The sequence below is a fragment of the Ceratotherium simum genome, chromosome 7 (assembly GCF_057802395.1).
Source record: "Ceratotherium simum simum isolate JZ-2026a chromosome 7, ASM5780239v1, whole genome shotgun sequence".
Lineage (NCBI taxonomy): Eukaryota > Metazoa > Chordata > Mammalia > Perissodactyla > Rhinocerotidae > Ceratotherium > Ceratotherium simum.
The window spans coordinates 23,545,210-23,607,421 of NC_141906.1; the positions used below are offsets into that span (position 1 = coordinate 23,545,210).

General features: G+C 44.5%; 2 protein-coding genes and 1 pseudogene across 2 annotated transcripts; 2 read left to right on the forward strand and 1 right to left on the reverse strand.

Moving 5' to 3' along the window:
- Positions 1-2,911: 2,911 nt before the first annotated feature.
- CAVIN3 (caveolae associated protein 3) lies at positions 2,912-4,603 on the forward strand. The gene is made up of 2 exons (XM_004418348.3): positions 2,912-3,411; positions 3,980-4,603. Exons 1-2 carry the CDS (start codon positions 3,028-3,030, stop codon positions 4,379-4,381), a joined length of 786 nt encoding a protein of 261 aa, XP_004418405.1. The 5' UTR covers positions 2,912-3,027; the 3' UTR covers positions 4,382-4,603.
- A 1,602-nt stretch (positions 4,604-6,205) lies between these two features.
- On the forward strand, positions 6,206-22,419 carry LOC101389410 (TBC1 domain family member 12 pseudogene; annotated as a pseudogene).
- A 23,879-nt stretch (positions 22,420-46,298) lies between these two features.
- On the reverse strand, positions 46,299-56,767 carry CCKBR (cholecystokinin B receptor). Its single transcript, XM_004418346.3, has 5 exons — positions 56,580-56,767; positions 48,699-48,950; positions 48,295-48,544; positions 47,818-47,990; positions 46,299-47,652 (listed from the first exon to the last, which is right to left on the reverse strand). Exons 1-5 carry the CDS (start codon positions 56,728-56,730, stop codon positions 47,114-47,116), a joined length of 1,365 nt encoding a protein of 454 aa, XP_004418403.2. The 5' UTR covers positions 56,731-56,767; the 3' UTR covers positions 46,299-47,113.
- Between the last annotated feature and the right edge of the window lie 5,445 nt (positions 56,768-62,212).

Genomic DNA, 62,212 nt, shown 5'->3' on the forward strand with positions numbered 1-62,212 from the left:
TGAAAAGTCCGACTCTTATCAGAAATGAGGGGTAGGTCATTCAGGAAGATCCAGTGTTAAAATTCCTTCCTCATCTTAGCATAAAAGTTTAGAACCTCATAATAAATGTTCAGAACCTTACCATAAATGCTTGAAGCCCATCAACCAAAACCTGTCCTGCCAGCATTTCCATGTGCCAGCCTATTCTCCCTAACCTCTTAAATTTTGTCCCAACTCTTGAATTGGGGAGAAAAATCTGAGGGCACATGTCCCCTGTCTCCCTGCAGATCGACCTCCCAGAATAAAGCTGAATTCTTTTCCCAAAAGCTGATGCTGTTTATGCACATTGGGTAGGAGAACCCCATTTTTGTGCAGTAACAGTTACACTGCCTCAGAGGGTATCATTCTGCCTCCTTATTCACTTTCTCCTTGTCTCATCCTTATTGGAAACTGCAACATGGCTTTGTCTTGGATAATCCACGATCAAGGTCACACTACTATAATGTCTGTCAATTTGGACTTTCTTGACTCAGGGCATACTTCTGCATTGCCCCAAGTTATTTTAATCCACCTCATGGGCTTCTATTTTCCAATCTCAGCCAGTTCCTATGGCTTTTATGCTTGAGGTTTTGGGGAGACCAGTAGAACCATCAGTGGCTTTATTGCTAAGTTTTAAGGTCCTCCTTGTCCTACACATCCAGAGAGGGATTTAGCAGGTCTCTAAAAAATATCTATCCACATAGTTCTTGCTTCCAAATGCATTGGACTCTCTTAGCATCATTCCTTAAGACTGGTGATTCTTTTATAGGCTTTTTGTTTTAGATATTTTGATTGACTATCTATTCCTAGCGGTGCTCAGGTTTTTTTTGTACAGACATCCACTTTTCCTCCCATACCACCCATATGCTCCTGGGGAAGCTGAACCTACTCTGCTCAATTTGTCAAAGGTAATTATCAGCTTTCTTGTCAGTGATAGGTTAAGGAACTCAGGCTGAAGCCCACCAATGCATGACATTTTCCTAGCCATAGAATTAGGTTCTGGAATGCCATGTAACCCAGTGGAAGGCAAGTGGAAAAATTCTGGGGGGCTTCTGGGAAGCAAATGTCCTAAATTTTAAGATGGTCCCCTCTTTTCTCTTGATCTTGTGCAGAGATGTAAGGCCTGGAACTGCTTTAGCCACTTTGCTCCCAGCCTGGGAATGAAGCTGACACCTGTGGGTGGTGCAGTGGAGAGAACTGTAGAGAACCAGATTTGGAGCTGTGACTGACCCACACTAAATCATCACTCTACAAGGGTCTTTTCCAATTGTTTGTATGGGATTTCCCATTTCTAAGAACTGTTTGCATTGGGTTTTCTCTTCTCTCAGTTTGAAAGCATTTTAACTGGCACATTCTGATGGGTCTCTCAGAGCAAATATAGATCCACTGGAAGAGATGGAGATTCCCATCAGGATCCCAAGGGAGTCCATTTTCTTTTGTGTTAGGTAGAGGGGTCAGGCTCCATGACCTTGTATTTGTAGAAGTCAGTCATCAACTTAGCATCACCAGATTTCTGGCAATGGTTACCTGTCCTCTGCTGTACTTCTGTGTACATCAGAACTTGGGTCCTTTCAAGCCCATGTAACTACCCCCTGAGTGATTGAGTTCCTTCCACAGGTGTTATAGAGTGGCCCTTAAAGATTGGGTGAGGAGAGGAAGAAGGAGAGCGATCATCAGGATCAATGGATTGCTTGGACTTCTGACCCTACAATCAGTTTACCAAGTATTGCTCAAGACAAGACACGGGATTTTCCAAATCGATGACATTACAAATTCATGATCCACATCATTTACTGGAGTCTCCATGCTCACTCTCTCCCCCTTTACAGCAGCAGTTTCAAATCTTCACTCACAGAAGATATTCTCACCTGTTTCCACAGAAAATATTTTTTTTTTTTTTATTTTTTTTAAAGATTTTATTTATTCAGTTTTTCCCCCCAAAGCCCCAGTAGATAGTTGTACGTCATAGGTTCACATCCTTCTAGTTGCTGTACGTGGGACTCGGCCTCGCGTTGGACGGAGAAGTGGTGCCTCGGGGTGCTCCCGGGATCCGAACCCAGGCCGCCAGCATCAGAGCGCGCGCACTTAACCGCTAAGCCACGGGGCCGGCCTCCACAGAAAATATTTAAAAATCAGGCAGGAGCCACAACTAACTTCCATGAAAACTAACACATAGCAGCTCCTACTCTAACTCTTTTAAGGGTTTCAAAAGAACAGGTGTCTTGCCTGCCCTCCAAACTTGGGGTACAGGAGCTAGATGCTGCTGGGCTTCACCCATGAAGCCCAAAGAAAGGGAGGGAAGAGAACAAGAAGAAAGAAAACAGGGTGGTGCTATCCAACAGTAAGAACTAGAGACGCAAGAAATGAGGCCTGCGGCTAAACCAGGCGATGACTATTAGGCAAATACTAGAGGATGCCCCGCCTGCCGGCCCACTTTGCGCAGCCTGCCCGCCAGAAAGCGAGGCCTCAGGCTTAGGCAGTCACGTCTGTAGCGGAACATCGGAGAGCCTCTGTCTACCGCGCCCAGCCTGGGGCGCACATACAATCCTCAGAGGCGTGGGAGGCCCAGGGCAGGCGGCTGCAGGGGCCCCACTGGTTATCCCTTTGCCGCGCTCACATAGTTTCTCTGCCCACTCGATGCATACCACAAAAATTTCCATGGCTTGCTCTTTGCAGTGGGGAGAGTATGTTCCAGAAAGAGGCACACCAGGGAATTGGAGCAGAGGAGGGGCACTCAAATTCAGTCAGAGAGTTTGCGGGGTGGGGTGGGGCGGGCTCTGGGCCAACCTGCCTCCCCGCGGGTCCTCGGGGCGGGGCAGCAGCAGGGGGGGCACTTCCAAAGGACCTCGCCTCCGACATCCCGTCCCCCGCCCTCCCTCCGGCCTCCCGAAGAGGCCAACTCCGCCTGCCTGAGTCACGGCTGGGGCTGGGGAGGAGCCGGGGAAAGGCGGCCCCAGCCCAGAGCGCAGCCAGCGGCCGCGGGGAGAGCAGGCTGGGCGGTCGGGGATCATGGGGGAGAGCGCGCTGGAGCCCGGGCCTGTGGCCGGAGCGCCGGCGGGGGGCCCCGTGCACGCCGTGACGGTGGTGACCCTGCTAGAGAAGCTGGCCACCATGCTGGAGGCGCTGCAGGAGCGGCAGGGGGGCCTGGCTCGGAGGCAGGGCGGCCTGGCGGGCTCCGTGCGCCGCATCCAGAGCGGCCTGGGCGCGCTGAGTCGCAGCCACGACACCACGAGCAACACGCTGACACAGCTGCTGGCCAAGGCGGAGCGCGTGGGCTCGCACGCTGACGCCGCCCAGGAGCGCGCCGTGCGCCGTGCGGCCCAGGTGCAGCGGCTGGAGGCCAACCACGGGCTGCTGGTGGCGCGCGGGAAGCTCCACGTCTTGCTCTTCAAGGTCAGTCACCTCAGGCGTCCCCCAGTCCGGGGCCTTTCCCTGCTCTGAGCCACCATCGGCGGCTCCCCTCTCCCATCCGCCTACTACACCCACATTCCTGACCCTACCCTCCTCCCGCAGCATGGAACTGATTTCCAGAGAGCCGCACCCACTTCCCACAACCCTGCCGCATCCCTCCCTCACACGCCTGAACCCAGCCTGGCCAATCAAAGGCCGCTCAGCTCTAGCTCAGGCCACGTCCACGGAATTGGCTCCAAGTCCCAGCCCATCCCCAGAGGGAAATAACGGCGGTGGACGTGCATCCTCCAGTCCTTGCCCTGGCGGCCGCTATCCTGTCTCACGCCCCTAGCTGGGTCCCACCTACTTTACAAACTTCTGCAGTTCACCCCTAGCTCTCCCTCCCTCGCTCCACCCCCGCCCCCCACTCTCCTGAGCCTGCCTTTTCTTTCCCACTCAGGCTGCGGAGGCTAAGGGTGGGGCGGGTTCCCCTGGTGTAATTGAGGAATGAGGCGCAGGCTGGTGCGGGGTAGGGGGCTGCCCAGGTCAGTGCTGTGTCCATCACATGCAGGAAGAGGCTGAAATCCCAGCCAGCGCCTTCCAGAAGGCACCGAAGCCCTTAGGACCGGAGGACCAGTCCGAGCCCAGCCCAGAGCTGCTGGAGGCCGAAGTTGGGGAGAGCTCCGACGAGGAGCCGGTGGAGTCCAGGGCGCAGCGTCTGCGGCGCACCGGGTTGCAGAAGGTACAGAGCCTGCGAAGGGCTCTTTCGGGCCGCAAAGGCCCTGCAGCGCCAACGCCCACGCCTGTCAAGCCACCTCGCCTTGGGCCTGGCCGGAGCGCTGGTGGCCAGCCCGAAGCCCAGCCTGCACTGGAGTCCAAGCAGGAGCCAGAACCTCCGCAGGACGCCGAGGAAGATCCCGGGAGACCCGAGGCTGCTGAAGCAGCTGTGCTCCAAATAGAGAGTGCGGCCTGATGGTTGGTGCTGCCGGCGTCCCTTGTGCCTAAGCCTAGTCCCAAAATAAATCTTCCTCTCAAAATGCAGCATTCACGCCCAAATAAGGAGTGAATCCTGCATCCACAACCCAGCTCTGGGCTCTCCCTTCCTGGCCCCTTCAGCCTAGCACCTTGTGTCCTCTAAAAGAGCATTCACGCACACCTGTTTGCACTCACCATCAATAAAAGGAATGTCACCTAATCCAGATTCTATGTAAAGAGGTTGGGGGAGAAGGCTGTGCAAGGAATAAGACAGACGGTGGAACCTGGAATGTAGCTTCAATTCCAAACAGACCATTGCCTGATTTCTCCAGTTTCCACTGAATCCTGGGCTGTGCTCCACTGGCGCATAGAAATATCCTGCTGGCCACTTGCTCCTTAAGCACTTTCCTCATGGGGAAGCATCCAGTACAGTCCCTTGCTGTAGGTGCTCAATACATGTCAACTAGCGATTGTCCTCGTAGTCTCTTCTTCCTCTACACCTCTTAAAAGTTGAGTTTTCCAGAATTCTGTTCCCAGCCCTCTTCTCATTCTGGGTACTCCTCTGTTGACATTCACTCCCAAGTCTCTCCTACCAGCCACATACACCCCAGACCACTGTCTTGAGCTGCAGTTGAAAAGTACTTCAAACTCAATGTGTCCAAAAGAAACAATCTATCTTCTACCTTTTAATTAAGTTCAATTTCAATTCAATGGCTATTTATTGAGCACTTCCTATGTGTCATTCAAAATTGCTCCCCCTCTTGTGTTTTCTTTACCAATGAATGGCACCATCATCCACACAGACCCCTGGGAGTCCTCATTGGCTCCTCCCTCTCTGTCGCTCCCCTACCGCAAGGAAACAGTTATCCTGTTGCTTTGCCCTCTGCAATCTGTCCACTTTTTTAAATACCCATGGCCACTGCTCTATTTCAGGCCTTATCTTTCACTGGATTATTATTTGAACTGCCAATCTGATCACATCACCCTCCTGATCCAGATGCTTCAATGGCCAATGGCTCTCCATCACATTTAGAATAATGTCCAAGCTCTTGAATGTTACTTTCAAGGCCCTTTGTGATCTGGTCCCTGCCCATTTTTGTAGTGTCACCTCTTGCCACTTCCCCTCATTCTATTATTGAATCACCCTGGACTATGTGTTCTCTTTCTCATCTCTACTGTCCTGCAAAACTCAGCAAGGTACCCCTGTTTCTGGACCAGACGCTTTTCTTCCTTGCCCCCAAATTACCACCTGCACACCTCAGTGCATTAATCGTGATTGTTTGCAATTTCTCTCCTCTCCTCCCCCTCCACTAGACTGTGGTTCCTTTGCAGTAGGGACAGTTTTATTCGTTTCTGTATTTCCCATACCAAATACTATGACTGGTGCACAGTAGGCCCTCCTGAAGCAAGAGCGTCACAGAAGTGAGAAGTGGAGGGGGGTTGCCTAGGGATGGGAGCATGGTCATCCACTCATTCATTCAGTCATTGTCGTATAAAAATATTTTTTGGTACCTTCTGTGTTCCAGGCCCTATGCTAGGTCTTATGAACACCAAGATGACAATCCCTTCTGATGCCTCAGAGTTTAGGGAGGTAGAAATACATAATGAATGATATAAATGCAAGGATAGTTATACAGAGGTTATTTTGAGAGGAAAGAGGGAAGGGACAAAACCTAACCTGAAGCAGGAAACATGGGGGCTGTTTAAGGAAGTGTTCTTAGAAAAGGTACATTGTGGGATGGAAAACAGGAAAGGTGAGGGGCAGCAGAGCTCAGCGGTTAACAGTTTGGCTTCCCCGTTTCTTCATCTGTAAAATGCAATAATGATCGCCCCTATCGAGCTCTCGTGAGGATTAAATGACACAAGTGCCTGGGACAGTGCCTGGAACATAATTTCAGGTATATAATTCATTTGTCCATTCATTCAACAAATATTTACTGGACTCCGAGTGTCTGCCAGGCACCATTTTAAGAGCTGGGGATACAGTGGCACACAAGAAAGACAAGATCCCTGCCTTCATGGAGTCAGATTCTCGTAGGGGGAGACAGGCAATAAACAAATGAGCTTGTAAGCCAGATAAAAACAAGTAAACATATGAACTAGAAGGGCATTCTGGTTATGGGACCTGAAGAAAAGAAAAGAGAAAGGATACAGATAATGACTGGGGAGGCGGGGAGGAGTACTTTAGATGATGACGTTGGGGATTTAAAATGGGACCAGAGTTCAACGGTGACTTTTAAAACGATTTTCATGGATTCAGTTAGAAGAGCCAAGCCCCCACCTGCCGTGATTGGTGGGAAGTCTATTATCAGTCACTACAGGGCTCCTCCTCTTTAGATTGTACACTTTTTCCAGGAGGTTTACCCATCTCTGTGTCTCTCAGATTGGATGTCTCTGCTGCTATTGCCCCTTATCACCACACGGTGCCGCTGTAGGGGTACCGGTGTCCTGGTTGATGCCTCCTCTGACGACTCGGAGGTCTGCCTATCCAGCTCTAGTGCTCTGAACCAGGGATTCTTCCATGCAGGGCAGCTCCGTAGTAGCTCCATTTCCTCTGGAGAAATTCAGGGCTCCTCCTGCAGGCTTCCAGGTCTTTGTGAGCACACCGTATCAGCTTCCCGGCAGCCACTCCTTTCAAGGTTCTGCCATCATAGAGGGCTGGTCTGAGCAGGCTCAGTTCTCTATCGCCAAGGAAAATAAATTCTTGTTTCTTTTCCCCAAATCCTTGGAAATCCACCCAGTTCCCCCTTTTCAACGTATACACAAAATTAAGAGCCCAAATGCACATTTCTCACATAAAACATCTTGATAGCTCATTGAGAAGCACATGAAGGCTCAGAGAACCTGACCCCTAGGAACCTGAATGTTTGGCTAACTTTGAGACAGGATGGGGGGTGGGGGTGGGGTGTTACTTTTTATTTCTTCCTGATGCTTCTACAGCAGCAAATAATAAAAATCAAGTTAAAAGTAACTTAATTTCTTAATAGTTCTCTTTGTTACATTACATTCTCCATCGTCACTGCTATCATTATTAATAGATATTATTATAAACTAAAGGGAGTGGAGACACACAGGGTACCAGCTTGTCATCTGGTGTATGCGGCATTGAGGTATCTACTTTAAGTAGGGGGAGGCACGCTGGTGGATTACCAAAATTCAGAGTTTGGTTCTCAATTCTTCAGACCAGAAGCACAAATTTATTATGCGTTCCAGCATGATTAGGCTGAGACGGATTGATCTGCAATAAGCAAACTCAGAAAACACTGATTAACTTGAGTGCTGTATTCATTAATTTCCCCGAGAAGTCTAACTGCTAAGTGAACTAGAACAATCTAGCTAGCTAGTCAGAACATTTTCCATCCTGCAACAAAATCTACATGGGAAGCCAAAATAAGATTTTAAATTGTAAGAAAATAAAGCAGTGGAAACAGGATGAAGATAATGGGCAGGATTATCCAACCTGTAGGCCCATTTTCTGCTGTGATATTCCTCCTACGTGGGTAAGAAAATTTACATTCCTGGTAGGAAATTTCTTCCCTTGTTTAAGTACTGGAGATCCTTTTGACTTCCCCTTATTGAGAATTGAATCATATAACATCAGCATTGGAGGGAACTCAAAAGCCATCTAATCCACCTGCATTTCCAACACTTAAACGTCCTTTACCATCTTGCTGCCTATCTGTAGCTGGCCTATAGTTGAAAAAGTCCAGTGACGAGGAACTCACTACCTCTCAGGCAACTCTATTTTTGGACAACTTTGACTGATAGGAAACTTGTCTTTACGCTGAGATCAAAACCTGTCTTTGTCCACTATGGAAAACAGTATGGAGATTCCTCAAAAAATTAAGGATAGAACTACCATATGATCCAGCTATTCCACTGCTGGGTGTTTATCCAAAGAATATGAAAACACCTATGTGTAAAGATACATGCAGCTCTGTGTTCATTGCAGCATTATTCACAGTAGCCATGACTTGGAAGCAACCTAAGTGCCCGTCAAGGGATGAATGGATGAAGAAGACGTGGTATATATACACAATGGAATACTATTCAGCCATAAGAAACGATGAAATCCAGCCATTTGTGACAACATGGATGGACACTGAGGGTATTATGCTAAGTGAAATAAGTCAGAGGGAGAAGGTCAAATACCATATGATCTCACTCATAAGTAGTAGATAACAGCAACAACAAACAAACACATAGAGAAAGAGATTGGATTGGTGGTTACCAGAGGGGAAGGGGGGCGGTGGGGGAGGATGAAAGGGATGATTAGGCACATGTGTGTGGTGATGGATTGTAATTAGTATTTGTGTGGTGAACATGAGAACATGATGTAATCTATGCAGAAATAGAAGTATAATGATGTACACCTGAAATTTATACAATGTTATAAACCAATGTTACGGCAGTAAAAAAAGGAAAAAAAAAGAATATTAGAAAAAAAGAAACAAAAACCTGTCTTTGTGGTTTCCAACATGTGGCAGGTGGCCTCCCTTCAGCAACATCTGTACAACAAAATCCCTTTATTTTTGATGTGTGTGTCCTTGGAATCTAACCCTGGCTGGGCACCCAGGACTGACCCATCTAGGACTTCTCCCACAATCTCTTCCTCAGGCCAAACATGGCTGGTTTATTCAGCCATTCCTTGTGTTGTGTTCTTTCAAATCTTGGCCATTCTTCTGTAAATTGTTTTAGTTTACCCATACCCATTTTAAATAGGGAGGAGGCAAAGTGTGTGGAAAAATGATGGCCTTCATAAACAAAGACATCTGAACTTCATTGCTGGTGAGGGCTAATTCTCTTTTTCCAGGTCTGTTATGAAGATTAAATAAGATTTTTCATTTACTCATTCATTCATTTGACGTTTGTTGTCCTACGTGATGGAGATGGATGGTGCATTACACAGACAGGGATGCTGCCTTTATGGAACTTCCATTAAACTGGCAATCGTAAGAAAGTTTTAAATAAGTGCTGTGATAAGAGAAATATAAGCTGTTATAGGAACACACAAATGGGGAGTGGTAGTAATTTCAGAGGAGGTCTCCTGAGGAGATAAAAAATACACACTCATCTGAGTATCCTATTAATGCCCTAAATCCAACATATCCACAACTCATCTTCCTCAAGAGTCAAGATTGTCTTATTATTCACCTTAGAAAGTGTTACAACTAACACCTGACCCTTCACCCCACCCCCACCCCCATCCCTACATCCAATGAATCACCAAGTCCTGCAGATTCTTCATTAATAACTCCTGTGAGTTTTCCTCTCATAAATAACTCTAATAACTTCGGGGCCACTATGAGGACTTGAGAAGAAACCCCACACGCTGGAAGGCAGAGCTGAGAAATGGAGAGAAGTTGAGTATTGTGCTTTTCTTCTGGGCAAAATGGAGCTAATCGTACTGCCTGCATTGTAGGTTTGTTGTGAGTTACATGAGTGGTTCCATGTCAAATGCTCAGAATTGTGCCAGGCACAGGAGAGCTTAATGTTCATTGTTGTTTTGTTATGATCACTTGATCCCTAAATTCAGTCAGGCAGGAAACCAGTTCTTACCACAGACATTTTCATTTATGTGAGCTAATAAATATACTCTTTGCTTAATCCCAATTTTAGTTTTTTCAGTATACTTGACTTCCCCTGCAGCTGAAAGATTCCTAACAGATACAGCCCCACTGGCCCTGGAACCAACATGGAAGGCAAAGGCCGTGTCTTACTTAACTTTGTACCCCTAGAATCTAGCGTGATGCCTGGCACAGAGCAGGCATTCCCTGAATATTTGGAGAATAAACGAATTTATTCCAGTGAGGTGCTAGGGTCACAAGGGTGAACAAGAACCTGCCTTGAAGGAGCTGGCTCCCAGCTGAGCCCTGTTTGTTGTTCTCCGGAGCTCTGTTGCTTCCTCTCAGGGCTGACTGAGGCACAGTAGAGACAGTTCTAGGGCCCACAGTCCTTTCTGGGCCCATGACAATGTTCTAATCTTTTTTTAATCAGAAGAAAAAATGAACTTTAGGTAAATGTTTTAATATATAATATTAATATATTTGTCTTTATACCAATACAGTTGTGAAATATAATTTAAGTTTTTTTTATGGAGGAAGGAGCCCATAAGGGCAAAAGTGCCCAGGGCCCCCGGAGGTTATAATGCGGCCCTGCTTCCTCTGTCTCCCCTTTATCTTCTTCCTCTGGGGAGTCTGCATGATTTTATTTTTTCCTTATCACATTCATCCTCACATATTTGGTCCCTTAATTTGATTCTAATTTTCTCTTCGCTCTGAGATATTATTCCTTTGTTCTTTGGCTATTACTTAGAATTAACCTCAAATATTTTTTATTAAAAATGCGCTGTGCTCACTTTATGTCTTTCCCTGATCCACATAGCCCTACCCACCCTGCCCTCAGGCCCTTGGCCGCTAGCTCTGCCTCCTGGTTCAGGAGGCAAATCCTTGAGAGTGGCTACGTTTGTCTCATCTCCTAACACTGCCCGCTGTCCTGGCCATCTGGGGGCAAGGGCCAGGCTTTGGCTTGAGCTCCATGGCACCATCGCACCAGCCACTGTAGGAGGGACCTGCAGCAGCTCTAGCACTCAGGTCCAACCAAGCAACTGCCCAAGGGGACTGTTCCCAGATGAAGTGGTTCCATATGGCCCCTCAATCAATGTTTTCTTGAGAAGCTGTAGCCAGCTGTCTTATTGTACCAACATGTGTTTGTTTTCCTTCTTTGCCTCACTTCCTTCCTTCCTCTTTCTGTTTTTTTGTCTCAATTCTCCCTTTCCCCTTACTCTTGCTTCCCTGAGATTGCACTCTCCAAAAACGGGTCACAAATAGGCTACGTTTATTAAGACCCTCTCTATGCTAAGTGCTGTCCTAAGCTTTTACATTGGATTCTCATGTCAGCTCTATGAAGTAGGGATCATTATTTCAATTTTTTGGTTGAAGAAAACCAGGCCTAATGTCACTAATTATGCACTGCACTTGATTATTGGTTTAGATAATTCCCAATTTAAGAACCTCTAAATTTGTAAATGTTTCTAATTGATAGCCTATAAACTAATGGAGGACCCTACAAACCACAGCACATAGGTCTTCACATGTTTTGTTTCTCTATGCTCAACTATTAAGTCTTTAAAATTCATGATGAAGGATTAGGTCTCAATATTCATCTTCTCTGTAGAAACATTTTTTTTTTGATGAATGTTTTTCATCTGCCATTTATTTTTCTAGTTCTTTTCCTTTTTTTTCCTTAGGGTGACTTTAAATTCTGTACAATTTTTTAAGCTATTACTTATCATTGAAAGAGATGGTTTCCTCTGGACTCTATTTGGAGGAGGTTCATTACATGGCTAATGAGCCAGGGCAATGATCCAGGCCAGCAGGAACTCTCCTATGACACAGAATCCTCAGTGTGAGTTTTCCTCTTTTCTTTAGCAGTTAACAATGCAGAGTTGCTCTTTTGCTCCCTGAAATTACTTGCTGCAAGATGGTTGTCTGTTCAATTCCTTGCTCAGCTCTGCAAGCTTTACTCCTAGAAGAATGAAACTAGTTTTAAGGAAGCTCCTGCCAGCAGGCCATGGACTCTATTCTCATTGCCACAAACTGAATTTTGTTGCTTCTGCCCTTCAGGATGTGCCCGTTCACCTAGGAGAAGAGTGTTCTGCTGGCTGTGTGTGAGTCTTCGAGATTTAGTCTGATCATCCTCACTGCTATGGGAAGCACTTCCTCTTTGTGGTTTGGGCTTTCAGGTGTTTCCGAGTTTCATCAAAGACAGGCAGAATTGCATTCATGTTGCTCTTGCCTACTTTAAGATTTTTTCCAAGGTGATAAGATTATATGAAAAATACACAGGTAGAGCAAATATGGGGCACAGTGTAATAAACGTGTATCATTTCCCTCCTCCCCTATAATTTAAGAAACTTAAAATTGATTTTACAGAATAGAGATCCAAACAGGGTGATAGAATCATCTGAGCATAACACAAATATCTCTGAAAATTAAATGAAAATATAACCTCATCCATGGGAACACTGGGGAACATGATGTCAGAGCAACTAGTTTCTCATACAGCGTTCCATACAATTAATACAGAATAGTAATAAGGCAAGAAAAAAGTATAAATATGTGATGTCATTAATGTTAACGTAGCAAATGTAGAACAATATGAATTGCGTAATTCCATTAAAAATATGAATATAAACTGTATAATATATATGCCATAGAAGACTACTTTTTGATAGTAGGATGGGGAAATATCCACTTATATTTTTTTATTTTCTATACTTCTCCAAATATTTGCACTTATGACTATGTACTAATTTTGTTAATAAAAAAGGGAGAACTCTGTCTAAGTCAGAAGCCCTTAGACTGTAAGTAAAATAGCTCTCTATTTCTTTCTCTTTTTTTTGTGAGGAGATCAGCCCTGTGCTAACATCTGCCAATCCTCCTCTTTTTTTGCTGAGGAAGACTGGCCCTGGGCTCACATCTGTGCCCATACTCCTCCACTTTACATGGGATGCTGCCACAGCATGGCTTGCCAAGCAGTGCGTTGGTGTGCGCTGGGATCCGACCTGGCAAACCCTGGGCTGGCGCAGCGGAGCGTGCGCACCTAACCGCTTGCGCCACTGGGCCGGCCTCTCTATTTCTTTCTTTTAAACATATATAAATACTTCACATAATCATTGTCAAAAGAAAATTGTATATTTCTTAACCAAACTGTATATCTCTTTCACAAAAGAAGTATAAGCAGAAATCTTGAATTAAGAATTTTGTAATTTTTTCTTTATATAAATTATGGCTTTTATTCTTCCCTTTTTCTCTTGTGGCTATAGAAATATGCATAGCCCAGGAAAATTTTATTAAAAGGAGTTAAGCAATCAGCATAGGAGATACCACCACAAAGAAAAATACAACATCCACAATAATGAAATTTCATGCAGCTATCAAAAATGATTTAAAATAATTTTAATGATATGAAAAATTTCTCAAAATATAGCCATTAAAAATATTGGGAAATCAAATCATTTACACAGTAGGATTCCAGCTATGTTTTAAAATTAAAATGTGTATAAGAGGAAAAAGACCAGACCAAAATGTTAACAGTGATAAGAGGACAGGTCATATATTTTCTTCTTTATACTTTTTTCTTAGTTTCCAAATCAAGTTTTTTTTTTTTTTTTTTTGGTGAGGAGATCAGCCCTGTGCTAACATTTGCCAATCCTCCTCTTTTTTTGCTGAGGAAGACTGGCCCTGGGCTAACATCCGTGCCCATCTTCCTCCACTTTACATGGGATGCCGCCACAGCATGGCCTGCCAAGCAGTGCGTTGGTGCGCGCCCGGGATCCGAACCGGTGAACCCCGGGCCACCGCAGTGGAGTGCGCGCACTTAAATGCTTGCGCCACCGGGCCGGCCCCCAAATCAACTTATTTTTGCAATGAGTACACATAACTTTTGTAAACAGGAAAGAGTAAATATTAAAAAATATTAAACCACAATAAAATATAGGTTCAAGTAAATAAAAGCCGTCAGAAATGAGAATGAAATTTGCGTGTGTGAAGTAGATTGAGGCAACTCTATGCTGACATGTGGAGAATTCAGAGAGGAGTTGAAGAGACTCAATTCAGTAAGAGTGCTCATTTGATTGATCGAGAACGGTGTCTTGAGACTGTGTATTTATTTTTGCAGCATCCAAGTCAGGTACTTTCAGATTGTGCTGAGAAGCTAAGAAACTGCAGAAGATAGATCATCTTTGGTTAGAGCCCGAGTCTGTGCAGGCAGTCATTCTTCCCTTGACAGAGCTTTAATAATAGAGTACTCCTACATTCCAGCTGAGCGGGCTCATCTCAATCACATCAGCACAGAGAGGAAAATTAAACTGCAGCCATCTGAGTTACTCATAGGCTAAGGCTAAATAAAGAGGTGACGGGGAGAGGTGGGTGGTGATGGCATGGATCCTAAGCACTGCCTTTCAAGGCATAAATACTTATGCTGCACAGTCTCTACAAACCAGGGTTGTAACTGTGAACAGATAGAATCGAAAGACAAGAGTCTTCACTGGGGAAAAATAAGCCACGCCCTGTATAAGTACAACGTTTTGTATACTCAGTTTGCTGTATTTTTTTTTTTAATTTTTTGTTTATTGCAGTAACATTGGTTTATAACATTGCAAAAATTTCAGGTGTACATCATTGTACTTCTATTTCTGCATGGACTACATCATGTTCACCAGCAAAATACTAATTACAACCCATCACCACACACATGCACCGAATTATCCCTTTCACCCTCCTAAAGAATCCACCAGAAAACTTTTAGAAGTAATAAACGAATATGGTAAAGTTGCAGGATACAAAATCAACATACAAAAATCAGTTTGCTGTATTTAAAGCAGCATCTCAAAAAGTAAGCTTTCCATCTTCCACCTCATTTCCCCTTTACTTCTGTTAACCCTACCTTCATTTTCCCAATTGTCACTGCTCAAACATTTTGTCTCCTCCCTCCCAATCATCTCCCATGCACAGTCAACAAATCTTGAAGAAGCTAGATATGCAACGTTTCACAAATCTACTCCCTCATTTCTGTTTCATTGCCATTATCCTTGTTTCGAATTTCATTGCATCTCATATGGGCTCCTGAAATCATCTCTTAAATGTCCCTACTCGAATCTATTTGATATGTTCAGTTGGTCAAAACACTATTCTTAATTTTCTCGAAAACTGTGACCTTCTGTTTTTCTTAGCCAAAGTAACATTCTTGTATATTTGTTATATTCTGTATAACAATGTAATTATATAATATATAATGTTTCCTTCCCCACTATGCTGTAAACTTCTTGAGGGCAGAGATATACTGAATTTATCTTTCAGTCCTTCACAATGCTACATGTATACTTAGAAGTCATAAAAACTCTAGTTTCATGTAATAGTGGGCTCTTGTATGTAATTATTAACTTAGCTTCCTTCTCCTCTTACCCCAGTGCCAATTAGCTCCTTCCAAAAGCATGCCTTAGGTAAGAGAAATGGGAATGATGCTTCCTCTCTGAACCATAAAAACTACCTCCTGAGCATCTTTTTCTCCCCATATCACCAATCAGTGATGGAAATACATTAATGCACAGTCCATTCAAAATAGACAGAGGTTATCAACCCTTTCTCGTAGCTGCCTGTTTGCTGGTAGGTGTTTGTGCTTCCATCTATATTGGGGATTGATGCCTGTGAAGTGTTTTCTATTAGGGCAAAGTAGATGCAAGTTCCTGCACTTTGATGGACACAAGTTCTTATCTGCACATAACTCTGGATGACTGCTCTTATCCTGTCACCACCACATGAGATGCTCTGCTTACTTTCCTGGAAGCTCTTTGCTCTGCCACTAGGAATCTCTGCTCCTCAAGCTCTCTTCCCCTCTACCTTTGCCAGTGCCCCAATACTCTGCTGTAGAGTTGGACTCCGCTGCCCTTGCTTTCACCATGCCTCTGGAAACCCAGCACTTTCAAGCATTCTTATTTCAAAAGGAAGGTCCTATGTTACAAGATTTCTCTTCTGTCTTACCAAAAACTGAGTGCAATCTTTCTCTCAAGTGAAGGGCTGGGATCTTGATCTTTGCCCTAGGTCAGTGGGTTGGGGGACTTGACAGAATACCTCAACCAGACTCATGGTTCTTTGACTTTCAAGCATATTGCCCAGCCAGAATCTTACACATACTAAACCTTATGATAGTGGGGTGGGGGGTGTTCCTTTAAGCTTTTGCTGTTAGCCACTAATACAGCCCAGGACTGCCAGCGTATATAAACAAATGAGCATAGGATATTTGGTTATGAGCATCCCCTTCTTTTTTTCCTTCTCTAGAGGACAGACACAATAAGACTCATACTTCTCCCTAGTAGTTTTCAGGTTATACTAACGAGAGGGAATTGAATAGGAGAAATGGAGTTCTGGTCTAGATTAAACAAAAAACCAACTTAAGGCTTATTTGAAGGTGGGAGAATACTAAAACTGTAAGGATAATAGAAATACTTGAAAACAGAAGAAAAGCTACCAAAACAAGACAAGAAATCTCAACACCTACAGACAAAAGTAAAAAATATAATAATAAATTAAAGAGCTTATTACCATCAACAAAGAGCAAAGCTACAAAAGCCAAAACCTAGAGGGAATCTCTGCAATGTGGTGGACGCTTAGTGGATGGATTGTCCAGCGCTCCTTAAAGGAGCAGCCACATATATCCAGCAGAGTTATATTCTAAATGCTGATCCCTGTCCCTTGGTCACAGCTGACGGGCCAGGACTAAGCGTTCTACCCAAGCTAGCTCAATCACAGTCCTTAGTCTAGGCCAGTGGTTCTCAACCAGAGGCAATTTTGCCCCCCAAGGGGACATTCGGCAATGTCTGGAGGTATTTCTGAGTGTCACCACTGGCTTCTAGTAGGTAAAGGTCAGGGATGTTGCCAAACATCTCCCGGTGCACAGGACGCTCCCACAACAAAGGATTAGCCTCTCCAAAACGTCAGTAGTGCTGAGGTGGTGAAACCTCATGGTGGATTGATCCTTGGTGTGAGCCTTACCCCGACTGTTCCTGACTTGGATATCTATAACTAAGAATTGGGGGAAAAATATTCTTCTGGCATACGATGAAGGGTGAGATGGAGGAGCTCTAAGTTTTACTTGTCCTTGAGTCAGAGAGAGGACATTGCCTAGAATTCATAAAAACACTAGAATGAGACAAGTTGTAATTCAGATAAGTTGTTTGGTAGACAAAGAGTTGGATTTATTTTTTCTTAGCTAGTAATAAACCTCACCTTATGGCTCTTTCTCCACAGCACTCAATTTAAGAGACTGTGTTGAAGGATTAATTGAACAGTTTTTACTGTCAGTCAAAATGAACCCCTTACTCAATCTGGCCTCCAGTAATACAGAACCAGCTATTTCAGTTGTGAAGACTCTATAACCTATGCCTGTGCCTACGGTGCATGATGGAAAAAGATGGAAAGTCAATTTAAGGTAACCCTTTTGTCCCACCAATGATATTACGTAAAAAACAAAAAAACCCAAACAAACCCAGTTATGTGTGGAAGTAGTCTCATAAGGATTGGGGGAAATTTTGTTCTTTTTCTTTTCAGAAATACTAGTACCCATTATGGGGACATCTATCTGTGCCTTTGTTATAATGCGACAGGGTTCTGGGATGTGCCAACAAAAAGACACCAGTAAACAAACAATACCAGAGCCACCAGCAAAGTGAAATAAAAGTGAGCAAAAATATGTAAGATTATTTGCAAGAAGTGATTTTTAGGGCGAGATACAAAACAACAAGAGTATGTTCATGTGTGTGCATTTTTCAGACGTATTTTAAAAATTATTTTTAAATATTATTTCTGACTGTGATTTAGGTGTGATTACACAGAAAGTGGAAAGAGACATTGTGCGGTGAAGATACGTGTCACCATCACAGCAGGAAGTTAAAAGGGGCCTCAGTGATGTAGAAAAGGGCATTAAGGCTAGTGGCTGCTGACCAGGCTCGTCAATAAGTAACAAGGAGGAGTTTAACACAGAGCCTCCTGCCCGCTCAAGAGTCGTGCCTCTCATAACCATCGTCGTTGCGTCAAGGCCACCCGTACAGCCTGTCATGGCAGCCAAGTCACTGGCCATTGTGCACAGTTTGCTAGACTGTCCAACTCAGCCAGGATCCAGAGGAGAGAACAGAGAGCGCTCCTGAGACGGCAAAGTACTGAAACACTTAGGGGAAGCTCAGTGGTACCTGGGGCCCCAAAGAATGATGTCTAGAGCTAGAGATATTTCTGGAAAGCATTAAGCACTGGAAAAGGCTTATGGATCATATTGGGCTACTGAATGTTTCCATGAATTCTGTTTCTGTTTAACATCCCAGAAGATGGCCAAAAGGGCTATCCAGAGATTGCTGAATAAAACCCTGAAGTGAATGAGTCCTGAATATTACGTTCAGCTCTGGTGGGTTGGAGAGGGGTCAATCATTGTTCTTGTGGTGTGGATGGCAGTAGAGCTGGGTGTAGGAACATTTCAAACATGTCAGAGTAATTTGAAGCTGGTAGCAGGGTGTTCTCAAAGTTAACAGGGATAGTTAGAAAGAATGGGGGTAAACAGAGAATAAAATATTTTTCTGGTCAGGTAATGAACCCAAACACATCCTGTGGACTTTAATTGTTCAGGGTGAGGGGTAAGGGGTGGCTAGCATGTGACCTAGGGTGGGAAGCTGTTGGGCATATAGGACATAACCTTAAACAGCCACTTTATGGATTCTTTAATCTTCCTTGAAGCTGCCAGAAGTCAAGGTCTTTCTGGTGAATAAGGGGGTGCTGCTCACATGTTTTTTTTTTTTTTTGGTGGGGAAGATTAGCTTTGAGCTAACATCCAACGCCAATCTTCCCCTTTTTTCTGAGGAAGATTGGCCCTGAGCTAACATCCGTGCCCATCTTCCTCTACTTTATATGGAATGCCGCCACAGCATGACTTGACAAGTGGTGCACCGGTGTGCACCTGGGATCTGAACCTGTGAACCCCAGGCCACCAAAGCAGAGTGCGCGCACTTAACTGCTATGACAGCAGGCCGGCCCCTGCTCACATCTTTTAACATGGCTCTGAGTCAATGTTATGTGGGTTCTGAGCCAGGTCTCAGCAAGATGGCCCTGAACAGAAGAGAATAAATGTAAGACATTGACCTCCTTCAATGAGTTATGCTGCTGTCTATCCTGATGGCTCTGTATCAGCTTTAATTTTCACCAGAAGAACAGCTGCCTCTGTCACCTCCTCTTATTGCTGCCCCTCTTCATCCAAAGATTGTACTAATTGGCTCATAGTTGACAAGTTATCTAACATGCCATGCCTGCCAAGGAGGGAGGGTCTTGTCAGGCACTGCTTCCTGGATGGCTTTGTCATGATCAAAGGAACCAGGGTTGCCTCTGCACTCAACAGTTGTTCTCCCCAACCCCCTATGGCTGTAAGAGACCACAACCCTGTGAAACAAATCACCTTTACACAACATTACAATGGAACTTTGGTCAGATCTCAGCAAGTGGCCAGCATCGAGTTTCCAGTATATTGTTCATTTGGGTGGCACAGTTACAAAAAAGAAGAGAAATAACTAAGAAGGGATATCTTCTGCTTCAGGTCTTTTTTTTTGGGTATGCCATTCACCCCATTGCCTCTGGAACCCCTGGGAAGCTCTCTTGTTGGAGGGTGGTCATAAACATGCAATTAACCTACACCTTGTTTCACAGTCTGGGGAGAGGGCACACTACCATTATGTCTTCACAAGTGTGTATCCTCTTGTGAACAAGACCAAGCACTACTGTCTTGGGTATTGAAAATCGATTGACAATGTTGGTGATTTTAATCAATACTATCTTGGACTGTGGAAAGTATAAGTGTAACCCCACCCTGGGGCTGTTTAGTCTTGTCCTGCTTTCTAGGGTGCATAGAAAGCTGATGTTCACATGCTGCTGCTCACGTAGAGAAAAAGGAACAGTTTTTGATAGGTGCTTGGTGTCCAGTGGGACCAGGGTGACCATCTCATCCTGGGCTGCTCAGGACTGTCCCTGTTTTAATGAGCCATTAAATGTTGGTTCAGTTCCAAGTAGGCGTTAAATGATAATTTTCAAAAGTAGGTAACATCATGACTTTCATACAGATATAGGAATGAACGTGTGTTTAAGATTTTATTTAACTCATTCATGAGGAAACTAGTGAAGTGTTACAATGAGGTCAAAGGCGATTCTGGAGAACAGACACAGTTATAGGTCAGGAATATTGAAAGGAATGTGCAAATAGAGTCAAAATTGGTTTTTGATTGTTTCTCCTCTGGACAGAATTTGTTTGCATGTCTACGGACAAGACTGATTTAGCATTGCTGTCAGTTATCTACAATTTACAGGATCAGAATCAGACAACTCAGGTGCGCTTTAGAATGACAACACACAATTTTCCATTTAAGCACAAATTTCTCCCTACCTTCTCCCCACTTTTGATCAAAAGAATCTCAAAGATTCTTGATCCCAAAATGAGTCTGGCCTCATTAGATTTGGCCTGATTATTTATATAGGTGCAGCAAGAATGTTAATTTACTGTAAAGACCTTCTTTAAGTTTGCTCTGCTGGAGGTTTCCATAAGGAATCTCAGGTTGGACTTCTAAAAGCCTCTATTATTTGCTGTCCTAAGGCCAGAAAACCAAGTCCAAGAAACTCTATCCACAAGATTTCATCTGCAGTCCTCTACATTTTGGGTGATTTCCTCTCTTCTCAAAGTTCTCAAAGCATCTCCAGGATTCTGGCCTGCCGTGGAAGTGACCTCGCTTTCCAGCTCTCAGACTGGACCCTGTAAGCCAAGTACCTGGAGGGCTTTGTCAACACTGTCTCCATAAAGTCAACCTAAGTTCCCTAAAAGTTGTCAGGCACCAGCAACACCTTCTCCAGTTCGGCAGGGAGCCTCCTCCCTAGCCATCACCATCATATCCACATGGAGGGGCCTGGCAATGAGGTCATTGCTGGCATGAGTAGCCTGTCCTCTGCAAAGCAGCTGCCTGGAGGCTGTAGACACCAAAGACCATGGACTTGGGGCAGACAGGACTCATTGGATGCAATCCCCTCCCATCCTTCCAGAGCTCCTCTCCATCTGCTCCTGATTGTCTGAAGCCTTTTCCAAAAAGGACAAAAGGAGCTCACATCAGTTGTTCATAGGGCTCCTGGTCAGAAATTATTTCGTAAAGTCCCTCCCAAAGAGAATTTTCAGAAAACTTCCAAAAATCATTCAGCAGAAATATGATGCATGAACAGGGAGGACCTATAAACCACTGCTTCAATCTTCAAGACATAAGAATTTTGAATTTGAGCCACTTCGTAGCACTGTTCTGATTCTTGAGTATGGGCCATCAAATGATTGATGATTGCTTTTTGTGTCCTGTTTGAGAAATCTTTGCCTACTCCAGGGAAATCTTCCTGTCAAATCTGTGGAAGAAGCTTCACCTTACTGACAAGAACATTATACATTCAAGCTGAGTCTCAAAATTGAGAAATTAAAGCAATGCATTAAAAAGAAGAAAATATGGCAAATGCAATGGTAATTTGGACCAGTGAAATACTGCCCAATTGGGAAGTAATGCCTAGCAGGAGAAAGGTTGGAGACTTGAGGCGCAGGGATTGCCCCCTAGTGTTCGTGGTAAAGTTTGGAGTCTAACTGTAGGAAGTGAAGTGAATATCACTCCTGAACTTTATGAAGTATTCCTCCCCAGAGGAAAGGAATGGTGGAAAAGCTTTGGTGAAACAAGTTCTCTCTGTGCATATCAGTCTCTATGATATAGAAGATGTATCTGTTGATGATCCAGTTGCCAGTCTGGAATTACACTGGACATATCCTATGCATTTCTATCTCTCTACAACTTTCAGAAGGACAGCCCATATTGTGATGCTTTACACAGTGTCTTAGGAGCATATTCACATTACAGACCTGATGTTGGTTATGTCCAAGGGATGTCCTTCATTGCGGCAGCGCTGACTCTCAATTTGGAAGAGGTAGATACCTCTTCATCACATTTGGAAATCTCATGAATTGGCCTTGTTCTGTGTGGATTGCAGCAAGATGTTGAAATATTTTGGAACATTTAAAGAACTCTTTGATGACAATCTCTTCAAACTGCTTTTTCACGTCAAGTCTTACGGTCTTACACCAGACGTATACTTGAAAGGCTGCATCTTCACGAAGTTATCACAAATCACTACTCTGCTTGATCTGGCCTGTCCAGTCTGGGATGTATTTTGCAGAGATGAGGAGGAACTTTTATTTAGCACTGGGCTAGGAATCCTCCATTTATGTGAAGATATTTTCCTACAGATAGACTTGATTCATATAGCACAGTTTCTCACTAAATTGGCGGAGGATATTACGCTAGAAAAGCTGTTCAGCTGTATTTCAGCCACTCAGATGCAGAAGAGGACCAATAAATGGACTTAGATCTTTGTGTCTGTAATGAAGGATATGAAAGAAGGAGACAAGAATAACAGTACCTCTTGGAAGAGCTAATCTTCATAATTAACAAACTAATTGAAATGTAAACAAGTATTTTTAATATCAGTGTTTTGCTTCCTATGTAAGCAGCATGAAGAAAAGTTGAAGAAATCCAAATGAGTCAAGAGATGGAAAACAGCTTACCTTGAATTTTGTGTCTGAAGTAAAGAAAATAGGTAATCTATTGCCAGTATTATTAAAAAAAAGTATTTTGTAGCTAGAGCCACTTTACGAAGGAAAAAGTGCAAATGGCTAGTTCATACTCCATAATTTGGGGTGAACAGTTGAATACAATGACATTTTAACATAGTTTTGGGGGGAAAAAAGCAGTGGCTGGTTGTACCCAATTAAATACGCCTCATTCTTGAATATGACTTTCCAGACATGGCCTTGGTTACTTGTCTAATTTTTCCAATTATATCTAGTAAAAAGGAAGGTAGATTCTTACTGAACCTATGCAAATAACTATATTACCATTTAAAAGTAAGACTACCTAGTAAAAATTTCTGAATTTGGAGTGGGAGTCAGGCAGGGAGAATAAGATACTCTCTAAAAATGTTTCCTTTCAGTTTACAAAATCAGAATCTACTAAATTGTTATGGTTTTTAGATAACTTAATAAGAAAGAGAAAGGGCTTCCTTACATATCCAGAAAATAGAACATTAAAACAACATCAACAATATTCCAAACAAATAGCTATAATCATCTCTCCTAGGTTCATCCGGTCCTATTTAATCAATTCTTGCTCTGCGGGATCCTGGGTTTAGCAGTGTCATGAACCCATCTGCTTTTTGACTAAAAATAGTTCTGGAAATCCTGACTCAGCCTGCTGGTATGGTGTTAAAGTTGTTTATGCGATGACATCAGAAGCCTGTTGCCAAGATCTACTCTTCGAAGTGTCAATAGTTTGAAGTACCCGGTACCGTCCTTTTCCAGGGGCTCCAAGACCACGCTTCTTTGTTGAAAGATGTGAACTTTGCCCTGCAGCTGATTGCAGAGCCTTCAGGGACGCATCCGAGTAATACCAAAACTATATGCAGATGCCAGAGACTGCAAATGACTGCAGCAATTATTGAAGACAGCTCATAACAAGAATGAAACTGAGAAGGAAATCTGGCTGTTTCTATGTCATGCAAAACAAAGCTAATCCAAAAAAATAAATAAGTAAAGCTTCAGGCAAAAAGGCTATACATATAATGATTAAAGCTATTTTCAAAGAAGATACTGAATATTGCATCTGATTTATAAAAATGGATAAACACACTTGATACAGAGGAAACGTTCTTGAGATACACAAAATTCCTGAGTCATTATATATATATATGTAATATACTAAGAATATACCAAGAATGTAACAAGAATATCAAGTAAACAGATTCGGAGTAGGTCCTAAACATTTGTATTTTAATAAAACTCTCCAGATAAGTCTGATGTTTATCCCCAAATGAAAACCACCGGCATAGAAGATGCTAGATTCAAATTAAAGAAAATTCTAACTGAGTAAACATTTTAAATAACAACTAAAACTAGGACTGGAACACTCTATTGTAGTAGTTGCCAAACATCAGGCAAAGCAGCATCAGGACGCTAATCAATAGAAACACTGACAAATCTCCTGGGGCTTCCCATGAAGCATTCAAGTTCTAAAATATTTACATTAATAGTATTTTACCTATACAGATTTAACTTAGGAAAGGCTGAGCATCTTTTCTGATTTGACAACTCATTTCATGAAACTCATCTATAGTAACATAACAAATTAAACCTAATTATTTCTAACACCCCTCTTTTATAAGGTAAAAGAACAAATTTTTTGGTTTTCTAGAGGCCCACAGGGCAATCTCAAAGACAGTTTTAGGGAGGCAAAAATCAAAAATTGCATGGGATTTGAATCCTTAAGATAGGATCATGGGTGCCAAAAAAAAAAAATAGTTGGCTCCATTTGAAAGTGACAATAAAACAAGTAAAAATAAGCATAGAGTGTAACATGATTGTAAAGAACCTTAGTTCTTTCCTAAGTGAGGAAACTTTGCTTGCTTTTTTAAAATAAATTAATAAGGTTAACATAAAGCATAAAAAATTATTCTGATAATACAGAATCTTTTGTTATCTAGGCAGATTACACAGAAAAAAGAACTTTCCATATTGTGGATGAAGGCAATAAACAATAAACCAAGGACACAAGACCACCAAAATCGAGCAAACTTTGCTAAGATTTTAACACATTTCATAGCTTTTCAGACTTAGGTATCATTAACTAAGGCAAATAAAATTTATTTCCAGACGGAAGGTAGAATGGTGTTTGTCAGGGGTTGGTGAAAGGGGTGAATGGGGAGTTATTCTTTAACCAGTGTGGAGTTTCAGTTTGGGAAGATGAAAAATTTCTGGGGCTGGATGGTGGTGATGGTTGCACAACAATGTGAAAATACTTAATGCTACTGAACTGTACACTTCAAAATGGTTCAGATGGTAAATTATTTTCAAGTTTTGTCCTTCACTGTGGTCTTTCATATTCTGGAACAAACCGATACTTTATTTTAGGACCCATCTCAGGGCATTTGTGATGTCAGAACTAATTTCATAATATTAAGATGTTATTAATATGCAATGTATTCATTGTTGCTATCTTCAAAGTGTTCAATAAATAAGAATTATAAACATTTCTCAATTCAACATCCAATATGGTAAATGTTTATAGTTAAACATGCCCTCCAACCCCCAATACACATAAACACACACACACACACACACACACACACACACACACATTCTCTTTAGGTGCTCAATATATTTGAAGAGTGCAAAGTGGGCTTTGGAGACAAAACAGAAAATACACAAAATCTTGAGAACCATTGCTTTAGGACAAAACTACTCTTTTTTCTTGAAAAACACAAGCATGTACACAGTTGTATTTCTCTATTGCTCTTCAATATAGTTTCAACCTAACATAAATTATAAGTTTTAACCAAAGTAAATTCTATTTGACAGAGAAAGCTGGAGGGGGCTGGGCGGTGAAAAAGTGGATAATGTGAACTATATGTCACATACCAGATTTTCAGCTTTTTAACAGACCAGCAGGGCTCATAAATACATATAACATAACTTTCCATAGACACACACATCCCTTATAGTACAACTTATCAAAGTGGCAAAAATGAACACATTCATTAACAGACTCAAAGATATAGCCTCTCTGTAGCACATAAATATAAGAAGCAAAAGCATATAAACTTAAAACTAAGCTTAGTAATCAATGTTCAATATTCTATCTTTCTTAGGAATCACCTTGGCATCCAATGATTTTCCATTAATTAACTCAATTTTAATATCAGTCCAAGGTTTTAAGTTACCTAAAGCTCTTGGAAATTATTTTCAAGCTGACATACTACAAAACAAAATTGCTGTTGAAATAAAAAGGTTTTCAGAATAATGATTCAATTTAGTTAAACACAAATTTCCATTTTTCATAATCTTAAACACTATGGGTAATGTTAACTTATTTGATGAATAAACCTGCATAAGTTTAGAAAAAAACATATCCAAGTAGAATGTTGTTAGAAATTACACTTAACACCAATAAGTCAGAGAAAATACAGCTGTTCTCATTAAATCTCAAATATTAAACTTGTTTCATTTTCCAAAGATTTACTTAAATTTGTGAGCTTCAAATCTTAAAATGTTATTAAGTTGGTTTCTGTAAGGATATTTTTTAATGTAGCACATTAAAAATATTAGAAATTTAATTTCACTACTTTCTGGGAATTTTAGGAATATTCAATTTATATAAGCACTAATTTATCTCTATCAGCGAACCAGAAAAGAACTCCCTTAACATGAGAGTTCGTAATCAAATTTATTAATACCCTCTGGAGGTAGGAAAATATTATACACACACAATAAGAGATAAGGCCTTTCTAAACTCAGACACATAGACATAACAGATACAGATGAAGAGAGCTTATAACTTCAATTCTGTAATTTCAGTCATGAGTCAAGAGTAAATACAGAAATTCCAAATCTCATTAGTCCTGGTATCAAAGAGTTGTTCTCCTTCCCAATGAGCACAGGACGCTTAATTGATTTGGGCTCAAAATAGACAAACATGTAAACACATATTAAAGATTTTATTTAACTCATTAACGAGGAAACTGATGAGGTGTTATAACCAGTCCAAAGGAGAATCCAAAGAACAGACACATTTATAGATAGGAATATTGAAAAATGCACGTGCAAATGGAGCCAAATTGATTTTTTTGGGTGGGGAAGGCAGGTGTTTTGCATTGCTATTGTCTATAACTTTGAGTTGTGAAATAGCTCCAATAGAATCAGAATCAGATAATGGGAAATGTGTACTATAGACAATGCATAATGTTATTGAAGCTCAAATTTTTCCCTACATAAAGTTATCCTTAAGGTTGAGATGCTGATGCCACTCCTTATGCTAGAAAGATATGATCCTGCCGGACCTGCCTGTAATTCAGTCACTCCTAAGCCCCATCTCATTACTCCAGGATTATGTTAACAATGCTTCCTCAAGCCCAACCAGCCCCACAGCTTTCATCCAATCAGGCCAGGCACACCCTCCCAGCACCCACGAATCACCAGCCTGGCCACACACAGTGGAAAAGAAAAACCAACCTTACTCCCATGTTTCAACCTTTTTTCCCTGTTTTGGAATCCTCATGTGAAAAGCTAAAAATTAAAAATTTTTTTTTTTGTGAGGAAGATCGGCCCTGAGGTAACATCTGCCAATCCTCCTCTTTTTTTGCCCAGGAAGACTGGCCCTGGGCTAACATCCATGCCCATCTTCCTCCACTTTATATGGGACGCCGCCACAGCATCGCTTGCCAAGCGGCGCATCGCTGCGTGCCCTGGATCCGAACTGGCGAACCACGGGCCACCGCAGTGGAGCGCATGGCACTCAACCACTTGTGCCACCGGGTTGGCTCCCCCCAAAATTTTTTTAAACTTAAATTTGTTTAAGTAAATCTCTCTAACTTCAGTTTCCAATGTAAAATGAAAACACAAATCTCAAAGCATTTGCCTTAAACCGCTTTCAACAAGAAAAACAGCAGGCTTCCCAGACTTCTCTGAAGCCCTATGTAAAAATTCTTTTTGATTCAGAGTCATGGTCAATTGCCCAATCTCATTTCTAAATGGTTAAAAAAAAAAAAAGAAATCCTCACAAAAATATACTGTAATAAATATACTGTTAATAAGGATGGAAAGGAAAAAAAGGCACTCATACATCTAAAGTGGTGGTGGAAAAAAGTAGAGATGCTTCCTTCTCCTCTGAGGGCTATGGAAACGAAACTTCATGGGTGCACAGTGGAGCTAGAAACAGGACCTGATGTTAAAATGCACTGTCTTGGATGCAGCTGAGGCTCAGAAGCAAAGAAAAAAAACAGTAGGTGGCAAGTCCCCTTACTTCAAGGTAGGTTGTGAGCCCACTTGCAAGGACCTACAAAGGAGCTAGTTGGAGAGAGTTTTCTGAACCTTAGATTAACACCTGCCTCTCAACCCCTCAAGATTTGAGGTTGAAGAACTTGAAAAGCAAGACTGGAAAAAAGAGCTGGGGCACTGTGACATTTTCCCTCCTATCTCCTCCCCCTTGGGGAGGCTGAACTCCTCCTCACTTAAAGTCTTGAGAGAAGGGGCTTGCAAAGATCAGTTGGAAAAAGGCGTCCCTTAGAACTGAGAGGGCCAAAGTGACTGGTATTTGACCCATGCTGGAGAAGATTAAAGGCAAAAGGCTGTGGCTGGAGTCAGGCGGCATGATGAAGAGGCATGCATAAACCACTAAAAGTAGAACAGAAGAGCATGTTCCTGTGGACCAGATGGGGAAGGGGAAAAAATGGGCAGGAGTATTGTTTTCAAGAAGCCCCCACCTCAGTGGGTTTCCTGATAAAGACTGCTAGGCAATAGTGGGCTGGAATCAAAGGTAGAAGCCAGTGGAGCAAGTGGCCAGCAGAGGAGGTGTTGTAGTCCAGTGTTTTCAGTGGAGCCATCTCAAGGGCCCCACATAAGTGCCCATCAGAGGAGTCCATAAGTAATGTCCACCAAGATCCTGGAACACCACCATTAAGTGCTACAGTTCCCCAAAGTAAGGCCGTTCCTCCTCTTGTGTTCTTCTCTTCTCCCCCCTCTACCCCAAGTCCTGTAGGATCCACACCCTAGAGGGAGTGGTGGTTGGGGAGTAGAAGCATTAGGTGGGAAGACAAGAAGCCAGCTGTGCTGCCCCCATCCCCTTGGTCCCCAACCCCTCCTCACTTCAAGCTTCCAGCCTGCATGAGCCTGGGGTGGGGGAGCAGAGAAAGGAGAAATATTTGCCTTAAATAGAGTTCAGAGTTTTAACTATTACATGGGACTGGACATTTCAGCGACTGAAATGAGACTATTTTATGACTAAAACTGACTGGATGCCTTTTTCATTTTTCTAAGAATGTCTGGAAAAGCCACAGGGACCCACCTGAGATTTCTTCTAGGGGCAAAGAAGAAACTAGCCCCAGAGCAGAGGGAGCAGAAAAAAATAAGTTGCTCTATGGTCACACTCTCTCAAATGCCACCCTTTTAACAGAACGGCTGTACAACTTTGCTCCAAGAAGACAGCCTCTTTCCCAACTTCCAGGAAGCCAACCATGATCCCCCTAAAATAGTTCTACAGGACTTCAGAAATTTTAATCCCCAGGATATCCTAGCCAGAAAAAGGCCCTGCAGGCTCTGAGAAACTTGTCAACCACAAAGGACACAGCAGCCAAGCAGGAAAATAATAGCAAGTTTTCATGGTTTCTTGAGGGTCTTCTAGCTTCTTATATTGAATATTCAAGGGGATTCACCAGACAGAAAGTTCTAGAGCTAAAAGCTTGTTTATAAGAGGAAGAAAATAAAATCAGTGCTGGTTCATCCAGCTGGTCAAATCATGGAGAAATCAAACCATACAGAAGATGCAGTGAATTCTAAAAACACTCCCAGGGCGGTTCTTTGTATTTTGTGAGACTTATGTTCCAGAAAGCATGGCAAAGAAACTCTGGGTAAATTCTAAAGACTCTGCACCTTGGAGTGGCAGGTGGACACCAGCTAGAGCCCTTTTCAACCTCTCTGTGGAGAGCAGTCATGTCCTCAAACCAATGTCTGATACAAGTTATGGGCTGAGGAGAGAATTATCTTCAAAGACCATGCGCATGTACGGCTTCAATGTAAGCTGTGCTGTTTATTTCTAAGCACTGTGAATGTGTGCATTTACTAACAAAGTAGGTGCATTATAATCATTTTCCCCTCCATTTAAATATCTTAAAACATATGTTAAGAAGAATGTATTATGGAGTTACAGGTGCATATGATTTCAACATTCGTTCAAAATCTACCATTTATCTGTATATGATAACCTATCATACTGAGTTGGGTTATTTTTTCAATTACTAGGGAGTCTACAATGAACAGCTGTGAGGCTGCTTATATGGAATCTCTGCAAAACTATTGTGGCAGACACTACCAAATAGCTCAGCAGTACAATGAAGAGCATATACAAAAAGGGGGAATGAAGTTGTGGGGGCTAAAAGTTAATGTGCAAGCCAATATCTGGAGCCAGAATTCAAAAATTCTGTCCTATCTATCAGAATTTCTCAAACTTTAATGTGTATAGTAATTACTTGGGGATCTTGTTGAAATGCAGCTTCTGATTTAGAAGGTCTGGGGATGGGTCTGAGATTCTTCATTTCTAACAACTGCTGACCCTGCTGAATCACCCCTTAAGAAGGGGATAAACTGAAGAAAAGAGGGAAAAAAGGAATGAAGGTGGAATGGAAGATCGTAAGCCCAATACTCTCCCTAGCTCATGCTCTGGGACCACTTCCATAGGGGACCACTTCCTGCGGGGTCTTTTGCAACTGTATCTCCTTAGAGGAGTCCACTGCAGAATCCTCTTTCAGGAATTGTACCGCCCTTCATATTCAGAGTATGTGCGCCAGAGTCAGGAGCAGGGCATCCTCCCCACATTGGGAGGAAAATGTCAAGGCTCCTGGGTAGTGAAACCCCGAACAAAGTGAGAGCAGTGTCACAGGACGGTGCAAGTGTCCAAGGAGTGGAATGGAGAAAACAAAGGCCAACAAGAGCCCCACGGGAGCTCCTGGAGAGCATGCATCAAATGTCACTGGCAAGTCCCAGAAATAAATTTCTGGTGAGGGGGGTTTTAACGGGCATGAGAAGAGGTAGAGAATCTGTGACCTCCAAACAGTCACATGTGTTCCATGAGAGCCGGCAATCATGGAGGGCATCATGGCAGCTGTGTCAGCAGCAGGGAAGCAATAACCTCCCAGAAAGAAGGGAGCACAGCATCACCCCACCAAGGAAGGGTCACTTTTTGCTTTTCCTTCTTCCCTAACACTAGAGGGAAGAACTCTAAGAGGGAAGATTTGGGAGCATCTGAGAGCTAGATTGTGCCCCTTTCTCTCCTTCTCTCTACTCTGATTATATATATTGAAAAAAATTTTAAACACTTTTTCTGCAAATTTGCATGTTTATAACCTTTGCCCAGTTTTCAATTGTATTTTCTTACTTAAAAGATCTCCTTATATATATTAATAAAATACAAATTTGTTTATTGTATAAGATCTCTTTATACATGGTAATAAAATGAGGACTTTCTTGTGGAAAAAAGCCCAATAGCTTGAATCTTAGAGTTTACTAGTTATTAGCAACAATAATAATGGCAGCTAACCTTTATCAATCACTATTTTCCAGGAACTCTGTTAGATGTTTTACATGGATTCTTTCATAATCCTTCTCACAACCCTATGATGTAGGACTTGTTATCTCAATTTTATAGGGAAAGGAAACTGAGATTTATGCAGTGTATACAATTTATCTAGTGTCCCACAGCTGGTGAATATTGACATCAGGATTTGAACCCAGACACAAGTTTTGGAGGAGGAGACAGGAAAGGCTAATGCCTTGAGAATACAGAGGACCTTGGAGAGGGGGGTTGTGCCAAGGCCTCAGGCTAATAGTGATTAAGGTCACAGTCCCCTCCTCCTCATCTTTTTTAAACAAATATTAATGGTGAAAGATTGCTCTGGGCTAGGTACCGAGTGAAGAGTGGTGAGGGAAACAGACAGGGTCACAGTGAAGAGTGGTGAGGGAAACAGACAGGGTCACCGAGCTTCTGTGTGAAGGGAGAGAGCCACGAACACAAATAAGTGTGTAATCTTAAATATTTGTACGTGCTATGAAGAAAAACTCAAAGGGTGTCTGAGAGATCATGGGTAGAGGACAATTTAGACTGAGGGAGTAGGAAAGGCTTCTCTGAGTAAGAAATATTTAGACAGAGACTTGAGAAATGAATGTAATAAGTTAATCAAATGAACAGGAGAGGAAAACATTTTGGGCAGAGGAAACTGCTGATGAAAAAAAGAAAGTGTTCCAGATGTAGAAACAAACAGGACATTTGAACAAAGGAAAGATGCTGGATGGGTAGGCAGGGATCAGAGCAGGTAGGGGAGTCTTAGGAGGTGATCTCAAGGTCTCTAGCCATTATTGGGGTGGAGTAGGGAGGGTTTGGGCACTTGGGGGCTAAAATTTCAGGATTTGACAGTCAGTTATGGAGTCAGAAAGTAATCCCTGAAGGTGTGGGGATCAGGGGTCCTGAGGCCAGAACTAACCTTGGGCTTTCTCAGTCTCAGGGGCTCCTTAGCCTCCTAGTAGATTTTTCAGGTTTCTGCTCTCTCTTCTCACCCATTTTCTTCCCTAACCTGGTCAGAAAATCCATACTGGTTTTTGAACTGTCTGCTCATTTCCATCTGGCCTTTTCTATCTCCCCCGTTCTTAGCATAGGCATGCCCTGGAGGCATGGAAGGAATTAGCTCAGTTTTCCTGCTTTTACTAGAACCAGCTCTGGCATTTTCTATCTGTCTTCCTTTGCTTAAAGTAATTTTTCTTTCCTGCAATGCCATTTCCTTTTTATAGTCATCTGAAAAAATTCCAGAAGTCTAGAGAGTAGTCTAGCTCAGAGCACACTTTCTTCACAAAGGTTTCCCAAGTCCCCACAATCAAAACCCCTATTTTTGTCCTTTATTGTCTATCCAATGGGAGCATGGTCTGCTTGCCTTCAAGTATTTTATGTTCACTTACGTCTTCCAAAAGTTAGTGAACCTGTGCAGATATGGACCACGCTATATCCACCTTCACAGATCCAGCCTCTTGTTTGTAGTTTCTTCTCTCCTTCCCCATAGCAGGAGATATTTGTTCACTCAAATTACTCAGTGGCTTAGCCAATCTTGTAATCGTCACCTCCTAGCCATCTTCCCACTATTCCACGAAGAAGAGAGTCACTTGGGCGCTTGTTAAAAAGTCAGATTCCTGAGTTTTACCCTAAATCTAAAGAATCATATCATTCTTGAGAAGAGAACCAAAAACTAACAACTGCCCTTGGTAATTCTTATCAAGACAGCAATTTTGAAAATACTACTGAGTACAATTTAGGTCAATATTTGATAATTCAGGGAATTATCAGGTCCATCCTAAGCTAGATGTTTGTTCATTCACATTTTTTTTTTTCCCTGTCACTGAACAGGTGTTAATTGCAATAAGACTTGTTTTTCTGAAGGCTCCAGCCCTTTAAAAGGAATGGAAGCAAATATGTTTTAGATATAGAAGTATTTCAAGATGGATGTTTGGAACTAGAAAGAAAGCCTGGACTGGAGATCTAGATTAGAGAGTAAATTTGCATAGAACAGACAAGAAACTCAAATTTGGGAGAGAATCTGAGTAGAACGGGAGCATCTAATATATACTAGGAGCTTTTGGATGTTCTATATGTAACTCAATACAAATTTAATCCAGACAACTATCCTTATAAAGTAGATTTTGTTATCTACATTTTGCAGATTAGGAGACTGAGTTTCAAAGAGGTCAAGTGAAACAAGTCATAGTGCTAGTAAGCAGAAAATCTTTCAAATATAAAATCTCCCATTTAATAAATATTTATTAAGCATCTCCCATGTATCACACACCTTTCTTAAACATAATTTATCCTTTTCTCTAGCAGCTTTTAAGCTTTTCTCTTTTTCTTTGGGTTTCCACAGTTTCATTATGACTCTGGGTGTTGATTTCCTTTGTATTTGCTGGGATTCGTAGGGTTTCTCGAATCCGTGGCTTTAATTTCTTGCCAGAGCTGCCCTAAGCTCCTTGCTGTGTGTCTACTAACAAAGACTGAGACTTTTATAACATAACAATCGTGGGAGTGACATCCATCACTTTGCCATATTCTCTTGGTTAGATTAAAGTCACAAGTCCCTTCCCCTACACTTGGGGGGGTGGGGGATACCTTAGAGCCTGTTCACCACAGTCTCCCATTAGACCCCCTACTTTGCCAGCCCCTGGCTTTGACTTCTGTACACTGGGACCCATGACACTGTCAAAACCTTCTAATTGGGGAACATGCAAGTGCCTTCAGGGGAAAAGTGGCTCCCATGCCTTCTTACCCCTCTTAAGTCTTCCCTTTACTTCTTAACATGATAATTGCTTATTGTTTTGTCCTCTCTTCGTTAATCTTAAGATAATGTTTCTTATATTTTGTTCAGTTTTTCTCTTTCAAGTTGTTTTCAGCCAGATGGTTGACCCAAATAACCTAGCCCACCATTACTGGGCAAAAGAAGTCCTGATTTAGTGTTTAGAAGATTCACTCAAACTGCTGCTTGATGAATAGCCTGTAAGCATGCAGGCGTAGAAGCAGAAAGATAAATTAGCTATTGTGAGAATCCAGGTGGAAGATGATGGTGGCTCAGTATAAGGTGGCAACAGTGCAGAAACCCCAGACCGAAAGGGTAAATAATTGAGAAATAAGCCCTTTAAAAACAAACATTTAGGAGTTTTATATGACCATTTTCCTCTCAAGTGGAATAGTTAAGGCTAGGGTTGCATAGAAACTCATTAGGACCCTGAAATCTACTGGGTGGTATTACATTCCAGTAATTTTTATCCTTCAGGACTTTATCCTCTATTGCAATATACCTACCATCAGACAATTGCTTAAAACCTTATACATATAGTCTAGCTATAAACTTTTAGAGGACAAGCCCTGAGCTAGTGAGTATAAAACTTCCATGGACTGCCATCGACAATATAAAAGATTTCCCATTTTTCTATAGAGAGGACAATGGGAAGGTGCATCTCCGTCCTCAGAGGTGGACGCCCCACAGAGTCCTCCAGAGGGAAGTCACTTAAGGCAGTCTGCAGCTTTGAGTGGGTTTGTGGTCTAAACGTCCTCTCAAACTCCCTTCATTTTTGGGGTTTGAGAGGTTGGTGTGGCTCTAAATAAGGTTCTTTAGGTCATGGCACTCTGTTGCAAACTAGTGGTCTTTGTGTTTCCTCCTGTTCACCCCACATCATCTTCATTTAGGAGGCTTAGCCAGATTCACCTCCTCTGCTGTTCTGCAGTTTTAAATTGGGGCCTTTAAGGGGACTTTCCTATCTCTTCCAGCAGCCACTCCTGCCCAGATTTCATCCACTAGGCTGTAAGCCCCTCTACTCCCAACCGTGGTTGGACCCCTGCTTTCCTCTCTGACTTCATTTCATGTCACTTTCCCCCCTGGTTATGTGCTCCAGCCTCATGGAACCTCTATTTCTTGAACTCATCAAGGTCACTGCCTTAGAGCTTTTCCCTCCTTATTCCATCTGCCTGGAAGCTCTTCCCTTGGACCCTCCGGTAGCTGGCTCCTACTCACTATCTCAAATTCCCCGAATTCTCCCTTGGGTTCAGCTTTGATAGATTAAATTAACAACTAAGTCATATGGATCCCACACACCAATCAGAAGAAAGGTTAAACACAGTCTAAAACAAAAAGGGAAGACAGGCAAAGCTAGTCTAAGAGACAATATAGAAGGCTGTGGGCTGCCTCAATCCTGGAAAATAAAGGAGTGATCATTTCACCCGCACATATTTGACACCATCTAAGCAGTGAGTCCTTTATGGCTCTGTCATGGTCTAAATGTTTGTGTTCCTCCAAAATTCATATGCTGAAACCTAACCTGCAAGGTAATGGTATTAGGAGGTGATTAGATCATCTGAACAGAGCTCTCATGAATGGGATTAGTGCCCTTATAAAAGAAGCCCAAGGAAACTCCCTTGCTCCTTCCACCACATGAGGTTACAGCAACAAGATGGCCAACTAGGAAGCAGGCTCTCACCAGACATCAAACCTGCCAGCACTTTGTTCTTGGACTTTTCAGCCTCCAGAAATGTAAGAAATAAATTTCTGTTGTTTATAAGCCACCCAATCTATGATATTCTTATAGCAGCCCCAACAGACTAAGACAGGCTCCCAATTTCTAAACTGATTATTGCTCTGAATAAAGGCATGCCTGGTAGAAAGCTCCACACTGAGGACTCTCAAAGAAGCTGTAAAGGGATCTGGAGACCTGAGGCCCAGGTGAGAAGCGTCTGCCTTCCGGGACTTTACAGATGAGGAGGGAATGATTTTTGAATCTGGGGACATATTGTGGGCTCAGAAAGTCATCAGCTCTCTGTTACGTCTTGTCACTGAATCATATCCTGCTATAATTATCTTTATTCCAGACTGGCAGATACTGCCTTCAGTATAATCACAACCAATCTGTTGTTTCTCCTCAGTCATTCACTTCATCTATGACTCTGGGCAAGTCACTTTACCTGAGTTTTATCTTCCTTGCCTGGGGAATGGAGATAATGCAACCATCTCTAGACATTACCAGTGTTGTTGCAGGGATCAGATTAGAACAAGAGAAAGTATTTTGAAAGGGTTAACTAAGCATTATATGACTAGGAGGTAGGATTATTACAGTTATCTGTATTTTGTCAGGTCACAACAAATATAATCCAACCCAATAGTTACAGCAGCGTCTTCCAAGTCCTGCTGAGTGAGAGTCTTGCCAGTCCATCAAAACGTATTAGAATCAAGGCTTACCTAGGCAGCTATTTCTGGGCTCCACAGCAGCAAGTGTTTTCCCATCCCTGGTGAGGGCCCCTACTTGCTGGAGTAAGTGAGCACACTGGCTCTCCTCTTAAGTCCCTTTTTTCCCCAAGACAACTTTCTATCCTCTATTTCACATTCCTCTTTCTCTCCTTGCCCATCTGTTTCTCCTTCTTGTAGATGGATCGTTCACTCAAACCGCCCCTCCCCCGCATCCTGACCCCTTCCTCTCATTGCCGGCTCCTTAGGTCCCGTTCTGGTTTCCCCGAGGCTCCCCTGATGCCCAACCTCCTTCCGGCCCAGCCCCTCATCTTTTCACTTCCTCCTCCTCTCTCTGTCGCTTCCCTGTCCCGAATGCCCATTTCAGCCAGCGACATCTCTGGGTGTCAGCCTTTTTCCCTCTTCTCATCTCAGCCTTTTCTGGCCTCAGCCGTTTCTGGTGCGTGCCGGGGGTTCTAACCATCAGACGTTGGAAGTTCAAAGCTCGTAGGAGCGCGCGGGCTTCACTTGCGCCCATGGGTGGGGACCCAGGGGGAGGCGCGAGGTGAGGGATGCGCGAGGTGAGGGTGGCGCCGTAGCACCTGAGAAACACGAAGATCGGATTTCCCTGGGGCTCGCCGAGGAAAGGTGACCTACAGGTCGATACCAATGGGAACCCAAAGTTTCATGTGTCCTGTGTGGCAGAGTCTGGCGCCGAATCACTTCCCTTGGGCACAACTCGCATCTTTGCATCTCCTTCTGAATGGCTTGGGTCTCTCTCCTTCAGGCCCTGCACTTGAGATGATTTACTGGGAAGCAACCTGACTAGGCAGAGACCAGACAAAGGGGACCCAGTACCCATCAATGGAAGGGTCCTCCTTGCCCATGTGCTCTACATAAAATAACTGATTTTATAATTGTTTTTATAATTGTTAAATTATAATTGTTATAACTAAAGTGATTATTTGAGGAATGCACTGAATATGCTGATGGTGAAATTGTACCTCCACAAGCACTAGTAGTATTTGCTCCCTTAAAGGCCCAAATTTTTCTCCTAAAGCAGCCCATCTGGTGCTGGATAATTCAATAGAAAACCAAGCAGACGACTAGGGCATTTCCCAGTAAATATTACACTGTGAACACCGGCATAAAATTCTTCTCTTTTTAAATCCCACTAAAACTACAGTAAAGGGATTTTTTTTTTCTCCTAATGCATTATTTGCAAAATGAGTGAAGTGAGAGGAAGTTAGGGAATAGGATTTCCTCATCTATCCTAGGCCAAAATGTATAAGGGTCTCCCCATCTCCTATGCTGTTACCCAACTGGCACCATGCTGAGGGTTATCCTGATCTCTTAACTGAGTTTAAAGGGACTTTTTTTTTTTCAAGGATTAAATAGAGATGGTGAGGAAAAGAGGAGATGAAAACATTTTGGAAACTGAAAAACAGATGGGCAGATGTCTAATGACTTAGTAGACCCAAGCAAGCAAAAATCTAACACTACAGGATAAGCAAAGAACCCCCCCCCCCAACTAAATGATAGAACTCTCCAAAGGCCTAAGAATTGGTGGTTCAAGGTATCTCTGGAAATGGAGTAGAGAAAAATAAAACAAGATTGGTTGAAAGTTGTTGAGAAGAAGGTAGATTTCTAGATCCCTTCTCTAACTCTCTACTGCTCTTCTCACCAGGCAGAAGCAGGAGATCTGTTTGGAAAAGGTAAAGCTGAGGGTCTTTCAGGCACAATTGAAGGCAGGGATACCATAAAAAAACTGGAAGCTTAAGTGCACATATGTACAGTGTCAGCCCAGCCCATCCCACCTTGCAGTCTTCTTCTTCCACTGGCTCCCCAAATTCTGCAACCCAGGCCTTTATTATCTATTCAGGAAATTGGAGAAGTTTTCTCTAGGAGATCTGATCAGCCCAAGAGGAAAGACTCGAAGGTCCTGACCTCTGGAGTTCCCCAACAAACAGTCTAACCAGATTGCCCTACAATGAAGCTCCAAGGTGACAAGCTCCATCCACCGCTCAGAACTTCCAATCAGCTTTTAGTCCTCCACTGCTAAACTAAGTCCTGTCCTACTGTGAATAGGACTGACCAACAAAATTCCAAAATCAACAGCCACTATGTAAAGCAAAGGATCAGAAGTCAAATGACTTTGGACTTCATAAGAACAACATCTTCACAATATTGGTAAAAAAAAAATTCCCAACCTAAAATTCTATACCCATACAAACTGAATCCAGTGAAAGGGTAGAATTAGACATATAAAGATGTGAAAGGCATCAAAAATTTACCGCCCATGCATCCTTTCTCAAGAAGCTATTAGAATATGTTAGGAGCCAGACTAAGGTAAAGTGAGGTGTTTTTTTTGCCTTGCGTGCAAAATTTAAAGGGGCATCAAAAAATTTAGTGATCAGGATAAATATTTTAATGAAATATTAAAAAAAATAAAAATTAATGCAAAAAAAAAATCCATGATGAACAAAACATCAAAATGTTAAATAAAGACAGGACCCAGCAGAGCTGGGATTAAGGTGAAGTGAATGAGGCCAAGTCATGCAAATGCAGGGTTAGATCTCATCTTTATTAAACATTTTGATATTTTGTTGGTTATACATGTCAGCCCTACTTAAAGTAGGACAGGACTACATAGGGTCGTGAATACAAGGAGGTATTATTGGGGATCACCTTGGATCCTGGTTATCACAATAATAAAAATTATGATTTTATTGAGTGGAAAGGGGGTATAGGGGTGTGTGTGTCTAATGGACTGGTGGTGGAAATTAGAGTTGATGGTGGGTAGTCAGTAGATATCATGGTGTGTAGTCAATAGATAATACTGCTAAACAGAAGAACCAAGAAGTAATATTAGCATGTTATTAAAAAAATATGGGGGGCTGGCCGGGTGGCATAGCAGTTAAGCATGTGTGCTTCACTTTGGTGTCCCTGGGTTGGCAGGTTTAGATCCCGGGCACGCACTGACGCACTGCTTGTCAAGCCATGCTGTGGCGGCGTCCCATATAAAATAGAGGAAGATGGGCACCGATGTTAGCCCAGGGCAAATCTTCCTCACCAAAAAGACGAGGATTGGTATTGGATGTTAGCTCAGGGCTAATCTTCCTCAAAAAAAAAAAAAACCAAAAACAAAACAAAAACAAAAGAATGGGGCTAAATACTAAAAAAAAGGGATAAAAGATTTGAAAGTGATTCATTCCTGGAAAGGAGAAATGAAGAGGAGAAAGGCAGGGAGCTGAGGACTGCTATTTGTCTTAATGTTTAGAACTAGTTGACTCTTTAAACCATGTGCATATATGAGTAATAAAAAAATTAAAATAAGAAAATCAATGTTTGTCATTTCAAATAAAAGTCTCTGAAGTACTCATCACGAGTAAGGCAGAATTCTATTGGACTTCATTACATAAATGTTATGAGTCAGTATTATTTTTACTTTGGGTTACGTATGGAGGTGGGTTCTAGAATTGTCTCAGTGGTAGAACCTCTAGCAATCTTCCTGAGCTTGTACATTTTCTGGGGCAGATAACTGTTCCATCTTATGGAACACTTACAACTACATAGCAAGGCATGAAATATCCCCAGGTGAGGGGTCCTGACAGATGAGGGAAATTGAGACTCAGAAAGTGAAAGTAACCAGTCAGAGCTAGTCACTCCATAGTTAGTAAATGGCATTGAGGTAGACTGGGTATTAGATCCTTCCAGCGAGACCAGTTTTCATGCCAGCAACTGGTGTTAGCTCTCTCCACTGTAGCTGCATATTGGTCTCCTCTGGCTAGAGCCCCAGTTTTGCTGCCTAGTTCTGTTTGACCTGCATCACCATTCCAAACGATGCGTGCAGCTGTTCCCTGATGTATGTGAGGGCCCTCCCTCTCTCTGGGTGCAGTCACTAAATATTCTGTGCTTAAAGCCAGACTTTTCCTGCCTCAACCACCCACTGCTCTTGATCTTGCCTTTTCTGGGCTGAACTGTAGGTGCACACATCTAGACAGCCTGGGGGCTGGCCTTCAAATACGCTCAAGTGCTGTCTATTACTTCAAGGAGGTCCAATACTGCTAAATTTGGAAGGATCAGGGAGTTATGCCGGGTTTGAGGCAAGAAAGGGATTTTTCCCCTGCCCACAAACTGAGTTCTACCTGGAAGGCTCTCTCCCTGTCCAGGTGGGGCCTTTGCACCTGCCCCTCCCGGACCATGGGCAGTGTTGTAGCCCTGTTTCTTGAAACATCGATGGGATGGTGTATCCTGGCTGGGAATATCTTGGATTTCTGCTTTTCCTACATTGCTCAAATCCCACTTTTTTCACGCAGGAAAATTGGACAGCCTTATCCCTCAAACCAGCCTTATGATTCAAATGTACATTCCTCAAGAGCTCTTTCATGTCTTGTCTCTCACTACGTATATGCCTAGAGTTCTGGGGCCCAAAACCATTTGACTAAGACAAAATGCTACTTCAATGGGCCTGATTGGTTAACTATTTCCTTCCCTCAAGATGAGGCTACATGGCTGGGCTAGAATTCTTTTTCCAAAAGACTGGGCCCTACCAAGAGGGAGGTACTGATCTTTGAGCGTGGTGCTTGTGATGGACCAAGAGTCTGGCTGACCAAGTGCCCCTGAGTTTGGGGGACAGTGAATGAGGCTCAGAGAACAGGAAGCAGCCAAAGGACCATGGTTAGAATCTTCAATAAGGGCCACCATTTCCAGGAGGGCCCCATCTCCAGGCATTATATCCCAGCAACTAAGCTGTGACCCCAGATGGGGTCTGCTTTCCTTCCCTCTCCCAGTCCTCTCCCAGAGATAACTCGAAAGAACAAAGTCTTTACATGAAGCATCCCTTGCTTCCCACTAGTCTGACCTGACTAACCAGAGTGTATGGTCATCTAAGACTCTGGCTTGAGTTGTCTGTGAGAGGTGCCGGCTTTTGGCCTAAGGTCTTCCTCTGTGCATGTTCACCTTGTAGAGGAGGGAGACTATCCTCTACCCACCTGGGTCCTTCTGGCTGGGCTAAGAATTAAACTGACATGAGACAGAATAACAAGAGAAAATCAAACAAAGCTTTATAACATGTATACATGGGACACATCCAGGAAAAACTGGGTAACTCGCCAAAATGGCGGAGGTTTTCATCTTAAATAGCATCTTCAGGTAAAGACAAGGGAGGATGTTGGGGGTGGGGGGAGTCAGTTATGGGAGTTTGCCAGAAAGGCACACTAAACCACTATGCAGATTTAAGTCCTTGCCTTCCGCATTGATAAGAGTTTCTAGAGGTAAGGTCATCCTCTCCTTCTTCCTGGTACAGAGAGGGGGATATTGTTACAAATGGAGATTTCCTTTACAAATGTAAATATCTCTTACAAAGGGTAAATTCTATTTTTCAGAGCTTCTCCCCTGCCTGCAGTTTTAAAAAGTAACCAACCCAAAATATTCTTCATGCCAAAGAGACACATTTTGGGGTGGCCAATTCTGATCTCCCATAACTGTGACACCCCCCCCTTCTCTGGTTTGTCCCCATATCTGAGACTTAGCTGGGAAACCGGCTTTCCTGGAAAGCAGGTTTGAGGTGGTGAGATTTCCAGGACAGCTTCCTTCCTCATGTTTTGTGGAGGTGACTCTCCGGGGACTTCCCTCCCGGGATGGGGATGCTAGAACTGGGGCTCGCTGCAGGATCCAGATCTGCAGAGCTATAGAGTTATCTGTTTTTCAACTTTGAGCCCTGAGAAGAGTTCTGAGTGGTTCCAAATTGCTCCTAACTCCCCAGCCCTGAATGACCCCTCTAGGAGATCACAGTCGGGATGTGTAGTGAAAAGAGCCTGGGCTTTAGAGTCAGGCAGACCTGGGTTCAAACCCTGACTCTACCACTTTCTAACACTATCTCCTAGCAGGCCCTGAGGCTCCCCTTGGACCCAGAGCTCTGCCCTCCTCAGTTAGGGGTGGCCTTCTGTCTGCAGAGGGTCTTGTTTTCCTGTGCTGTTCCTACACGTGAGTCTTGAGGCAATCTCAAGTCTGACCCTTCTTATGCTTTGTGCCTGGTACAATTGTCACTGACTAATTGCCCCAAGGAACTCAAGGGTTTGTTCTGACAGCATTGAACTATTTTTCCAAATTGTTTTTTTTTTCCTTTTGTTGTGTTAAGAGATGCAGTCACCAACCACCTTGAACCAGACCAATCCTGGCCACAAGAGCTATGCCTATGACCTTTGCCTTGTTTTTAATGCTAAGATCTCTCTCGGTTAGGCCTTATTACCATAACCTGCAGCGTATGTGGAAGCATGTTTTCCAACTGAGCCTGCACAAGTGAATACCCACCTCTCCCTTTTGAATATTCATTCCTTGTCTGAAATGAAAGATCCCTGCTTCCCTTTGTTCGGGGAGCCATGACTTTGGAAATGATTCCACGTGGTCTCCTATTTGCTGCAAATATACATTTATTTGTGTGACAACTACTTCTGGTGGAGAGTCTGATTTAACTTGCCAGGAGGCAAACCCACTTTGGTTTCAGTAACACAATGATAAGCACTTTTGAGCACTGTTTTACTTAATTTTCAAAATGGCAATGTGAAGCATGATTCTGACACCAATTACAATGTGTGGTTTTTTTCACACCACCAAGCAATGCTCCAACACCAGCTGGGTGTTCTACAATTCAACTCAATTCTGACACTATCTTCCTGGAGATAGTGTCAAATTTCACATATTAAGGACTCAGTCCTACAAGACTATGGCCCCCCACCCCTTTAGATGCCAATTTCATGTCCAAGTTGTTACCTATGCTTCTGACCGACTGGCTATAAATCAGAGGTTCCAATGACCCCCTCCTTGGGTTTGATCCATTTGCTAGAGTGGCTCACAGAACTCAGAGAAACATTTTGCTTATTAGATTTCCAGTTTATTATAAAAGGATATAACTCAGGAACAGCCAGATGGAAGAGATGCATAGGGCGAGGTATGGGGAAAGGGCACAGGGCTCCCAGAGCTCTCCAGGTGTTACCGCCCAAAAACGGAGTTCATCTGCCTGCCACAAGATGTGCCAATAGTCAAGAGGCAAGGTAGTAGGAGAGAAAGGACTTTTTATTACAGCTTGCTAGCAAGAGGTAAGATGGCCAACTAATGTCTGAAAAAACCATCTTAAGGGGGCAGAAGATCTTACAGCAGTTATATAGGCTGGTGGGTTACAGGGGAGGGAGTTAAGAATGTTGATCCTCTGGTGTTATAGACTGGGAGTTCCCACACCACATCTTTCAGTTTTCATTGATGATGGCTATCAACATAGACTCTCTGTTCGGGTGCGTCATCACATTCTTAAGGAACTCAAAAGAACAAATTTATCATCTTATTGCAGGTGGGAGGTATATGCCCAAGCAGGGATAGTAAAATCTACAGAGCAGTTAGATCTCCTGGAGGGTGCATATTCAGCTGTGTTAGTTAGTCAGAGGTCATTCAAAGTTACAATAGGGTTTCTTTTCTACAATGTGGCTTCCCTCATGTCAGCCTTGTGTTGCACCAGTATCACAGGCACACCACTCTCCCCCAAATCTCCACTTGTTCATCAACCTGGAAGCTCTCTGAACCCTGTCCCTTGGGGTTTTTATGGAGACTTCATTACATAGGCATGATTGATTAAATCATTGACCATTGGTGATTGAACTCAATCTCCAGTCCCTTTCCCCTCCTTGGAGGTCAGGGGTAGGACTGAAAATTCCCACCTTCTAATCACAGGTTTAGTTCCTCTGGCAACCAGCCCCCATCCTTAGGTGACCTAGGGGCATTCCAAAAGTCACTTCATTAACATAACAAAAGACACCTTTTTCCCCAAGGGTTTTAGGAGCTCTGTGCCAGGAATGGGAACAAAGACCAAAAATATATTTCTTATTATAAATCACAATATCATAGAAATTAATGCAATTATTCCCATATTACAGCTGAGACTGAGACTTACTGAGATAACTTGCATGAAATCACAGGACTTTTAAAACGCAGGACCACTGGAACCCAGGTCTTCAAGGCTTGAAAGAAGGCAACACACCATGATGGAAAGAGGAAAAGCTTTGAAGGCAGAGACCTGAGCTCAGTTCTTGCCTCTATTCTAGCTGCAGGACCTCATGTAACTCCCTTAAGCTTTCTCAGTTTCACTTTCCTCTTCTGTCAAATGAAGAGAAATGTTCTGTAGAAGAGTTCTGAGGACGAAATGAAGTGGTGTATATAGAACTCCTGTCACCCAGCACTGAGAAGCATTAGATTTCACTACCACCTCCTCCATCACCCGACATTCTCTGCCCATGCTCAGTCATCTTTCCACTACATCATACTGTTCTCAGCCCGATATGGGAAATCAGGCAGGAACACAAATAACTCTGATAGAAGAGAGAAAGCAGTAAGTATTGTACCAGCAGACAAGCTTTGCTCAGATGTCCAAGCAGAACTTCATGGAGACAGCGATATTGAATCTGGACCTGAAATGTTTTGTCAGATTTCAAGACGGTGGGAGGATCCCAGGATTCCACATCTGGTAACTAGATGGGGCAGAGGGTGGGGTGATGGATGTGTAAGTATTCCGTAGACTAAAGGGCTGCAGTGTGTGAAATGGCATTATTAAGGTCATGCCTATGTTCTAGGTTCTAGGCTAGCCCTTGGCGGTGGTACTTAAGCTCACAATCCACATTGAGGCTGGACGAGCCCTCCCCTTCTGAGCTCCCCACTGCCATCTGGTGGTCATCAGGATCCCAGGCCCCAGCTGGAGGGGCTGACAGTGGGGCAGCCTCATAAAGGCTGTATGTCCTTCAGAAGCAATGGTGTGGATTGTGGGGGGAATGCTGTGAAGCCTATGGGTGACCCTATTTCCACCCCCTGGAAAAGTTGGCACAAGAGAGAAAGGCCCAATATGTTGCCTTCAGCAACTCAGACCAGCTGGGATTCTATTTTTAACCAGCACTGTCTTAGTTGACAGCTTGGAACGCCTTCTCCCTTCTTTTCTTCCTGCCTCTTGCAGCCCAGAGCCATGGAGAAAGGATGGATGGGAGCAGCCTCAGTGCTGCTAAACAGAAGCCCACTCTCCTTTCTCACTGTCCTTGGCTCCATCCAGCCTTTGTCCAGTGTAGTTAGTGGGTGGATTTTAGAAGTATTATTGGCTGTGAAGCTAATGAGTCTTAAATTTCAGGGCTTCTCACTTGCACAGGCCTCTTCCAAGGCCCTGGTCAGTGTCCCAGCTATTTTGTATCTGCAATTTTTTTTTTTCTTAAAAAAGGGCACCCAATTTTATAAGCTCTAGGCCCCACAAAACTTGGGTCTGCCCTCTGATGGGTATGGCTTTTTTCCCATCTCCAGCTCAGTGGCTACTTCAACAGGATTATTTCTGTCTTTCTCTAATTTATTGTACTACCTTGAGCAGCTTTTTTCTTGCTCTGGGTCTCAGTTTCCCCATCTGCTACAAGATGAAGTGTCAAGGAAGCCCTCTCCCAACGTACCATGCCTCTGATTATCCATGCATGTCCCCTGGGTGAGGTCATCTGTTCTTCCCTGTTTGTCCTTGTGTGTGTGGAGAGTGCTGTTGCTGTCTCTGCTTTTCTCTGGCGCTGGATCAGTCTTATAGTCAAAAAGGAGGCTGCTCTGGAATTCCTATTCAGGTCCAGTCCCCCCATCCCACCTCATTGTTGCTGGCCAGTAAGTGTGCCTCCAAGGGGCAGAAGCTTGGCCAGGTTCTGACACCAGAGAAGGGTGCATTAAAAAGGCCCTACTCTTTAATTAATTTCTGTATACCTGTCATGGTCTGACTCCCGGTGTTTCAAACACACATTGAATAAACTGAGTCTTACTATACAGTGTTTCTTCTTTCATCTTTTCATTAAAATTTTAATAAGCATCTATTAAAATAGTACCTTAACAATGGCACAACTTTAGGAGAATGTGCTCAGGAACATGATGTGTCAGGGATATTCCACCTCCCCCCACCCACCCCCCATTGCCAGCTACTACATACAACACTGGCATGTAGATGAGTCCAGGATGTTATCCCAGAGAGAATACACACAGCCTCATCTAGCCTCAGACCACGGGCTTTGTGGCAGGGGGTCATATACAGGAGTGAGCAGCAGGGAGAGGGACCTGACAGGAAGGACTCCATAAAATCTGGTGCCTCCTCACCTGTCCCCAAAAAGTCCAGAAAGGAAGTTTAAGAGGAAGCCAAGTCATTTATTGTTTTTTGAAGAGACGAGGTGAAGGAGGAGGGGACAGGGCCATAGTATTTAATTGGAAAGGAATGACAGGACTTTTCAGTACAAAACAGCCTGTTGGGCAGGGAAGTGTAAGATTAGGCCTACCAGCTGGTGTCTCCAGCACTGACTGGGGAAGGGCACTGTGAGGTCAAACTGGGGGCAGCCTGGAGCATCTCAGGAGTCAGCTCCATGCCAAGCTCCAGAGCCCTAAAAGAATCAGTGCCATTACTATATGTGTATGTGAGAGGCAGGTGAGCTCCGTCAGAGCTCCCGCTGTGTAGGGATGGTCCGCTGCTAGGGACACTGTGTCTCTGTATGTCCAAGGGCAGTGCCATGTTTCTACGTGCCAGGCTCAGTCCTATACCAAGAGTGTGCCTCATTTCCTGTGTGGGGGTCTGGTTTGTTTCCTTGGTGTCAGTTAAGCCGTCTTTTCCTGTGCATTGGGGTTAGTCCACGCTGTTGGGTGTCAATCTCTTGTGTCAGTTGGTCTGTGTTTCTTGTGTGTCTGGATGGGGCTGTGCTTGTAGGAATGGGTCTGTCCTGCCTCAGCCCCCACTCCACCTCCAACCCTCAGCCAGGCCCCAGCGTGCTGATGGTGGTGTAGCTTAGCCTGGACAGTGAAGCAATGGAGGGGGTGGGAGGGTCCTCATCTGGAAGAGGCCTGGGGCGAGCTCGTGGAGGCCGTGGGCAGCATCGGGCGCACGTGTCGAGGCAGGCTTGGCGAAAGCGACGGTGCATGAAGCAGTAGACCAGGGGGTTGACACAAGCCGAGGCGTAGCTCAGCAAGTGGATGAAAGAGATGGGCGCGCCCGAAAGCGCGCGGTGTGCGCCAGGGCCGTCGAAGGCGCGCCACGTGTTGGCGCTGTACACTGGCAGCCAACACAGGAAAAAAAGGACGACGATCACCAGCAACATCCGCACCACGCGCTTCTTCGCCAGCAGCTTGGCCTGGGCAGGCCGGAGGCCAGATCCTGGCCCAGGAGTGGGCGCGGTCAGCGCCGACAGCTCCAATGCAGGCCGGGAGCGCGGAAGCTGTACGTAACAGCCATCGCCGTCCTCACCAGCCAGCCCGATCTCTGGCCGGCAACGCCCGTTCTGGTGGGCAGGACCTGAGCACAGACCATGAGTGGTCAGACCATGAGTGAGTCTCAACTTCAGCCCAACCCACACCCGACCCCCCCTTTCCAGCCTTTCTGCTGACTTACTTCTTTCTGCCACACCCAGTCTAGGCTCCGCCCCTTTCTAAAGCCATGCCCCTACTGGATTTCACCCACCTGGTCGCGCCCCGCCCGGCGGCCCTTCTTGGCTTCGTACTCGGCCCTGGCTCTCGCTGTCACTGTCACCGTCAAAGCGGAGCCCTAAGTAGAGCTCGCGGGAGATAAGCCCGTAGGCCACCGCCATAACCACACCCGGGACGAAGAACAAGAGCAGGAGCAGCAGCACCGACCTGGAGGCAGAGCACAGACCATCATGGGGGTCTCTGTCTAGCTTCAATCACAGATGGAGGAAGAGCCAAGGATTGATGTTTCTAGGGCTGATGGCCAGGCTCCAGTGGTAGATTTGGGGGTGTTCTTGCGAAGGGCTAGAGAACTGGGAGGGGCCTCAAATAGGAATCCCAGGGTGGTGAGTGCAGAAAGGGAATTGGAGTGGTAATCCTTGGAGCAGCTGGGGGAAGATTCCGGGGAATGGTTGTAAGCATCTGATGGAGATGGAGAAGAGAATTCCCAAGAACAGGTAATGGGCCCCCTCACCAGGTTTGGCGAACCCGTGCACTGGGCCAGCGATGCACGCACTGCAGCACACGGGGCCCCGCTGGCTGCACGGCGGTGTACACAGGGTAGGGCACCATGAGCAGTCCAGACAGCATCCACGTGGCTACGATCACACGAGCCGCGTGGGAGCGCGTCTGCCACACGCGCGCCTGCAGTGGTCGGCAGATGGCGCTGTACCGCTCCAGGGCAATGGCCACGAGGCTTAGGGTGGACACGCTCACAGACACCCCTAAGCAAGGGAAGAGGAAGCAGTCATCAAGGAAACTTACACTACATATTCACCAATGGGACTTCCCCAACCCCCACCGGGAAACACCCTGACATCCAGCAAGGACTTTAGGAGGGGAAAGAGGCAAAGGGGGCAGGCTAGTTGTCTCACCTACCCATGAGATAGGAAACTGCCTTGCAGACGACTGTGCCAAAGATGAATGTGCCCATGAGATTGGGCAGGAGGGTGAAGGGCATGCAGGCCACAGCCAGCAAGAGATCGCTGACCGCCAAGGAGAGCAGGAAGGCGTTGGTGACGGTCCTCAGGCGGCGGCTCAGTCCCAGGACCACAATGATGAGCACATTTCCTCCAACACTCATCAGAAAGATCACTGCATAAAGGGTGACCCTAATGGCCAGCTCCAATTCTGGGTGGGAAAAGGGAGAGGTGGCAGTAGGCATCTGGCCTCCACTCAGCCAGACCCTCCAAGCTATCCATCAAACCCCAAACCCCACTACACAGCCAGATCCCTCTGCATCCCAAGAACGCCCAACCCTCACCCCCGCACCATAGGACCCACTCAGTCAACAGTGAACTTGAATCCTTCACCCTTCTAACTCCTTGAGGCTTAGTTAAGTTGGCCTAACTCTACCTTTCCTTAAGAAAGCCCATCTCTTCCCAAGCTTTGCTCTAAATCCTTCCTTCTCTTTGCAGACAAACTTCTTGAAAGGATTATTTGCATCTTCTCATTCACTCTCCGGTCCATTACAATGCAGTGCCCTGTCCCACCATCACGCTTTAGACACTTCTTCCCAAGGTCACTAAGCTTTAACTGCCAAATCCAAAGGTCTCTTCTCAGCCTATTCTACTAGACCTCCTTGTAGTATCTGACACTGTTGACCACACTACCTTTTGAAATACAGGTCTGATCATGTTCTTATATTGCCTAAAAAAACCCCCTTTACCTACTCTCTACTGTCTGCAACACTTTAGCATGTCATCCAGATTCTCTGAGAACTGCCTTCTTCCTCCTCCTCCTTCCTCCCTGCAATGCACCCACTTAAGCCACTGGATGACTCAGTTTCTTGAAGGCATCACGCACTCTCATGACTCTCTCCCTTGCTCACATTGGTTTCTCAGCCTGGAATGCTTTCTTATCAACCCCCCAGTAACACCCCTCCACCACAAACATGTTCAGGATGTCCTTCAAGACTTAGATCAACTGTCTCCTCTTCTGTAAGGCATTTCTGGACACCTCATTTGGAGTTAATCTCTCCTTCCTCTGACCCATGCATGAGCCTTACACATCTATTAGAACCCTTTTTTACTTTCTGCCTTGTATTTTAATTATCTCCAAACATTCATTCTCACTCAGCAAACATTTACAGAGGACTCCCTTTATGCCAGGCACTGGATCAAAGAGGTGAACACGACAAATTCCCTGCTACCTGAAAGCTTACAGTCTAGAGGGAAACTCAGACATATAAGCAGATAATTGCCACACAGTGTGATAAGGAGTGAGGGTGAGGAATATACAAAGTACTGTGGGAGCTCACAGGAGGGACGCTAGTGTTGCTGGGCTACACAGAGGGCTGACCCCATTCATTTGTGTCATTGTCTATTGGGAGATGGTTTCATCTTTGGGCTTCTATATCACAGCCAAGCAGACCCAGACAAAACTGAATTGAATTAAACTAGACCCAGTAACCCATGCCAATGGCATCAGCATGAGAGAGACTGGAGCTTGAAGGGAGAGAGCGCAGGGGCAGAGCCTTCCAGGTTGTGGGGGAAGGAAGGTCCTAGAGCTGCAGCTCCCTCTTCTGCAGCCCTATACATTGGCTGACTTTTGCCTTAGCCCCCGAATTAATAAACTGTTTTCTCATAATGGTAACCAACTTATTCAGAAACTGTTGTAGGCATCAAGTAAGTAATATTTACAAGAGTGCGCCAACTGAACCCAGCAGTGACATTATTTGCTCAGAGTAAATAGTAAGTAGGGGGCTGCATCAGAATAGAAGCCAGGTCTCCAGATCTCTAAAATGCTTTGCCTCCTACTGGTCCCTCACTCCTCTGTCATTCATCGCACTGCCTCCTTCTCCCAATCAAATCTGAATCTCCGTGCCTCATTCTCCCTCTGTACTCTTTCATAGCATTTCTCACTGTATTATTATGTTTAATTCTCTATCTCCCCCACTATACTGTGAGCTTCTTGAGGACCGGGGCGATGTCCATCTTGTTTTCCAGCATATCCCTAGCACTTGGCATAATGTTCTGCAGGTAGGAGGTTTTAACACATGCTTGTTAATGAATTTTCAATGAATCTCTGTCACTCTCCACACAAACGCACCTGCTTCTTCCTCCCTCATTCATCCTTCACCTCTGTGCCTCTAAAGCTCCAGCATGCCCTCTCCTCTCTGCCTCTGTCTCTTTGGAGATGCATGTTGGAGGGTCCTTGGTGGCAGGGTCATTCACAGGCTGTGATTTTGTATATGTTACATTTACTATTATATGCAAACCATCTGTGTCTCATGTAGAAGCTGGGCCCCTCTCTGCAGGGAAAGCCTATGGAAGGCTTATGTGCGGCAAATTTGAGGGGGTGTGTGTGAGTGTGTAGGGGGAAATAAAGAACCTTTGGGAGGGATATCTCTGTCAGAGAGGTCCTTGGACCCATAAAAATAGAGCTGATGGTCTATCTTGCACTCTTTGTGTGTCCTCCCAGTCCACTGCCCCTCCCCCTCTCCCCACCTGCTCTTAGTCTCTCTAGTCCTATCATCTCAGATCCTCCTCTGGATGTCTCTGTTCAACTAGTTCTTGATTCAATAATCACATCTCAATTTGGTTCAGCACTCTGAAGTGTGAAAAGAACATTTCTCATTCATTCATCCAGCTGATGTGTCCCATGTGTGTGTCCTTGAACTTAGTGGAACAGAAAGATGAGACTATGCCCACCCTTATGAAGCTCCAAATCTGCATGGGGACTCCTAAAAACTAGAGGACAAAGTCCCAGTAAAAATAACCTGCAATTGTACAGCACTTTGCTGTTTCTCTGGGCATTCTCAGCTATTACCTTATTTCCAGCCACCACTATCTCTCCAAGTCTTTGCTGTTGAACAGTTCAGATATGTGAAAAAGACTAATTAAAAGCAATCTTAGACCTAGGGGTCTGGGGAGAGGGAGGGCGGGATGAATAGGTGGAGCACAGGGGACTTTTAGGGCAGTGAAACTATTCTGCATGGTACTATAATGTTGGACAGATGTCATCATGTGTTTGTCAAAACCGGTAGAACATACAACATAAAGAGTGAACCCTAATGCAAACTATGGAATTTAGTTAATAATGCATCATTATTGGCTCATCGATTGTAATAAATGTACCATACTAATGCAAGATGTTAAGAACAGGGGAAACCGTGTGTGTGTGAACGCCCTGTACTTTCTGTTCAACTTTTCTGTAAACCTAAAACTGCTGTAAAAATAGTCTATTAATTTTTTTTAAAGTCACAAAAGAAGCAATCATAATGAAGACGTGTGTGTGTGTGTATATGCTTGTTTGTATCCTCCCATGTGTGTTTGTGTGGTGGAATATGGGTGACCACCCTGGCTTCAGTGACTGGGAACCTAAGGCAGAGTGGAAGGATGGGAGATGGCACCTCCTGGGGTACAGCCACTATTGCATTGACAGTCTACCTGTGGGCATCAACCTGCTGGGGATGACAGGAGAGCAGAAATCAGACCCGGGCACTCAGAAGACTGAGACAGTTCAGTTCTGCTTCTGGGGTCTGAAGAATCTGCATTTGTTCTGTCCAGATGATGACAGAGAAATATGAGCACAAAAATCCAGATAATGTGACATAAAACAAAAACCAGGCTTTTCTAAGAAAGGACTCCACAGAACACTGAAGCTGCTGATGCCTCAAATCCTGCCTTCCACTGGTGTGTTGGATCTGGTCACTCAGGCACACAGACATCAAAGTAATATTCATGTCTCTGTGGTGAGTCTGGATAGTAGCCACCTGATTGTGGGTATCAGCTGGGTAAACGGGGACATCCAAATGTCAATGGGTACTAACCGAAGGAGCAGAAGTAATATGCAAGGGTGTGTAGGTAATATCAGAGTGAGAACTGGGTAATACTTTAGTCTTTGAGATAATATCTGGGTGGGTAAGAGTCATACATATTTTTGTGGGCAATATCTGGAGAAGAGTAACAGCTATAGGTAACATCTGATTGAGTGTGGGTTACATGTCGTTTTAGGTAATATCTGAGTAAGTGTGGTAACATTTGTTCCAATTTTAGTATATGTGCTGCCGAAGCGAGCACTTGTTGTAACGTCTGAATGAGCAAGGGTAATATATATGTAGATGTGTCTACAGATAACATCTCATTTGTAGGTAACATCTTCAGGAAGCACTGTTACACTCAGAGGTCTGAATGTGAATGGGGGAATATCCAGTGATGATGGTAATAGCTGAGTGAGCAGAAGTAATATTCAAGTATGTGTGGAAAATATTTAAGTGAGTATGGACGTGAGATGTCAAGTTAACATGTTAAGATGTAAAGTAAGATGCTAATCTGATTGAGAAAAATAACTAAGCACCTGAGTGAATATAGGTACTATTCAAGTTTTTGTGGGTAATATCTGAATGTGTGAGAGGAATAGCTGTGATTTTATGGGTAATATCTGGAGAAGGGTTACTTAAATGAGTATGGGTAACATCTGATTGTGTGTGGTTAATAAAATGAAAGTGCATGTGTTTGATGGATAAGTAACATCCAAATGACTGTGGGCAATATTAAAGTGACTGTGGGTGACACCTGTTTTTCTGTGGGTAGCATCTGAGTGAACATGGGTAACATTCAAGTCTGTGTGGATTATATCAGGATAATGTGGGTAACATTCGAATTCCTCCTGGTAACACTGGAGTGAGCCTGGGTAACACACCTCTGGGGGAGTAATATCTGAGTGAGTGTGGCTAACAGAGTCTTTGTGGGTAACTTCTGACAGCCTGGGTAACATCCGACTGTGTGTGGGTAACAATATCCAGATGAGTGAGGCCAATTCTTACCTGATTCACTTTACATTTTGCTTTCTCAGGATCCCTTGCTCTATTGACTATCCCTACTATCTTTTGCACCTTCAACCTTCGTCTCTCTTGGACCATTGCCCCTTAACACTTAGAAGATGCTCTTGTCTTTACTACACACATACCCCCACAAGACAAAACCACACATACACACACCCTTCCTCAACCCCATGCTATTTCTAGTACTATCTTGCTTTTTCTTTGTGTCTCTCTCCCTGCCAAACTTCATGAAAGTTTTGTCTACACACCCTGGTTCACTTCTCATAACCCTCTCCCCTACTGGCCCAAAACTTAACCTGCTGTAGTCAGGCCTTAACAACTCCTCCTGAGCACTTCCTTGTTACTGAATCCAAAGGATGCTGTTCTGCCCTTATCCAACTTATATCAGCAGCATTTGACATCACTTATCCCACCCTGCTTGAAACTTCCTTTTTCCTTGCCTTCCTGTCTCTCTGATGGTTTCATCTTGATCACCTTCACGGACTTTCCTTGCTTTGCCTGGCTTTTAAATATTGGTCTTCTTCAGGGTCCTGTCTCAGGACCTCTTTTCTTTTCATCCTACACAATCTTTGTATGATTTTATCTATTCCTATGGCTTCTGTTACCTCCTCTAGGCAGACCTTTCAAGTCTGCATTTCCAGCTCATACCCCTCTCCCACATTCCAGCCCCTGGATTCAACAGCTTATTGGGCAACCCCACCTGGATAGCTCACCAGCATTTAAACTCAGTGGGTTCCAAACTGAACTTATAATCTCCTCTTTCAAACCTGTTTCTGTTCCTTTGTTATCATTCTCATTATATGGCATGAACATCCATCCAATTGTCCAAGCCAGAAACCTGGATGTCATGCCTTGACCTCTTCCTCCCTCTCCATTTCTAATAAATTGCCAAGTTCTATTGATTCCACTTCCTGAAGTGCCTCTTAAATCCATCCACTTCTCTCCACCCCCACTGCCAGTACCCTAGTCTAAGTAGTCTAAGCATCATCTTTCACGGAGACCAGTGTAATATAATAGCCTTCAGAAGCATCTGCCCACCTCCCGCCTTCCATTTCTTGTTCTCCAGTCCATGCTCTACACTACAGAACTAATCCTGGCTGAACTACTGAGCCTTTCAGCAGTTCTCAGTGCCCTCAAGATAAAATAGGCATTCCTCAGCCAGGTCTACAAGGCTCTCCATAAACCCTCTAGGCTGGTCTTTATCCTGAGGGTTCATTATTCCTCTGTTATGGTACATGTCTCACTTAGAAACTATGACACACTGAACAAAAGTGCCATGGATTTAAACTTTGGGTGTTTACACATACTGTTCCTCTGCTTGGGTTGTTTTTTGCCTTTACTGCCCCTTCACTTGGCTGACTCTCCCTCAGCTTTTTTATTTAGTTCATACTTCATCTCCTCAGGAGGCCAACTTTGATTCCCAAGCCTAGGGTAGGCTAGGCTAGAGGGGCTCCTCTTCTGTGTCCCCACAGCCCTCTCAGGGCACCTCCCACTCTGCTGCAGTTTCCTGCTGACTTGTCTTGTCTCTCCCACTAACCTGGAGCTCTATGAAAGCTCTGTCAGTTTTGTTCTACTCACGTCCCTGGTGCCTAGCACAATCTCTGGTTCAATAAATATTTGCCGAATGAAAGAATCTAAGTGAGAGTGTATAACAACTGGTCTGAGAAAGCATGCATTATTTTGTGGGGTAAATTAATACTTGAATTACAATTTATTCCCACTTTCCCTTCTTGAGCTTGGAATAATTTCCTTTTGCTTAACCCTGTTCTCTCTCCTGGAATCCTGTTTCCTCCTTTTCTGACTACTGAACTCCAACTGCAAGACTCAGCTCCCAGGTTCCCTCTGTGAAGTTCTCAGACTCCATCTCCTTTGGGTGTCCATGATTCAGACCCTCTTGTGGGACTTCCCATACTGACTTTGACTTTTCCACTAGTTTTGTCTCCCCTCTGCACCTGACTATGGGCTGATAAGGGTCCAGACTGGGTCCAGTTTATCCCTGTGTCCCCAGCACCTAACCCAGGGACTACAATAGCAGGTGTCCAGTAAACATTTAAGGAAAGAAAAGGTCAAGGAAGGGGAAAAATATATTTTGAGCTGGATCATCAGGAAAATGTGGATATTGGCTGATAGGAGGAGTGAAAGTCATTTTGGGGACTGGATGAATGGAAGCAGTCTGGAGTTGTGGGGAGAAGATGGTAGCACAAAGGGATGGGGTGATGAATGGGGCAGCCAGGCTCTAGGAGGGTGAAACCCAAGGAAGGGCAGCTTGGAGGGACTTGGAAGAGACCTGGAGACGTTACTTGGAGACAGAGAAAGAAAGAGGGTACAGAGCCTTGAGAAGAACTCTAACTTGGGATGCATGGGGATTTGAGGATGAGTGAAATGGAGACAGGCAGCTCTAGGGAGCAGCCCCCAGTGCCCAGCCTAATTCAGGTTAGAGGATATCTTTTGGGAAGGCCTGAGGTGTTAAGGTGCGGGAGACAGAAGATTATAACTCAAACTTCCCACTCAGGCCTTCCAGAGCGTTCCCTCCCCAAAGCAGTCCCCTTCTTTTTCCGAATCTTGCCTTCCTTTCTTTCCTTCCTCATTGTGGCTTTGTGAACTGAGTGTAAAAGGAAAAGAGAGACCTGGAAAGGTTGGCAAGAGGAGGTCCTTGCCTCCCCACTATCGGCGTCTAGGAGGGGGCTGTGTGTTGGGGAGGATGCTGTGTTTTGGGGGTGACCAGGAGCTCTGGGTGTGACCAGGGGACCAGGGTGTGAAGGTGCTCTGACAGGGTAGTGTGAAGCTGTAATGGAGTTTTACGAGCTGTGGGGGACAAATGTGTCAGGGGGAGCTGTTTGGGGACTCAGGCAGTACTATAAGGGGATGGTGTGGGCGTCTGAGGAGGCAGTGTAGAGGCTGTGGGGGGCCCTCTATTAGTGCTGTGGTGCAGTGAGAAGGAGCTTGTGGAGAGGGCTTAGGGAGGCACCCACCTCGTGTCCCGGCTCCGCGGATGCGAGGGGGCTCGCAGCTGAGGTTGCCGGTACCGCTGCTGTTGAGGAGGGGGCCCCCCGGACGGCACAGGGGAGCCCCCGGCCCGGGTCCGGATCCCTGCACGCTCCGGTTCAGCTTTAGCAGCTCCATGGCCCCGGCCCAGCCGCCGCCTCCCACCGCTCGCCGGGCGGGCTCCCGCTGCGGCTCCACCTGCTCACGCTGCGATTCCGGCTGAGGCTCGCGCCCCGCCTGGTCCCCGCCCCCAACCTCGGCCCCTGCCCCTCCACTCCTCCGCTCGCCCCGCCTAGGCTCGCGTCCCTCCCAGGCTCGGGTCCGCTCTGTCCCACCAGGTGACTCTCCGCACCCTCCCCCGCTCAGGGCTTACTCGCCCCGCTGTGTGACTGTCCTTCAGGCTCTCCCCTCCCTAGATCTCTCCGGTCTTCTCTTAGAGATTTGCTTCCCGCCCACTCCCCTTCACCATGGGTTCCGGGGATTCTCGGGAGTGTGTGTGTGTGTGTGTGTGTGTGTGTGTGAATATGTGTGTTGGCGGGGATGGGAGTGGGGGTTAGGTGCGGATGGAGAGGTTGCGAGGAGGGAGGTTGCGGGGGAGGGAGGGTAAGAGGGGTGGGGTAGGGCGCGGCTGCCGTGGGGTCTAGCATCTTTCCCTCGAGGGTCAGGAGACGTGGAGGTGGCAACTGAGACGGAGGCAGCGTGGGAGTCACTGGCTGCGGCGCAGATGCCTTAGCGCGCGCGGAGCGCCGCGGTTACCGTACTATGCCGCAGTGGCCGCAGTGACCGCGACACTATTGCTACCGTAGTTCCCTGCGGCTCCTCGCCGCGGGGCCAGTGTAGTCCCTGCATCTACCCCCGCACCTGCCACCTCCTACTTCAGGTCCAGCATCCAGGCTTCCACCCAAAGCTCCCAAGGAACCCTCCGCAGCGGGCGAGGATAGGGGGGTGGGAGGGGCAGCATTTGTCCCAGGGGAACTCTGGCAGGGTAAAGGGCTGCCCGGAGGAATAGTCTGACTTGGGTGTTGAGGGCGGCCGGGGTGGTGGTGAGAACCGCCTAGGATAAAGCGGGTGGGGAGGGGAGGCTGGGATATCGTTGCAATCCCTGCCCAGCGCACGTGTAAGAGAGAAGAGGCAGCCGGCTTTCTCCGTGGTCTCCAGGCAGCGCCCACTCTCACCAGACACACTGACGCTCCCTGTTTGCTCTCAGCGCAGGTGGAGCAGCCTGTATAGGGCGTCAGGTTCCCACGGAAGGGGGCTGGAAGGGGGCTGCATCACTGGGGTGCAGCGGGAACAAAACTGAAGGGGGCATGCGGAGGACTGAGGTGGGTTCATCTCCTTGGGCAGGACTAGCCTCTTCTAATATTTCAGCCCTGCTCGCTATCCATTTCCTCCATTCCAAAGAAACTCCAACATGACCTGAAATTCTTCTCTGGCCTCCAGCAGTAGCTGTCAGAGATGGAAGCATCAGTCAAAGAGCAGATTACACTGGGATGAGGTCTGAGTTTATGGGGAATTCAGAAAGCTCTATCCAGTCAGTCTTTGGGAGATGCTCTGTTTCAGCAGAGCTGAGTTTGTAGGGGCTGGGGCATTGAAGGAGGGTTTAAGCCTGAGGTGGGTGGAGATGTTGTCACCTGCTTCCCCCCACGCGCCTCCTGGCACAGCCTGCCTTCATCATCAGAGAGCTCTGGACCAGAGGAGCCTGATTTGCTGTTTGTTCAGCCCCAGCACAGGTGGGGCCTCAGATAACCTGCTGGACTTTTCCCACATTGGATAACGGTGGGGTGTGGGCATGGGGGAGCAAAGGAAATATAGGGGAGAGAGGAGTGGAAATAGAAGTAGACGGGCATTCACTTATTCAGCAAAGTATGTGTCAGGTATAGGGCTGTGCACTAGCTGTCCCGTACAGTCTGTGCCTGAGTAGCTCCCACTCTAGTGGGGGAAAATGACAGGTCAGCCAATGATTACACCAAGATGGACAAATCAGAAATTTAGGAATCACCCTGGATCTTTACTCCCTTACGTTGCTTCATCCCTATAGTGTGGTTGGCAGACAGCCCTCAACTGTCAGCCCCTTTGGGAGTTTCCTGAGCTGAAGAAAGCTGGCTTATCCAAGGACATGTCCCCTCTCTGGGGCATCCTGCATCCAATGACTGGTCAGCACAGAGGTATAAAGGTTCAGCCCCCTCACCTCAACTCTGAAGGATGTTCACAGCTCCTCGTGGGGTTGACTGAGGCCTTTGTTGGGACTGAATTACTGCTCAGCTTCTCCCTTTGCCCAAACCTAATTTCATCCTCTCTCTTACACAGGTGTTGACTCCAAGAGCACGCCTTAGTAAACATCCTCCACAGTAATCTCTGTCTTAGAGTCTGCTTCCTGGGGAACATAACTGCCTCACTCCCGTATTCAATCAATCATGAAGTCCTGTTGATTTAGCACTTAGTGTTCCTTGAATCGGTCTGCTCGCATCTGCACTGCCATTGCCCCGCTGTTTCTTGTACTACTCTTGTAGCCTCCTAAATGGTCCACCACATTTTACTGATACCTCCTTTCATTCATCCTCCACCTCATAGCCAGAGTGATATGTTCAGAATACAAATCTGATTATGCTACTCTTCTGACCTTTGCTTTTGGGATAGAGAAAACCTTTTAACAGTGTCTATGAAGCCTGCATGGCCTGGGTCCTACTGACCTCTCTAACGATCTTATTTCAAGTCACTATGCTTCTTGTTCTCTCCACTGTAGACACACTGGCCTTTATTTAGTCCATTTTTTGGGTATATGTCCTCCAGTTATATGGCTTTTCACATGCTCTCTGGAAGCTTTCCTTCCTTATCTAATTAACTCCTACTCATCCTTCTGATCTCAGCTCAAGATCTCAGCATTTCTCAGGGATGTTTTTCCTGGCTTCCTCTTCTGTAGTAAGCAGAGTTATAAGACGACCCCCAGTGACTCTCACTCTAGTATAATCTCTTTCCCTGAGTGTGGGTGGAACCTGTGAATATGATGAAATATTACTCCCATGATTATATTATATGGCAAAAGAGATTTTGCAGATGTAATTAATGTTACTTAGCAGTTGACCTCAAGATAGAGAGATTATCCAACTAGTCCTAACCAAATCACTATGAGTCCTTTAAAAGCCGAAAGTTTTTTCTGGTTGGAAGCAGAAGAGGAAGTCAGAGAGATTTGAAGAAGGAGGATTCAACACACTGTTGCTGGCACTGATGCTGGCTTGAAGATGGAGGGGGCCATGAGGCAAGGAATGCAGTGGCTGTGGTTGGCTTGAGGATGGAGGAGGGCACAGAGCAAGTACCTGAAAGTGGCCTCTAGCTGAGAGCAGTCTCTGGCTGACAGCCAGCAAGAAAATAGGGGCTTTAGTCCTAGCACTGCAAGGAACTGGATCCTGCTAATGACAAGAATAAGCTTAGAAGCAGATTTTTCCCCAGAGCCTCCAGAAGAGAATTTAGTCTGCCTGACACCTTAACTTCAGCCTGGTGATACCTTGAGCAAAGAACCCAGCCATACTGTACCCAGCCTACATGTCTGTGAGCTAATAAATGGATGTTGTTTTAAGCCACCAAATTCATGATAATTTGTTACAGTAGCAATAGAAGACTAGCATATCTCTCATATCAGGAGGTAGCAAATGCAAACCCTTTCAAGGCATGCAAGGAAGAAGTGGGAGCATTGGAAATTTGTTAAGATTTAGAAATATTTGGAGAGATTGCAGTGGCAGCTGGTATGGAGAGCAACTTGAGGGGAGGGACTAACTGGGAGTGCAGACCAACTGGGAATAATGACAGTTATTCAGGTGACAGATAACTACATGAACTACAGTCATGGAGGTAGTGGAGAAGATGGATCCAAAAGCTATTTAGGAGATAGAGAGACAGAATTTAGAGATTGTTTGCATGTGGAAGGTGAGGGAGAAGGATGAGATTAAAGTGAGTAATGTTTCTGGTAACTTAGGATAGGAACTGTTGGATGATCACCTCCTATGTTCCAAGCATATCCTCACAAAGAACTACAAATTTAGGTCCAATATTATTAATGACTGTTTTAGAGGAAAAAACTAGCTCAGAGAGTGTTTTAGTAACTTTCTCAAAGCCACAAAGCTGAAAAAGCCACAATTCAAAGCCAGGGATTTTGGAAGTCAGAATTCAGGTGCTCATTCTATGCTGCTTCCCAGAATGTGTAAGTTTTACTAAATTTCTCTGATCGCTTTCTTTCTCTCATTTTACACAATATTTTTTCAAATTTTGTTGACTCATAAAATCTCTAATTTCATCACACATACACACACACACCCACCATCCTTCACTCATAATAAATAAGCCAGCCTCCCACTTGATAGGGAAAATAGAAACTATCAGACAGCAACTCCCACCAGCGAATCCGTTCCATTTTGGACATGTGAAGTTTCAGATGCCTATTGGACATCTAAGTAGGAATTCAGTAGGAAGCTGAATATACAAGTTGCATAGGAAGTACTATAAACCACAGAATTAATAAGAGTGTGTTGAACAAGAAGACATGAGGAACCAGGTCAGAAGTCTGGAAAAGACCGTGATTTAAAGGCTGGATAGAGAAAGACCAGCCTGCACAAGGTGCTGAACTGAGCCAAATGCTGCTCCTGGATCAAGAAAAATGAGGACTGAGAACAGTGCTCTGAATTCAGTGACCTGGAGATCCTCGGCATCCTTGGAAAGAGCCATTTTGGTGAAGTCGTTGAGGCAGAAGACGGATTGAGTGTACTGAAAACTGAATGTGATAAGAGGAAGAGCAGTGAGTAACTTTAGGCAAGACTTTTAGAAGAATGGTTATTAAGGAAAGGAAAGAGGGGACTGTGGAATAAAAGATGTTTTTAAGATGGAAGAACTAGAACAATACTTTTTTGGCAGATGGAATTACCCCAGCATATAGAAAAGACTGAAGATAGAGGAGAGGTGGGGCAAAAGTTAATTACTAAAGCAAAGAGTGAGTGAGAGAGAGAGAGAGAGAGAGAGAGAAGTTAATTACTAATGCAAGATTCCTGAGAAGGTAGGGAGGTATGGAACCCAGAGCATGTGTGGAGGGTTCTAGCTTTTGATAGTGGAGACTCAATTGTAAGAGGAAGTTAGTAGAAGAGAATAATTATAGGTGAAAATAAGTCATGGCCAACCAGATAACAACTATATGTCATAGACTCTTTTGCAGCCAAGTGTGGCCTTATGACTGTGTTCTGGACAGTAGTTGTGGGTAGAAGTGATAAGTGCAGCTCCCAGATCAAGCTCTTAAAAGAAAGGAGTGGACTCTCTCTTCCTCATTGTCCTTTCCTGCAAGCTGAATGTGGATGTGATGGTAAGCCACCTTCATTCATGCAGTGAGGGTAATACACTAGGCATGGCAGAGTGACAAGATGGAAGGAGCCTGGGTCTCCTATACTTTCCAGCCATTTTACCACTCCTGGTTCTCCTGTATGAAGAGGAAAGAAACTACAATCTTAAGGCTCTACAATTTTTTCTCTTTTTTGTCATAGCATCTTGGTCTGTACCTTAATTAAGACAGTAGGTATGTAGATTTGATGGGGAGCTGCTGGCTGATAGTTTCTACTTTCTCTGTGAGGTTGGAGATCTGGTT

What these genes read in the sequence shown, in the direction of transcription:
- CCKBR (XM_004418346.3), bottom strand. Translation starts at nt 56,730, where the DNA reads ATGGAGCTGCTAAAGCTGAACCGGAGCGTGCAGGGATCCGGACCCGGG. An exon ending in GCACGGGTTCGCCAAACCTG is followed by an intron (nt 47,991 to 48,294) that starts GTGAGGGGGCCC and finishes CTCTGCCTCCAG; the next exon opens with GTCGGTGCTGCTGCTCCTGC. An exon ending in GCCGGGCGGGGCGCGACCAG is followed by an intron (nt 47,653 to 47,817) that starts GTGGGTGAAATC and finishes GTCTGTGCTCAG; the next exon opens with GTCCTGCCCACCAGAACGGG.
- CAVIN3 (XM_004418348.3), top strand. Translation starts at nt 3,028, where the DNA reads ATGGGGGAGAGCGCGCTGGAGCCCGGGCCTGTGGCCGGAGCGCCGGCG. An exon ending in TCCACGTCTTGCTCTTCAAG is followed by an intron (nt 3,412 to 3,979) that starts GTCAGTCACCTC and finishes CATCACATGCAG; the next exon opens with GAAGAGGCTGAAATCCCAGC.